Source organism: Argentina silus (assembly GCF_951799395.1).
Source record: "Argentina silus genome assembly, contig: scaffold_189, whole genome shotgun sequence".
Classification (NCBI taxonomy): Eukaryota; Metazoa; Chordata; class Actinopteri; order Argentiniformes; family Argentinidae; genus Argentina; species Argentina silus.
The window spans coordinates 1-72,089 of NW_028153013.1; the positions used below are offsets into that span (position 1 = coordinate 1).

At 42.0% G+C, this 72,089-nt stretch overlaps 2 protein-coding genes across 4 annotated transcripts; both read right to left on the reverse strand.

Moving 5' to 3' along the window:
• Nucleotides 1–24,301: 24,301 nt before the first annotated feature.
• LOC310824490 (ribonuclease P protein subunit p25-like protein) lies at nucleotides 24,302–26,967 on the reverse strand. 2 transcript variants are annotated; one of them, XM_083697748.1, is made up of 2 exons: nucleotides 26,714–26,967; nucleotides 24,302–25,765 (listed from the first exon to the last, which is right to left on the reverse strand). In XM_083697748.1, the coding sequence occupies exon 2, from the start codon at nucleotides 25,748–25,750 to the stop codon at nucleotides 25,058–25,060; it is 693 nt and encodes a 230-aa protein (XP_083553874.1). In that variant the 5' UTR covers nucleotides 25,751–25,765; nucleotides 26,714–26,967; the 3' UTR covers nucleotides 24,302–25,057. The 2 variants fall into 2 exon arrangements, with proteins under 2 accessions (XP_083553874.1, XP_083553873.1); XM_083697747.1 differs by lacking the exon at nucleotides 26,714–26,967 and adding an exon at nucleotides 26,364–26,668.
• A 14,337-nt stretch (nucleotides 26,968–41,304) lies between these two features.
• On the reverse strand, nucleotides 41,305–70,630 carry LOC310824491 (calcium-transporting ATPase type 2C member 1). 2 transcript variants are annotated; one of them, XM_083697749.1, is made up of 26 exons: nucleotides 70,531–70,630; nucleotides 68,271–68,387; nucleotides 63,663–63,752; nucleotides 62,286–62,321; nucleotides 61,900–61,961; nucleotides 61,568–61,676; nucleotides 60,725–60,880; nucleotides 60,356–60,424; nucleotides 60,099–60,174; nucleotides 59,890–59,956; nucleotides 58,689–58,813; nucleotides 57,993–58,090; nucleotides 56,618–56,713; nucleotides 56,331–56,420; nucleotides 55,633–55,737; nucleotides 53,261–53,417; nucleotides 52,782–52,952; nucleotides 52,460–52,557; nucleotides 50,394–50,444; nucleotides 49,987–50,153; nucleotides 49,622–49,690; nucleotides 49,019–49,135; nucleotides 47,755–47,902; nucleotides 45,336–45,431; nucleotides 44,760–44,901; nucleotides 41,305–44,093 (listed from the first exon to the last, which is right to left on the reverse strand). In XM_083697749.1, exons 1-26 carry the CDS (start codon nucleotides 70,597–70,599, stop codon nucleotides 43,969–43,971), a joined length of 2,706 nt encoding a protein of 901 aa, XP_083553875.1. In that variant the 5' UTR covers nucleotides 70,600–70,630; the 3' UTR covers nucleotides 41,305–43,968. The 2 variants fall into 2 exon arrangements, with proteins under 2 accessions (XP_083553875.1, XP_083553876.1); XM_083697750.1 differs by lacking the exons at nucleotides 41,305–44,093; nucleotides 44,760–44,901; nucleotides 45,336–45,431 and having other exon boundaries at nucleotides 47,797–47,929.
• Between the last annotated feature and the right edge of the window lie 1,459 nt (nucleotides 70,631–72,089).

Here is a 72,089-nt window from a genome sequence, read left to right on the forward strand (position 1 = left end):
ATGTTTTTTCCAGTCAGATTTGGCGATCCATCTGTGGTAACGTTGGCGAGTGTACTCCAAGGTAGCTTGTGCCTCTTGATGACCCCCAACACGCTGTCATACAAGTCCTCTCCCCGCGTTTTCCCCCTCAGGGATTCCATGGCCAAAAACTCCTCCGTTATCTCAAAATTGTCATTAATCCCTCTGATAAAAATTACAAGCTGAGCGGTGTCCTTTATGTCATTACTTTCGTCCAGTGCCAAGGAATATAATGTAAATGACTCCGCTTTTTTGTTTAGCTTGCTAGCTAAGTCTTCGTCAATTAGCTCAACACGGCGAGTCACTGTCCTGCGTGACAAGCTAATTTTTTCAAATTTGTTCTTGCTCTCAGGACACAAGATACCTGCTGTCTCTACCATGCACTCTTTGAGAAACTCCCCTTCTGAGAAAGGCTTGCTGGTCTTTGCTAATTTGAATGCCAGCAAATAACTTGCCTTCGTGCTTGATTCTTGGATGGCAGTTTGTCGGATAAAGGTGTTTTGCTGAGCCTGCAAACTAGCTGCCAACCTCAAAGCGGTAGCTGTCCGTTCTTGCGTTGACTGGTTGTTAGATAGATAGATAGATAGATAGAAACTTTATTTATCCCAGGGGGAAATTCAGGTTCCAAGTAGCATACAGACATAGGGGTATCACACATAACATACACATACAACATACAACATTAGCAGTATTTTATACAGGCGAGGTGCAGTTGTAAATGTCTTTGCAGTTAGGTGAGGTGCAAAAAGGTAAGGCAGACAGTGCAATTATAGCATTAAATACTAAAAACTAAATACGGGCTACATAAATATGGACTATTTTTAAAGTGCATTTAGTCCAGGCTGGTGGAGGGAAGTAGGGGCTGTGTATGAGACCTAGCATAGCTAGTAAACATTGTAGATAATGAGGTGAAACAGTGACATGATGGTGATGTGATACAGAGGGTGGAGGTTATGCAAAGAAGTCCATCTCTTTGCCCTTGATTGACCTATTGTAGAGTTGTATCGCTCTGGGGACAAATGATTTAGTCAGTCTGTCAGTTTTGCTTGTCAGTGCTCGTAGCCTCCAGCTGATCAAGCTCTTCTGCTGGATGATGGTGTGGTACAGTGGGTGACCTTCATTGTCCATGATGGTGAGCAGTTTGCTCAGAGTTCTTTTTTCCATTACTGAAGTGATGCTCTCCAGTTCAGCTCCCACAACAGAGCCAGCTTTCCTTACCAGCCTGTCCAGTCGCCCGGCATCCCTCTTCTTAGTGCTTCCTCCCCAGCACACCACTGCATAGAAGAGAACGCTGGCGACCACAGACTGGTAAAACATCCCTAGGAGTTTGTTGCAGACATTGAAGGACCGCAGCCTCCTCAGGAAGTACAGCCGGCTCTGTCCTTTCTTGTAAATCGCATCAGTGTTGGCTGACCAGTCCAGTTTATTGTCCAGGTGGACCCCCAGATACTTATATGTGCTGACCATCTCCACATTGACTCCCTCAATGGAGACTGGTAGCAGAGCGGGCTTAGACCTACGGAAATCCACCACCATCTCCTTGGTCTTTGTAGTGTTGAGTTGTAGGTGGTTGAGTTTGCACCATTGCACAAAGTCCTCCACCAGGCTCCTGTACTCCCCCTCCTGCCCATCTCTGATACACCCCACAATTGCAGTATCGTCCGAAAACGTCTGCATGTGGCATGACTCTTTGTTGTAGCAGAAGTCAGACGTGTACAGGGTGAACAGGACAGGAGCGAGCACAGTTCCCTGTGGTGCTCCGGTGTTGCATACCACAGTGTCCGAGAGGCAGTCCTTCAGTCTGACGAACTGTGGCCGCCCTGTCAGGTAGTCAGTGATCCAGGATACCAGGTGGGCGTCCACACCCATCTGCAGGAGCTTGTCTCCCAATCTGAGGGGTTGGATGGTGTTGAAAGCACTGGAAAAATCAAAGAACATGATTCTCACAGCGCTTTTTCCTTTGTCCAGGTGAGAATGCGTCCTGTGCAGTAGATATGTGATGGCATCGTCTACTCCAACCTTCTCCTGGTATGCAAACTGTAGTGGGTCCAGTGCATGGCTAACCTGGGGTCTGAGTGTATGTAGAAGCAGTCTCTCCATTGTTTTCATAATGTGTGAGGTGAGTGCGACAGGCCTGAAGTCATTGAGTTCTTTTGCGTGTGGCTTCTTTGGGACAGGGATAAGACATGATGTCTTCCACAGTGTTGGGGCCCTACCAAGACGTAGACTCAGGTCAAATAAGTACCTCAGCGGCTCTCCCAGTTCGGCAGCACAGGTCTTGAGCAGTCTGGGACACACTTTGTCTGGACCCGCTGCCTTCCTGGGGTTAAGTCGCTTTAGTCCCGATCTCACCTGATCTGCCGTGATTGTCGGGGGGAGGGGCTGGGAGGGAGGGGGGGGGTGGGTGGTGGGGTGGCTCTTTGTCCCTGGGCGCTCCAGTAGACAGTGGCTGATGGCTGGTGATTGAGGTCGGTGACGCGTTTGATGATGGGGGGTGTTGTGAGATGGGGGGCTGTGTGAGATGGGGGAGAGGTGTAGAATGGCCCTGCACGCCGACAGAGACAGCTCCTGGAGAGGGGGTGGGGTAGGCCACCGCAGCTGGGTGGTCGAACCTGTTGTAGAACTGGTTCAGTTCATTTGCCCGGTCTCGACCTCCCTCAACACAGCTACTGCTCTTCCTCATGCCCGTCATCATCTTCATCCCATCCCACACCTCTCGCACGTTGTTCTGCTGCAACGTCCTCTCTACCTTCCTTCTGTATAACTCCCTTGCCTCTTTCAGCTTGACTTTGAGTTCCCCTTGTGCGTGCTTCAGCTTTGCTAGGTCCCCCTCTTTGAACGCCCTCTTTTTCTTATTGAGGAGGGCCTTGACATCGCTGGTAATCCAAGGCAAGTTAGCGTAATTAGCATGTTTGGTGGAAAAGTGACAGCTGATGTTGTATTCCTTTAAAACCGCAACGGTTTCTTGGCAAATAAGACATACAGCCTTTGACCGAACTTCAGTAAAAAAGTATTTAGTTGCCCATTCCTTATTAAACACTCGGCACTCACTGTCGACTTTTCTTTTCTTTGGCCCACTCATTGGTCCACTCATTGGCAGATGGGTTCAGAACAGTAGCAGAGTAATAACAGAGAGTAGCCCGGGCTCCGCAAAATCAAGTCAATGTATCACTGCCCCTTAGTGCGCCACCTGGTGGAACGCCAGGCATTACAGGACAAGGTCAAATGAATGCAGTTTAGTAATTTAATTAATATTCAACCCTCAAATCTGTACCAATCTTCGGCGGGCCGGATTAAAAAGACAAACGGGCCGGATGTGGCCCGCGGGCCATAGTTTGCCCACCCCTGCTGTATAGGGTCTCATGCCGGGAGACAACGGCCACGTGCAACATTACAAACATTAACCACAGTGGGAGAAGGTGAGCGAATTGTAGTGTATTTGGTATTCATAATAATAATAACAATATTACATTCAATATTTATAACACTTTCTCATGGACTCAAAGCGTTTAACATGTCAAGAATATGGAAAAAATGCAAAATAATAATAATGGCATTGCCAACCGCTGCTGCACCGTATAGAACAAGTAATTTGTAGTTGCCTGCTGTCTGTATTTGACTGTTCTTTTTCACCTCTGTCCGTCATACAATTGCTGTAGCCTTGGACGGTTGTTGATATGTGTGACATTCTTGATCTGTACACATTTTGACACATATTTTGTGTGTAGTGTGCAAGTTTGAGCTCCACTTACTACAAGCTCAAATCGTTTCCCATTAACAAACATATCTAGCCACTGGAGAGATACAATTCAAATGATCCCACTCCTTCCCTAGAACAGTAAAGTAAAACGAAACTCACAAGTTCTGTGAGTTCATAGAGATGTATGCAAACATTGATTTTACTGTAGCCGTTAATGTTACATATTTTTAGATAACTGCACCCCCCCTTTCGACGTGCCTGATCATTTCATGCTTTTCACTTGCACTAACCACTACGTTATTCTCCCATCAACCGGAATGTGATCAAAACGTCAGTGTTGAATAAAAAATCAAAGAACAGCAAAAAAGGTGGGTAAATAATGTCTGTGGGTGCTTGTTTGAGCTCCGCTTACAACAAGCTCAAATAATTTCCGATTAATAAACAAAAGCATGACAATTTATCCAGCACACTCTCCCCCTTCAAACGATCCTTCATAATATTATTATTACATTGTGCGAATGAGAGAAGGCTGCCCTTGCTGAAAATGTGGACATTTAAACCCTGTTATGACGGTTTTAATGATAAGAACTGGATGCTATGCTATCCTGTCTCAATCCCACTAAAACCCCAAATCCTTACTCCTGTCTCACATGAAAATTCCAAACTTTCAACATTCTGTGACTCACGCTTATTCATGTCAGACTGCACTAGAACATTTCCCCCTGTTTCTCTGCGCTGTGAGAGAATGTGTGATGACGGTATGAGAGTAGATTGGAGTTGGTCCCACTGCTTGGTCCTCATTAAAATAACCTGATATTCAAACCATTTCTGCTCTTCATCTCTGCGATTCATGAATAAACTTGATTTGCCAATCTCTTGATTTGCGAAACTCTTTTCAAACACTATTCACAGCTCTTGTCACCTTGTAGTGGCTTTTGGCAACACTTCACACCGTGTGTGCTGCCGCGGCATTGAGGTTGTCGAAAGTCTGGCCCTTCCCCAACTTACATCTCCACCTGAGCAGGCCGCTCAGAACTCCAGAGGGGGTATTCAGCACTTAAATCATGGTGGGTTATTAAGCCAGCGGGGGGAAGGGAGGATGGTGATGTTGGTGTTTCTCTGGAGGACCTCCCTGACCTTCCTATTTCCGCTCCAGTCTCTGAGGTGGGGCAGGTGGTGTCGGGAATGGCGGATGGGGGGGTGCCTTCACCGGTTACAGAAGAATATGTTGTGGGGCTTCTTTTGTGACCTGGAGTACCCACTGTTGGATTTTGATACTAAGAGTATGTTCTACTAACAACACTGAAACATAATCTACTAAAACACACTATATACTACTGATGTTATGTATTACTAATATGCTAAAGTATAACCAGCAAAATATATTGTATACTACAAGTGATATGTGCTACTAGATCTGGAAACCCTGGATGTGGTGATCGACCAGAATTGTACTTTTTGATATCTTTCCTTTCTTTTTACTTGGAGATCGGGAGAATTTGGAACCCACGGACTGACAGCAATTACTTGTTATCCTTATTCTTTAGTATTTTTATTCTTTTTCTTGATATATCAATTTTATTGATATCATGTATTATCCTGCTGTCATATTTAATGCTTTAATAAAGAACAACTCTGAAAACCAAGTAGAAGTTTTAGTAGATTTATACTTAGCAGAGTACTTAGCACCTGAAATTATGTGGTACTCTCCTTGCTAAACATAAAAAGATAGATTACACTGTGTATATTATACCAAAGGATCTGAATGGTTATTCTAGCCTCTGTATTGAAATATCCCCTTTGGATGAATTCTCCTTCTCTATAAATTAAATTCCTGCAACCACACCAACTGGCACTCATATAAGAATAGAGCCGTTGTTAACCATTGGGGCTTTCATATGCTGAGTTCTGATTTGTAGATCACTTTCAGAGCATAACATTAAGCTGCAGCAGAGGAAACTGTGGGAAGTAGACGGTTAACAGCAGGGTGAGTCTATTCGACAGCAGCCTATATATATATATCTTTAGAAATCTATTAGGGTAAGACCATTTAGGCAGAGGATAGATGGAGGGCTGGACTGGGACTTCTGTATAGGGTCTAATACCGGGAGACAAGGTGCACCCTGCTGCGATGTCGGTGTGGTTATGTGCACCCCGCTGCGATGTCAATGGTTATGTACTGGATAGTATACTTACACAGCAAAACACTTTGGAGGCCTCATCAAACTGTCCAATCACTATCCGTATATCATTTTCCTGTTAAGGGGGAAGTAACATATTTAGAAACAAGCAAAAAGGCTACATTTCAATCATAACAGTATAGTATTGGAAACCAGTTCTGGTTGTTACAATGTTTACTCTTTCCTGTATCACTCAGCCTCTCTGTATTTCACACAACTCTCTACATCAAATGAAAGAGCAAGATCTCACGTTTAATTTGGTATCTCCTTTCACCTTGTGTGTCAGAGTAAAGATGTTTAATGTTAAACATGTGTTTTTTTAACGAGTGACATCTAGCCCAGACACTTGGTCAAGTCACGATGTATTTTGGGTGAACTATCCCTTTAAATCCAATATATTTTGCCATAATAACCTTGTCCCCAGGCAATTGCGCACAGTTCATATAAGCCTGGAATAACAACGACTCAAATCTGGCCTTAGTGAGAGTGAATTTACTGAGTAAATTGTTTGATTTCAGTAAATCACACAACTGCGAGGTGATTGATGTGAGGTAAAGCCAATAGCTATGCAACTGGCAGTTTCTCCTGGTCTTTCTATTGGGTAAAAGTATGTGACTCACCTTTAGCTTCCTTAAATTGATACAAGGGTCGGGCGAGAGACTTTCAGTTACAGCAATCTTGATATTAGCCTTCTTCAGTTTTTTTGTCAGATCACTCCTAATCTGTGAAGAGGGACAGAGGATAATTTAACATTTTGACATATTCTTAGGGCATACCTGCCAGAACTGCTGTTTTTCCTGGGTTTATCCCTTACTTTACCCCCTTCTTCCACGCTCCTGCCATTTTATATTGTTACAAGTTAACACTTGACTACCAGAATAACCCCATAGTCACACTACACATTTACTGAACTATAAAATGCATTGTCAGAGTTAGTCCTACCTTTGAGAAGGCCTGCCCACCCTGAGTGAGGATTCCAACTCTACTCCACTTGTAGTACTGCAGGATCTTCACTACAGCTTGATTTACTGTGTTAGCTGAGGGGACTGTGCGGAAGAAGTTGGGATACTTTTTTCTATCAGCCAAAACAGGTGTTGTGGCAGCGAAAGACAGCTGAAATATTTCAGGAGGTACATAATGTTAGTGGAGAAGAGTACAATGTCATCATTTGAAGTAAGCAATGTGAGTGGTATCTTACATACAAAACAGGGTAATAAAAAAAGAGATGAATTAACTTCAATGCTTTGTTCTATGTTCATGGTCATGATAAAATGAGAAAAAATTGCTTATCAATTGAATTTAATAGATTGTTGAGTTGAAAAATAGGCCTACATTTTATTTACTTTTGTGATACGTTTGCTGTCCAACATATGGATTGAACCATTACAATCAGGAAATCTAAGGGCGTACCTGCACAAGATTCCATTCCTGTAGTGATTCAGCAATGATGGACGTTATTGTCGGACACACACCTCCAAAGATCATTAGGTATTTTGGTCCATAGCATATGGCATCAAAGAAGGCTCTCAGTCCTTTGGCATTTTCACACTGTAAGAGGATAGAGAGTCAAAAGTGAACTACTGCACACCCTGTCATGCATTAATGCTTACATCACACACTTTCAAAATTGACTTCCAATGCTTGCACCTCTATGACTGCAACACAGTAGTTCCAATTTCCACAATATATAGCCCACAAGATATAGCCCTCCCTCTTATGTGTTATTGAAGAATAGGGAGGCTTGCAAATAAGAATTCAATTGTATTGTCCCCAGTATCCCAGTACAGTAATATGACAATAAAGCTTTGAATTGTATCAGATCTCTGCCATTCTTTTGAATTGGCAATGTTAATGATGATACATTTTAAATAAAAAGTACATTTAGGCTATTTAATAGCAACTGACCCTATTTCAATGCTGCTACATACAGTATATGTTTTTCAATTATTTTCAGCATCACTTCAACATATGGCCATGACATGAGCAATGTTATACAGTGCCCTGCGTATGTAATGAGACAATGAAGCATTTTTTCTTCTTTTATCTTTACATTCCAAAAGTTTGGATTGTAAATCAAACAATTGCTATGAGGGAAAAGTATTCTAAAAGTATAGACTCTCAGCTTTATTTGATGTACATATTGGTTTCACCACTTTTTAGACAAAGTCCCCCTATTTTAGGCCACCAAAAGTGATGGGACAGATTTATCAAATGTCCAAATTAAGCACTCATGTTTAGTATTTGGTCGACAATCTTTTATATGCATTAACTGCCTGAAGACCTATTGACCCCACCAAACACTGGGTATCTTCTCTGGTGATGCTCTGCCAGGCCTGTACTGCAGCCATCTTCAGTTGTTGTTGTTTTGTTGTTTTGAGGACTTTTTGCCTTTAGTCTTCTCTTCAGCAAATGAAATGCATGTTCAATAGGATTTAAATCTGGAGATTTACTTGCCCAAGCAAAACAAATATATACTTAAAGTACTTAAAGTATACTTAACTATTATAGTTCTAGTATACTTGAGTTTAAATATACTAAAGTATATTAATTGATTAACTTGAACCAGCTTAAAGTGTACTAAAGTTGTATTTAATATACTAAAATTGTAAATTATGTAGGTTTTAAGTATATTTGAAAATGTTAAATTGACCTCTTAATTCATATTTATATGAATATATACTTAATAATAAGATTATCTGAAATGTACTTTCCACACAATTAGAATGTAATTTTAATTATATTCAAAATGACTGTCAAATAGTATGAAGTATATTACAATTCAATTATAATATTATAATAAATAATTAATAATGTGTCATTAGCATGCTTCTGTGTATACTAAAAGTACACATAAATTACATAGAAAACACATTTTATGTTGTAGTATTTATGTTATTTTTAATATGTAACCTTTATTATTGCATGAAGTCCCATTGAGGGGGACATGTAACCATTCACTGTAACAGCAGCTCAACTGTCAAGCAAGGAGGCCCATTGGCTTCTGACTTATACATAGTGCATACCTTATCTTGGTCCTAATTATGGTCCTAATTATTTACAGTTATGGTTAGCAACTTAAAACACATAATCGAGGGATAGCAGGAATCAAAGTATACAAAACTGAAGGATAGCACTGTTAATACATAAATGAGCATTGAATCTAATAAATAACCGAACTGTAAGTTGTTAACAAAAACTTACATTTGAGATAGGAATGCTGGGTAATATGTAAATTACATAATATATATGAAATATATCAATTAACATGAAGTATATTAACATTATATTCTAAACCTACTTCATTTCATATTTGTTATTGGGATTGTTTCAGGATATTCTACAAATGTTTTTACTCAAAGCTGTTGCTGAGAGGGTTTACTCATGTCCCAAGATGACAAAGATATATGTAAAGTTGAACGTGACATTCTTCTGAAGTGAAATAAATGTATTCAATTAATTGCATTTTTGTCACCATGTGCTTTTTAGATTTTCAAATGACATTCCAACCCTGCTGAAACCAGCATAAGATGTTCTTGCCAGTGACATGCTGGTCTATGCTTTTCAGCAGGACTATCTGTTCTTTTTACTAAGCTGCCCTTGCCCAGGTCATCTGTCTGGTTAAATAAATATAATAACAAATACTTTCAAGAGGTATATTGGATAGAAAATAACACAACATTAAATTCATATGTACTTTTTGGAAATGTACTGAAATACAAATGAGTGGAAATGAAGTATATTATTCAAATATTCAATAAGTATATTTGATTAAAATGAACAGCATGTATACTTTTTGGAAGTATACCTAAATACAATTAAGTGGAAATATATTCAAGTAGATTCTCAATAAATACATGGAAGTTCAAATTTAGTATACTTTCAATAAATATAGAAAAACATGAATATATTTGAGAATCAGAATCAGAATTATTTTATTTGGCCAAGTATATTTGCACATACAGGAAATTGACTTGGTGAGGTTGGTGCATGGACATAAAAAACAATGGCAAGTATTGACAGAAAATTTACAAAATAGCAAAATATGAACAAATTTACAAATTTACAAAAAAGAACAGCAGAACAATACATCTTGTAGGCTGTGTGAGGCTAAGTGGCAATGAGGCTAGGGGCTGTGAAATGGTTATGGGGCATGTACAATATAAATTAGAATAATTTTAAATAATTATAAATTACACTGTCAGTGCATTGTGTATGTGACAGGGGGGGGGGGGGTGGAAGTCCCAGAGTCAGTGACAGGCAGGGGGCTTGTTTGTGAGCCCCACTGCCATGGGGAAGAAACTGTTCAGGTGGCGCAAGGTTTTAGTCTTGATTGACCGGAACCTTTTGCCGGATGAACGTCTATGGAAGAGGTTGTGACCAGGATGAGAAGGGTCAGCTATAATCTTTCCTGCTCTCTTACTGGTCCTGGAGTGGAACAGGTCCAGTAGAGATGGCAGGTTGCAGCCGATGACCTTCTCGGCTGACCGAATGATCCGCTGCAGTCTGCCTTTGTCCTTGGCAGTGGAGGCAGCGAACCAGGTGGTGATCGATGAGCTGAGGATGGACTCAATGATGGCTGTAGAACTCGACCATCACTTTCTGCGGCATGTTGAAAAACATCCTCTGCTGGGCCTTCTTGATGGTGGAGGTGATGTTCTCCGCCCATCTGAGGCCCTTTGAAGTTATTCCACAGTGTTAACTGGGGAGTCACACATGATGAGTGGGGCGGTTGGAGCTGGGCTTCTCCTGAAGTCTACTACCATCTCTACAGTTTTTAGGGCGTTCAGCTCCAAGTAGTTCTGGTTGCACCAGGAAGCCAGGCTGTCAACTTCCTCTCTGTAGGCAGCCTCATCACCATTGGAGATTAATCCAATGAGGGTTGTGTCATCCACGAACTTCAGGAGTTTGACAGAAGGGTGGCTAGAGGTGCAGCTGTTGGTGTAGAGGGAGAAGAGTAGAGGAAAGAGCACACAGCCTTGTGGGGCTCCGGTGCTGATGGTCTGGGGCTCCGAGACAAGCTTGCCTAGCCGCACCTGCTGCTTCCTGTCTGTCAGGAAGTCAGTGATCCACCTGCAGGTGGGCCCAGGCACGCTCAGCTGGGATAGCTTGTCCTGGAGGAGAGCTGGGGCGATGGTGTTGAATTCAGAGCTGAAGTCCACAAACAGGATCCTGGCATAGGTGCCGGGGGAGTCTAGGTGCTGGATCACTCAAAGGCCTTTCCAGACTGACGAGGAGTAGTTGGCTGCAAATTGTTGTTCTAGCTTCTTTGAGTACTGTCGTCTGGCCTCCATAATCTCCTTGCTAAACATGTACTTAGCCAGTCTAAACCTTTCCTTGTCTCCACTCCTGAAAGCCCTCTCCTTCTCCAAACAAAGCTGTTTGAGTCTTGCTGTGAACCAGGGCTTGTCATTGTTGTAACTCACCCTGGTGCATGTTGGAATACATCTGTCCTCACAGACGTTGATGCATGACGTCACAGTGTATTTATCCAGGCTGTTGGAAGCAGTCTTAAAAATGTCCCAGTCTGTGGTATCTAGGCAGTCACGCAGCTCCTCCACTGCTTCTCTGCTGCTCCAATTCTTAGATGTCCGCACAGCAGGTTTAGAAAGTTGTAGTTTCTGTCTGTATGCCGGAATCAGATGAATAAGAGCATGGTCAGATAGTCCCAGAGCCGCGCGGGGAACTGCGTGACAAGCTCTGCTGATGGTGCTGTAACAGTGATACAAAATCTTCTCCTCCCTGGTCGGGCATTTGATTAACTGTTTATATTTAGGGAGCTTGTGAGTTAAGTTACCCTTATTAAAGTCCCCAAGGACAATAACTGGGGAATACATGTTCTCTCTCCTTCTCTCCACTCCTGATATTTGGTCGACGAGTTGACGTTGAGCCACTTTCACATCAGCTTGCGGAGGGATGTAAACTCCAGCCAATATAAAAGAAGTGAATTCACGTGGAGAGTAAAACGGTCTGCAGGTGATGAAAAATGATTCCAGGTCAGGAGAACAAGTTTCACGTCGTTGCACCAGCGTTGATTTATATGGAAACAGATCCCTCCACCTTTCGTTTTGCGTAAAAAAATCAGGTTGTGATCCGCGATCAGCTGAAAGCCGGGCAGCTGTACAGCAGAGTCTGGTGTAGATTCCATCAGCCACGATTCTGTGAAGCACAAAACCGAAGAGAGAGAAAAGTCTCTATTTGTCCTGATAAGAAGATGCAATTCGTCCATTTTGTTGCACAGTGAGCGGACATTTGAATTCAGAATTCATGCTGCTGCTGCCAGACATCATCAATGAAGACAAGTGAGCCAGTTCCAGTGGAAGCCACACATGCCCAAGCCAAAATACCCCTCCATCATATTTCACAGATGAGGCATGCTGTGGATATTGGGCAGTTCCTTTGTTTCTCCTTGCCTGCCCACACAATCTTTTTTAGGTAATTTTTAGCCAACCGTAACCTGGCCATCCTGTTTTTGTGGCTAAATTGTATCTTCTGGAGAGTGTTCCTGATCTGTGGGACAGATGTTTTAGTTTTTTTCTTAATCATGGTGAGCATTCTTCGGTCATCTACTTTAGAAGTCTTCCAATATCAAACTTATTGAAACATCCATTGCTGGCAAGTTTTAACTATTCCTACAAAAACAGCAAACTATCCGATATGCAACAAGAGAGTCTGATTTAGCTATTATTAAAACAGGATCCAAGAATGTGGAAATGTATGCTCAATCCAAAATTACAACCAACTGATTGCAGCCTTGCCGCAAAATTGGAAGAAGAAAATTGGATCAGCATACCAGTTTCATTTAAGGTAAAAAAACACTAACCGCTGCGCCATATAGGATACAAGAATACTGGGAACAGACATTTTACATTAACTATCCCTTGGCATCAGGTTGATGAATCAATATATACAACAACAACTGACTCAACACTTTGCTTTTTTTCAATTTAAAATACTGTATACAATTATTGCAACCAAAAAAATGCTCAAGATATGGGGCATTGAACAATTGCCACTATGTAGATTTTGTAGTGAGGAAACCGAAGCAATAGCACATCTTTTTTGGTATTGCCTTCTTGTGTCTGACTTTTGGTCGAAAGTTCAGGAATGGCTGGCAAAAAACGATATTCAAAAAAGAACCTTAAAAAAAGCACTATTGGGTAGTCCTAGCAAAAATATTCATTTTTAGCTTAAAATCTGTGCAGGCTTCAAGAGTTGAACGTTTCAGGAGCTATGCGAGAAATCACAGCACAATTGAAAAATATGGTACAAGGAAACCAAGAGGGGGTGGTATTTTGAGAGAGGGATGGACTGGGAGCAGCAGAGAGGTGGAATTAAAAAATAAATCTAAAGTAATTAAAATCGAACCTATTAGATAAAATATATTTGTATGATATTGTAACAAGTCCGTGACACAGAGGCCGAGTCGAGGTACTGTTTTCTGGGAGTATCCCGTTTATTTTCATAAAATGTTCGTAATAATTCCACTGTTCGTAATAATTCCACTGTTCGTAATAATTTCAATGTTCGTAACACCACGCCACTCGGCGACTTTCCAGTCGCCCTCCTTCTCTCTCGAACGCCGAGGCACACACATCTTAAACCATCTAGTCAACGAGGCTTCATTTGCAACAGGTGTGCAACGGAGCCTCGCCGACGTCACCCTGGCCACGGTCCTGTAGCTCCCTCTACAGGCCGAACGCTGCATGTCCCCCCACAGATATATATAACATATCACATACTAAACCAAAACATGAACTTGAACTGGTCATTTGGGTGGTTTTGTGTTGTATTGGCTGCCAGTTTGTAGTTCTTTTGGGTACACTGGGGTTGTGTTGGGTACTTTTGGGTACTATTGGCTACCTGTTTGTGGTTGTTTCGGGTACTTTTGGGTACCTATTTGGGGTTGTTTGGGGTACGTTTGGATACCTGTATGTGGTTGTTTGTAGTTCTGGGTATCTGTAGTAGTTTGAGATTGTTTGGGGTTATTTGGGGTACTTTTAGGTCCCTGTTTGTGGTTGTTTGGGGTAATTAGTAGGACCCCTTCATACTGGTTTCATTGTGGTTGCTTTCCTGAAAAATAAAAAAATAAATAAAAATGAAAAATATAAACTATTCCTTCAGATTTATGAGACTGAGACTGTTTGATGTTTCTTAAGGAAGCTCTGTTATAAATCCAAATTTCCTTAGTAGTGCCTCCAGGTAATCTGTTATTCATTTGAATAATAGTCAGAACAATTAATGAATAGTGAGAGTAATTGAAATATTAATATTCTGGATTATTAACATATTCACAAGACTACTCTGGTGTCAGAAGTGGAATGGCAGCTGCGAGGCCATTAGAGAGGCTTGTCCATTTTGAAGCGTGGGGACACTATGATCACTGCTACACATGCTTTGTACAGGAGAGATCTGGCTTTGATCCCCACGAGTCCTACACTTTACTCCCCTGTTCACTACAATGTGTTCTGTTTAGTTATCAAAATACCATCACATTTCAAGACCTCCATCATCATACCTGTGCCAAAGAAATCCGCTCCATCCTGCTTCAATGACTATCGCCCGGTAGCACTGACCCCCATCATCATGAAGTGCTTTGAACGGCTAGTCATGTCTCACATTAAGTCCATCCTCCCCCCCACCCTGGACCCCTTTCAGTTTGCATACCGAGCAAAACGTTCCACAGAGGACGCAATCTGCTCTGCTCTCCACCCAGCCCTCACCCACCTGGAAAAAGCAGACTCATATGTGAGAATGCTTTTCATAGACTTTAGCTCAGCATTTAACACCATAATCCCGCAACAACTGATCTGCAAACTGGACCAGCTGGGGCTCAACACCTCCCTCTGCAACTGGCTGCTGGACTTCCTCAGCGAGAGACCACAGGCAGTACGAGTCGGCAACAACACCTCGAGCAGCATCACACTCAGCACAGGGGCCCCCCAAGGCTGTGTGCTCAGTCCCCTGCTCTTCACCCTGCTGACTCACGACTGCACATCAACCCACAGCACCAATCACATGGTGAAGTTTGCGGACGACACAACTCTGGTGGGTCTCATCTCCAAGAACGACGAGACCCACTATAGAAAGGAGGTCAACCTTCTGACCACGTGGTGCAGAGACAACAACCTCCTGCTGAATGTCAGCAAAACGAAGGAGATTGTGGTCGACTTCCGGAGAGGGCACACCGAACACCCACCACTGACCATCGATGGTGCTGCTGTGGAGAGAGTGAGCAGCACCAAATTCCTGGGGGTGCACATCAGTGAGGACCTCTCCTGGACCACCAACACCGCATCACTGGCGAAGACAGCCCAGCGGCGCCTCTACTTCCTCCGCAAGCTGAAGCGAGCGAAAGCTCCCACACCGATCCTGACAACATTCTACCGAGGCACCATTGAAAGCATCCTGTCCAGCTGCATCACTGTGTGGGGCGGTAGCTGCACCGAACACAGTAGGAAAGCACTGCAACGCATTGTGAACACAGCTGCTAAGATCATTGGTGCCCCACTCCCTTCCCTGCAAGAGACTTACTCCACCCGCCTCACCCGAAAAGCTACCTCGATTGTGAGCGACGCAAGCCACCCCGCACACAGTCTGTTCAGCCTCCTGCCTTCTGGAAGAAGGTATAGGAGCCTCCGTGCCCACACCACCAGACTCACGAAAAGCTTCATACCCCAAGCTGTCAGGAAGCTAAATTCTCTCCCCTCACTTCCCCCAGCCACATCCTCCTAGCTGTCAGGAAGCTGAAACCACCACCCCCCCCCTCCCAACCCTTCAGCCCCCCCCCCCCCCCAAAACACACGGACTCTGGACAATCCACTATTCTATTGCTACAATGCACTATTGCACTATTATTTTTTTATACATAATACACAGTATTTGGCTGCTATTTTACTGACTTTACTGTCTTTACTGACTGCTCTTTTTGCACTGTTTAAATTATTTTTATTGAATGTTTTACTTTTAGTATGTGTTATCTGTTGTGCCTGGGCACTTTATCTGTCTCACCGTGGGAGAGTGAGAAACGTCCTCTCGATTCCTTTGTATGTCTTGACATGTGAAGAATTGACAATAAAGCCACTTTGACTTTGACTTTGATACCCATCGTTAGTTAATCAGAATTTATCTTCCTGGGTTTGTACACAACACACAATGCAGTAGGACACAGTTCAAAACTATACGTTACATCACATACCAGTTAGAAATGTATAATAAAACTCCTAACCAACCCTCTGTCACCACCTTGAGGCCTCAGCGATCATTGCTGGAGCGTCCAGCTCCCAGTCGGCAGCGCACTTGTGCCCTATTACCAATCAGCACACCTGCGAACCATCCCCAATCAGCACCCTATAAGAACCCTGCCCGGTCATCACTCTAGTGCCAGAACGTACTGTGACTAATGGTAACTAACTCGTGACCTGCAGACGCTTCAGCCCTCCAGAGAAAACCCAGTGAATTCCTTGTGTCTTGTTTTCTCCTTGTGACCTACCCTGTTCTCCTGTGCCCCTCCAGAACCCTCGTCTTCCTCGGAACCCCCTTGTCAACCCATTCCACAGACCTTGCCCCTACATGAACTTCAGCCCTCTACCCCTCTCAGCTACTGGACCTCCCGCTAACGACCCCTGGACCGAACCCCGACTACCCCTTCGGATTATCCCACGGCTCTCTTCCCTCCCCCGAACACTGGACCTCCTGCTATTGACCCTCGGACCAGACCTCGACGACCCCCTTGGAATATCTCTCTCTCCCCTACCCCTCTCCCTATTCTTTATTATTAAATACACCTTCGGGCTAAACCCTACCCTCTCTGTGTGCCGTCATTTGGTTCTTCAGACGTCCTGTGTAACACTTCAACTCCTATGCATGAGCAGCATAGTGATTTCTGCATGCAGGGTCACCAACAAAATTTAAGCAATGGGAAAAATGCATTTAAACTTACAAATAACACTAGATTTCTTTCCACAGGAGGGACATGACATAGTGAAGCGTGTGGACACTACGATCACTGCTAAGTGAGTTGGCTATGCTGTATTAGCACAAAGGATAGTGCACACGCCATGTACGAGAAAGATCTGGCTTTGATCCCCACGAGTCCTGCGCTTTACTCCTGGCTCTCCTGACCTGGCTCTTAACACCTCCCTGTGTAACCGGATCCTGGACTTCCTGATTGGCAGACCCCAGTTGGTGGGGGTAGGCAGTATCACCTCCTCCACTCTGACTCTCAACACAGGGGCCCCCCAGGACTGCATGCCCCAGCCATACAGGACATCTACTCTGGGAGGTGCAAGAGGAAGGCCGGGAAGATCTTCAGGGACCGCAGCCACCCCAGCCACGCCCTATTCTCTCAGTTACCGTCTGGCAAATGGTACCGGAGTATCCAGACCTGGACCAACAGGTTCCGGCACAGCTTCTACTCGCAGGCCATAAGACCACAAGAACATACAAATAACACTAGATTTCTATGACCTGTACTTTTTCAAAACATTTGTTAAAAAGAATCAACAAAAACATAAACAATACAGTCATAATTATTTTTTGCTTTGGTGATTATGTGGTACAGGGCTTGTTCTCAAGAAGTATATTACTTCTTTTTTGTATTTTTTATTACTCAAATAGATTAATTAAAAAGACTTGGTCACCCCCCCCCCCAAAAAAGAAAACATGTATACAGAATTAAAACAATGTACACAAACACAGCAGCTTGCTGGGGATGAACAGCCGTCAATAAAAACAACAGAAAAAGTTACCTCTGAATCTATTAAGTGAAATTGTATCTCATAGTTTCTCAAGGGAGGCGGTTGAGTTCTCAGGTCATGTAGAGCCAGCTGGACAGCTGGCAACACTGATTCTGTGAGATTTCCCTTTCCTGGGTTGTTTGTAAGTGGCATGATCCATAAGACTGGTAGTGGGTGGCGGACTTGGGACAGAGATGGCAAAATGAGCAGCCATGGTAGAACCAGAACCTTTCTCATGTTTGCCCATCCACCCATTATTTGTTTTTGTCCCTCGTCACTCTCTCGATCGCTCCTGTTTCTCTCTGCTAATTTTTCTTCAAGCTTGCCGACTCTTCCTGCAAGGAAATCTGGTCCGCTTTAAGTTGACTTGTTAATCCTCATCTGTTCCAGCCAGCCTACTTCATGCACAGAAGGGTGCTGCCTCAAGGGAGTCCATTGAGGGGGATGAAGGGATTAAGAACTGACTACAGCTGATTACCTTCATCTGTTACTGTAATCCCAGACAGCATGCTTTGCTATGCTTTGGTTTTGTTCTAAAGACATTACTTGAAGAGTAAAGTGAAATACTTTAGACTTTACATTTCCAAAAATCCTGCAGTTTTCCATATTGAAAAGCACTAGGGATTGGGGCTACAGTAAGTATTGGTACAAGATGTAGAGAGAAAGCAACATAATAGAATATTATAGCAATGTATGCCATTTAGGTGACTCTTTTATCTAAAGAGTAAGTGGCCACATGGACACCGAGACTCAACAACAAATATATTGCATTATTTCAAAATGCAAATAAGTGAGAAAAAAGCCTTTTATCGGACCAGGAGGTAATACGTCCGGATGATAAAGTCCTACAACCTTCATAGTGCTTTGCGCCTCCCAGCCAGCAATGGAGGTGTGTCTAAATGTCATGTTAGTTAACACAAGTGATATATGTATGCGCTACTGTGGTGCTGATGGATGTAAACAAACCAGGCAGTAGCTAATCTGGGAACGGTAAGCTCACTCCTCCCTAAAGCTCCTTGTAGTTTTCAAAACCATGTGATAACCACTAAATACTCATGGTCGCTGGGGGTAAAATCCTCAACCTAGCTTTTGACCGACATAACAGCTTCCAAATGTGTTTTCACATGTCCACGTGTTCGTACGGTGATCTGGACAACGACTTTGAGGTAGATTTCTGTGAAGTATCCCTTTAAGTCTGAGGCACCTTCGGCCTCTTGCAACGTCACTCGCATGTGAGCAGCTAAATTGCGGTACCTTCCCCATGTTAGAAGGTGGTAACAGTGCATGTGCCATTTATTTTCCCTCTGTTTCTTTTGTGCATTAAATAGATGCTTATTCTGTGCTGAAACACACACCTATAGCTGCACCACTTCCTACATTCCTATTCAAGCCAGTGAAATGTCTCATGCAAGATGCAAGTTTCTCACATTACCTAACTCCTATACTTTTCTGATTAGGCTACGTCGAGAATAATGATGTCGTGGGTTAGATGGGATTGACAATAAATTAGTTAATGATGAAATAACATGAAATATCGTGGCCATGTTGAACCTAATCGCTTGGTATATTTTGAACACCTAGGCAGATTAGGAGCTTCTCATAAATAATACAAAAAAAGGATTTGCTCAAAATCTGAATGAATTACACTATGGGTATCTTTGTCTTACAGTCAATGATCCTAATAGGGCATAAATGATTAAACGTCAGAACAAAATAAATATTATCAATAATTATGATGTAGGCAATTTATCGCTTATATGTAAGAAAAGGGACTTCTATAGCGGGTATTGTTTTATCAGCTGAATTGTTTTCTGGCTGAGGTGTGTTCCCATGTGCTTCTTGTATTGGTAACCTAGTGCTCATGCTTGATCGGCAGAGCCTACACGTTCCCATGTGCCTCTTCTCTTGGTAACGCAGTGCGCATCATCGATCGGCAGAGGCCTGCACAGGGCCTTTGGCTCACATGTTCTTCTCGTGTTTTTCTAGACAAAAGCAAATACTGAGCATGTTCAGTGGGTAGACAGACCAAAAACACAACAAGGAAGTACGAATTTCGTTGGCGAATTAGCAACACAAGCTACTATATTGAAATTAATCGGGTGTACTTCAACGTGTCCATTCCTATTTAGTCATTGGTCATTTAGTCTTTGGCGCAGTTGCATCAAAACATAGTACCAGGAGTAAATCAAAAATCATAGTTGAACATGGATGCTATCCGCTAGCCAAACAAGTTGAAGTTGACGGGGAATGTCACCGTGAACTGGAAAGCCAAGAAAGAACAAGACCTATGAGAGTTATGTTTTCCATAACATAATGCAAGCGGGGAAGTCCAACAGCCAGTCATGGAGCTTTGGACATCTGAGGGATGATACAGGACAATTGGGGTACATGACAAAAAGGTGAGGGTAATGGACTTCAGTTTAGCATTTGCCAGGCATAAGAGAATGCTAAAATACAGATTAAGACTTCTGATGCTGTGGAAGATGATGCTATTAAGCTAAACAAAAGGCGCAGCTAAACAAGAGGCTGCTATAGGTGCTTTTGACTGTGAGCAATATGGCTTCAATCACGCACAATGAAAATGCCCTGCATATGGGAAACAATGTAGAAAATGTGGGGGCATGAACCACTATGCCAAGGGCTGCACTCTCCGTATCCTTGTGGGAGCAGTCACAGAGGAAAGCTACGAGCAATGAATGGATTGCATATCTATAACATAAACGGCACAACAGTCCCCCTAAAACTGGATACTGGGGCGCAGGTGAATATCCTACCATGGAAGAAATTTCTACAGCATTAGAAAAAAATAAAAATCACAGAGGAAAATCAACCTATAGTGATGAGCCTATTCCCACAAAGGGTATGTGTAGAGTATCACTTGTTTGCAAGGGAAAGGGTTCAAACAAGATTTGTGATTGTAGAAGAAGATAGGCAGCCTAGGTTTACGTACATGCAAGAAACTTGGACTGATTAAGAATGCATGTTATTGACAGAAAGCTAGCGCAGCCAGCCATGGAGCTGACAGAAGAGGCCCAGCAGATTTGCTTCACATCAGAGTTTAAGGATGTATTCAAAGGGATAGGCAAGCTGCCAGGAGTGTATAAGATACAGCTAAAGGAAAATGCAGAACCAGTAATTCACCCATCAAGGAAAGTGTTTTTTGCTCTAAAGGATAGACTGAAAACAGTGCTGCAGAAACTCATTGAGCTAGGAATGGTGAAAAGAATAAAGGAGCCTAAGGAATGGATTAACTCACTTGTGATAGCTGAAAAGAAAAATGGGGACTTGAGATGGTGTAATGAGCCAAAAGACTTGAACAAGTGGATTAAAAGGGAGCATTGCAGACAAATGAAGAGACTGCAAAACTGTACTTTCAACACTCCACTTGGGAGGCTCTGCTTCCTTTGGGATTTGCTCAGCACCTGAAGAATATCACAGAATTGTACAACAGCTGTTTGAGGGCATTGAGGGTGTGGGTGTGTTTTAGATGGTGTCATCATATGGGGTAACAGTCTGTCAGAACACAATTCCAGAAGACAGGTACTGGGACAGACACAGAAGGCAGGGCTCAAGCGAAATAGATTGAAATGTGAGTTTGGAGTGACAGAGCTGACTTACCTAGGAGACAAGCTATGAGCATCAGGGGTTCAGCACGAATTAGAGAAAGTGAGGGCAGTTGAAGAAATGCCAGAACCTACAGACAAGACAGAGTTACAGCGTGCATTAGGCCTAGTCAATTGCATCAGTAGGTTTATCCCTAACCCGTCACCAAACACCAGGGTACTCAGAAGCTTTCTGGAAAGGGAAACAGAATGGCAGTGGTCACATGAGAAGGAACAGCGGACAGAGCTTAAAAGCAGTCTGATAAAGGAGCCAGTGCTCAAGTTTTTACAAGTAAGCCAGTGAAAGTGTCCACAGACAAATCCAAAGATGGACTGAGCGGTGTTGCTCCAGCATCCATGTGGATGCAGTGAGAGCACGGCTGCCAGAGACAGAGAAGAAATTGACATAAATCGCAAGATAGACAGAGAAGGAGGATGTCCTATGTGATGTAATGGAAAAGTTACATAAGCCAAGACAAGTGAGGTTGAAGAAACCATATCAGCACTTTCAGGATGAGCTGACAGTGTCACGCCCTCCATCTAGCCTGCAGTACCCCTCCTCTCCTGCTCTCGCTCTCTCCCTGATTTTCAGAAGTGGAGTCAGGTGTGCGGGAGTCAGGTGACCAGCTGTTTGTCATCTTCCCATCATTAGTCCTGCCATAAAGACCCGGTCCAGACGCTGCCAGATCGTAGCTTCAGTTATCTGCTAAGTTGTGCTTCCAGCCTTACTAAATACTGTCCCATCAGTATATTGATACATTTATTAATACCTGTTTCCCTGTTCCAGCAGTACCCCAGCCTGCCTGGCCCTGTCTGCCTGCCATGTCCACATGCCTGCCTGCCCTGCCTGTCCAGCCACCTCTTCTCTGCTTGCCATTCCACCCTGCTGTTCTCCCCTACTTGCTCATCCTCCCTCTAATCTATATTTGGGCTCAACCATCATCTGCCTTTGTTCTCTGTTCTGCATTTGGGTTCACTAGCCTGACCATTACAGACTCAATGGCATCCTACTGAAAGGGACTAAAGTTACCATACCCACCTCAATGAGAATGGAAATAGAAATGCTGGCACATGAAGGCCATTTAGGCATAGAGAAATGTAAGAGGCGCATCAGAGATGTCTTGTATTGGCCATTTACTGTATGAACAGAGACATTGGACATGTACTACAGAAATGTGAAACGTGCCAGTGCCACAGATACCAGCAGCAAAAGGAACCACTGTTGCTGCACAGCAAACCAGACAGGCCCTGGAGTACCATCACTCAAACTACCCTGAGTTTGCATTATTGTCAGACATAACAACAAAGCAGGTTATCAAACACACTAAATCTATCCTTGATAGATTGAGCAGCACCATTGGAGTGTGGGCTATCACCAGCAGAGCTCCTGATGAAGCGCAGGCAGCGTGCGCAGGCAGCGTGCGCAGGCAGCGCGCCAGACTCCCATCAGAGCACCTGCTGGAGAAGACACTCTCACAGACAGAGAAGTAACTATGACAGGACGGTCAGAGCTCTGCACTCTCTGGCAGAAAATGATAGTGTCAGAGACTTAGACTGGCCATGTGCTTAAGACGGAATAGACGGCATCTCTATACCACAGGCCAGTTTAGGTGCTATGGTAACAAATGACAGGGTCAAGGACACAACAGCAGGAACTATTAACACTGACGGAACACACAAAGGTACCCCAGATGAAGGGGCCAAACAGGCGGTGAGTGACACGCCACACGTGACAGAAAGTTGTTAAAAATTGGCTGTGCCTCTATGACCGCAACACAGCAGTTTCAATATCCACAATATAGCACACCCTCTTATGTGTTATTGCGAAGAGAAGGGCTTGCGGGTAAGAGTTTAATTGCACTGTCAAACTCTCCTGTATCTTAGTACATAGAGTAATACTACAATACAGACAGCATGTATTCTGTTATTCATCAGCAAGGCCATTTCTTCTAATTGGTAAGCAATAATGATGATACATTTGAAATAAAATATATATTTAGGCTATTTAATAGCAACAGACGCTATAAAGGCAGGGTAAATGACCAAGACCAAAAAATGATATGCACTACCACAGATAAGGGTTGCAAGTGCTATTTCAATGCTGCTACAAATGTTTTTCAATTCTTTCCGGTGTCACTTCAATAAATGGCCATGACAAAAGCAATATTACATTACCTGTTTAATCAACCATCATCCATAATATACTGATAGCAAAAGATGCAACTTCACTCTCCATGAGCAGGGAACATGGAGATTTTGCGTGTCAAATATCAGATGAGAATGCACGTATTTATGATATTTTGAGATACATCCATCAAATGTGAGTTTTTCCGCCCAGTTGGCACAATGGTTCGTACTGGGTATAAGTGGCCGTTAATGGGATGGGGCAGTGAAGCTTGTTCACATGCGCACATTTTTAAGATGGGTCTTATTCATAATTAAAAACTTGCGTATGTGTTGAGCATCTCAATATTTTAAGGCGTGCGCCTTTTTTGAAAACAAGGCGCATGCACATATTTAGTGTGAAATTTCCAGAACGGTTATAAATGAGGCCCCTGGTCTCTGATAAAACAGTAAATAAGCAGATTTTTACATTGGATAAAAATGTCATGTATCAGCAACTTACCAAACATATAAACTTACAAAATATTTCTATTACAGTCATGTACAGTGCCCTGTGCGCTCACTCTCTCTTCACATTCAACTCTCTCAAGCCAGCAGCAAATTTCCTAAACGCTTCATAGTACTAAAACCAAAAATGTATGTCCTTTGTATACAATGTCCAATGAAGCTTTCAGGAAACTCACCCAAGTAAAGTTTTGTTTACTACCTGCCAAGGCAGACCCCATGGGAGTCTACGAATCGTGAGTCGTTAGACACAGACGACTCACGTCATCTGACTCTCGCAAGCGACAGAAAGAGTGAAAAAGCTTTCTTCTGTCTGTCCAGAACCATCCATCACGTCACAGCTATTCAGTATGAATGTAAATGCTTGCACACGAACATGTCACACTGATCAAAACGTAAGCCTGAAATGCATTTGCCAAAACTACTGGCCTCTATTATAATAACGCCAGTCAATAATTGCATCTGACAACCCCAAGCTTCCCTCCCCTCCCGCATTTGCAAGCAGTCATTGCAAATGAGACACGCATAGGTTTTGAAAGCAGGCCCATAACACTGATAAGAAAACAACATCTGCTGTAATTCCAGCTGTCAAAATATGAACCAAAAACACATTGGCTAGTAATGTTGGGCTATTGTAAATAAAGGAAGGTATACATGACTTTCATTTTCTCAGTAATTTTCTTTATTTTTAACAAAACATTGAAGATTCACTAGAACTGATGACTCTTAGCTGAGTCAGGGACAGCCCTACCACCTGCCCTTATATCTGAAAGGGATTTAATAGGTGTGAGCAATTTGAGTAGAAATGCCACCTTACTAGATAATACCTCTCAAATCTACACAAGTGTTCGGGTCAATTACATTTCAATTCAGAAATTGATTTTGAATATATAATTCAAGAATGGTAAAGCTTATGACGTAAAAAGTCTCTTTCAGTTTATTGAGGAATCATTGAAAATAAATGCCCTATTTGCAAACATTTTAATTGTAATTTCAATTCACTTACTGAATTGAAACTCAACTGACCCCAAACCTGCCACATATAAACAAAGGGCCTGTTTTGGGATTGGGTATTTGGATAGAAAATGAGAGCACATTCATCAGCAGACAGGGACTGTTCTGTGCTCTTATGAGAGATGTGTTGGTCAATATGTGGCCCTTTCACACCCAGTGTCATTCCTGCCATGCTCCACCTCAATTCTGGCCTTTGCTTGGCTCTCTGGGTCGTCCAGTCCATCTTGCGGAGCCTCCCTTTCCTCTACCTCCTCCTCCACCACCTCCCTCCCCCCCTCTTTTCCTTCTATGCCCATGCCTATGTCCTCCAGCTCCCCCTGCATCCTCTTTGGCAGCCTGTACCCACAGTGCATCAGCATTTCCAGGTGCCTGGTACCCAGGCAGGCTAGCATCCAGGGGGTCCTTAGAGAGCAGAACCCAGATGGCGGGTACGTTCCTGCTGACGGTGAGGCTGTCCAGCCCTGCCTGGGGCTCCAGGGGCTCCCAAACCTCCAGGGCCGTGCTGTAAGTCAGCCTGGTGTTCTGGTGCAGGCCCTTCATACGGCGCTTTAGAATCTCCACACATGTAATCACCTTAGAGACGCTTTTCCCCATCCCAGTGAATACAATCTGCCGACTTAGTGTCTTTTCCAGCCCTTGAGAGCAGCCTACTTGTTGTGATTCAATGGCACTACGCCCTTCATGGCCCCTAGGCTGGCCCCCATCACCCTCTGCCAGCCTGGGCTTCCCCTCCATGTGGCTAAGAGCGTAGCGCATGAGGTTGCGGATCTTGCTGCCATCTTTGACTCGCACCTCAGGCGTGTCACTGGGGAGGCCAGAGAACGGGCAGGGGCATGGCTGCTCCACCGTCCGCACTTTACTGTAGTTCTCCATGGCAACTGCACCTCACTTGAAGACAGACACACACACTTTAATAAATATATCATTAGTAAAATACAAGCCTACGGCCACTGATTCATTTATATGAAGCAATAAACTTAAACTTTTAAACAGTAAGGGATAGGCGGGGCCTAAAGGTTGAACTCTCAAAAGTCTAATTTCCTTGCATCATCCACCCTCACTTTCTGATTCACCATTTTTAAAAATGTATTGGAGGAAAATGTGTGAGTTGGAAATAAAAGACTTTTAGGATGATGCCCTTGATAGACCACAATGATCGTTGATCATCAGCAGGTGTATGGAAAAAGAAATGATGCCTCATGCTTTACTAAATTACACTTACAGAGCATTTAGTTAAAGAGGAAGCAGGGAATGTATTTATGGCAACCTAAGAGAGGTACAATTGGACACGGTACACCCTTACAGGAATGACTGTAACACGAAAGCTGCGTGTCCAACTCCGACCTTAGTTCAAAGAGTATAGCTACTGAACTAGTTTTAATTCCCTGGGCAATCTGGGGCAATCATTCTGGCTTGGACGCAGTATAGGAAGTCTCATAATCAACCGTAGTGAAACAAACAGAAACAATCAATAATTAAATCTTACCAAGGACAGTAGAAATGTTACGCTTCTACACTGACTACGATTAGATGTAGCGTTGCAGCAGAAGTAAAGACCAAGGGGTTTTGGTAAGGGTCTTCGTGCACATATTGAGATCTTATCGCATTCTAGACTCGTGTGAAGTCAGCAATACCTTCCGGGTCACGTTCGAGCAAATTTCAAGAATCCTTCAAAATAAGAGCACAGACCTGTACACGATGTTAACGAATAATGAAGGCTAAAATGATGGGAAAATAATGATAATCACCGTCATATGTTATTGTAATTATCAACAAACCTTTTTTTGAATAGTTTGTTTATTTTCTAAGCTTAGTTGTGTAAAGCGATATACTCACCTACATGGGCAATTGACATATAGTATTTGTATTTAAACAAGATTATGTTCACTTAATGTTATCTATACCCTGGTAAAGTAATCTGTGTTCTCTGAACGACAAAAAGCGGCAGGTTCCGTCAATAAGACTTCCGGTTTCGTTTTTGCTAAATGTTTCTTTCCAGAGATGGTGTGGGCGGTTTAATTTTTTAAGCAAGCGGTCACCACGCCAAACACGAGTTCTCACATCACCGGATCAGTTGCGTTTATTCACTTACTACAGTGGTTCTCTCCCGGGGGGGGCGCGAGTAGGCTACAGGATGGGAGGGGGAAAAAAATAAAAAATAAAATCACGGACTAACTGGCTATTAGTAGACCTACAAAGGACATGCAACAGATTCCCCCCCCATGTCGAAATGCAAGTGGTTGGACTATTATAACACACAAACAAATCAACCACACAGTTTCATTTCAAATCTACCAATACAGGGGATAGTATTTTGAGCCTGTGACGCAACGTCACGTAAGTGCTACTATATAAGCGTCCGCACACGCGTCGTAGCTCCATTCACTCTAGTCTAGTCTCTTGCCAAGTTTGCTTGTGCCAACTCTCGCTAGTCTATCTGTTATCAATCTCGATATCGATTTACTTAGGCCTATACTTCAAAACCAAAACAGTCTTTTTAAAGACTAACCCCACAAACAGTCTTTTTAAAGATTATCCCCATCTCAGCCCTAGCCAGTAATTTTGTTAACTGCTAGGCGTGCACTTAGCTAACTAGCTAGCAACTTTTTCACCGTGTTGCAACACAACTGTACGACCCACGCGACGAAGACACACACACACTCACCCACTCACAAAGGACTACAATTGTTAAGTCTTAAAATAAAATCTGCATTGCCTGCAAAATCGTTATTGTGTACTGTTGTATTAAAGATCGTGCCTAAGTCCCGACTGATTAGCCCCCGATACTAGTTTCTCAACATAGCCACACATGCACACATCGTTACATCATAGCCTAAACTTTATTGAAAACACAACTAATCCACATCCAAATTATTTCAAAACCAAACAAAAATGGAGAGATTTCTAGTGAGGACCAACAAGGCAACCGACGCACCACCAGCTGCAAAAAAGCTTCGAAGGTACGATGAATCAAATACCGCAAATACCGCAATCGTGCACAAATCAAGGATGATTTGAGGCTATGTTTATCAGACATTGCGCCAAGAATTGAGGATCTTTGCAAGGCAAAGCAGGCTCAGGTCTCACATTAACATCGCCAACCTGCAAGCTTCTGTAAAAAATGCAGATGATATGCCTACTATTAGGCCTAGTAATAATAACAATAATAAAGCATAAATTCATATCAGAGGTCTGGTGCCAATTCCCAATTATAGCAGTAGCCTAGTAATGATAATAGGCCTACTGATGATAATGATAATAATAATAATAACAACAACAATAAAGCATGTAACCTCATATAATTATATAGCAATAGCCTAGTAATGATAATAGGCCTACCACTACTCATAATAATAATAATAATAATGCCTGCAAGCTCACATTAGAAGTCTGGTGCTACTGCCAATTACAACAATAGCCTAGTAATGATAATAGGCCTACCTACTGCTACTGATGATGATAATAATAATAATAATAATAATAATAGTGTGGGCCTAACAATAATAGCCTAGCCTAGGGCTATCTATCTATCTATCTATCTATGCAAGGTGGTGTAGTGGGGGTGGCGCCGGGAAGGGGGGGGGGTGGCGCCGGGAGGAGGGGGGGCCCCAACTGCAATGAACCAGCTTTGGGGGGGCCCAGCTTGCAAAAGGTTGAGAACCCCTGACTTACTATATCAGTCAAAGTTGAAAGTCACAACATGATATGGACATACACAACTGTATGAAGTATTTGTGTGCCAATTGCTTATTGTGAGACTATTTGGAAGTGTGTTTTTGAATTTAATCATCAGTTAACATTACTTCTTTACAGTTCAGGTCTGTACTTGTTCCATACAGGATTCCCATATATGACTGTATTATGGTGTAATTCATAAATATGTGTTGAAATAATGCATGTTGAATTAAAGTGTCTTGTGTTATGAATGAAAAAAAAGAAGAAAATCGACCCAAACTTTCAGTGGTCCATGTGTTATTGCTGCAAGCCAAGATGTGTCAGTAGCCCTGTGTGCCCTAGTTTGAATAAGTTCTCAACCCTCTTTGCAGATTGTATTATAAAACATACATATCTACTTCATGCCCAGCTGGCTCCAGTCCAACATGTTTACATTTACATTACATTTATGGCATTTAGCAGACGCCTTTATCCAAAGCGACTTACAACAAAGATATGTGTTTGAGTAAGTGAATCATCTATCCAACAGTCATCATAAGACAGAAGTAAGAAGTAGTCAATGCTCACACCAGGGGTCATTGGCAGTCATAATGCCAGAAGCCTTTTTTTTAAAATTATTATTAACAGGAGAGAACTTGTAGAGGGGGAAAGTGGGGGTGAAGAGGTCTCAAGGGTTGGGGTAAGGGTTAGTACAGGGGGGATAGTGGGGGTGAAGAGGTCTTTAGGAGGGACTGTCAAGATGTAGCCTGAAGAGATGGGTCTTCAATCTACGGCGGAAGATCGGAAGTGACTCTGCAGTCCCGACAGTGGTGGGAAGGTCATTCCACCAGTGGGGCGCCAGGACAGTGAAAAGCCGTGACTGAGTGGCGTGGCCACTGCATCCACGTAGAGGTGGCGGTGCCAGGCGGGCAGCCGAGTTGGAAGAGCGGAGTGATCTGGCAGGGGTTTGGGGGCTAACCATTGCTTGCAAGTAGGGAGGGGCTGTTCCCTTTGCCGCCCGGTAGCAGGCATCAGGGTCTTGAATCTGATGCGAGCTGCTACCGGGAGCCAGTAGAGGGTGCGGAAGAGGGGCGCGACATGGGAGAATTTGGGGAGATTGAACACCAGATGAGCGGCAGCGTTCTGGATGAGCTGCAGAGGCCTGATGGCGGGGGCGGGGAGTCCGGCCAAGAGTGCGTTGCAGTAGTCAAGACGAGCGTTTACAAGTGTTTGGCCCAAAAGTTGTGCTGCTTCTCTGGTGAGAAATGGACGTATCCATCTGATGTTGTCCAGGAAGAATCTATAGGAGCGTGCTGTCGCTGTGATATTCACAATATTCTGATTATGATATTCTCAATTTTGTCCCTCATTGAGAGTAGCCCTGAACAGCCATAATATCATACTTATCTCTTATTGTATCACTAACCTTACATCTCTCATCTCTTTTTGGTGATGACCAGGCTGTACAAGGGCACTCTGGTTTACCAGCTTGTGGTCAAACTGAGAGGGGGGATTACCCCCAGACTCTCTCCTGATCAGAAGCCCTTCATCTGGGAAGCTGTACAGGTCCATGTTGGATGTGGTGCTGAACTCCCAGAACTGGGCCTTCATCTCCAGGACATTGAGGAGAAGAGAGGCCACAGAAGTGATCAGGCAACAGAGTGCGGTCGCATCACCCCGGCATCGGCCAGTGGACGACTTGACGATGGATCTGCACATGCTGGCACTGGAGCAAGATGAGGATGATGATGGTGCAGGGAGGAAGATGAAGCCAGAGGAGGATCAAGGCTGGGGATTGGTCTCAGTACGCACCCGCTCGGAATCCACAGCTTTCCTGTAAACAGGAGCACAGTGGCTGGGATTAAGGGACTGTCCCATACACACATCAAAACAATCAGAATGGCAATAGAAATGCAGGGAAGATTATTTATTCTAAAAACAATGTTAGTAAACTTTTAAGCATCTCCAAATGTTGTATACATTTTAACAATGTCAGTGAATATGAATAATAATAGATTTTCTCTTCCAATCTTTGTCTTGTTGCTGTTGTGAATTGTCTGTGTTTTGAATGGTCCTCAACATCAGCAAAAACTTCTAGATGTAAGATGGAAATGAATGTTTTCAGCGATTATGACATGTTATTGCTGTTTTGTATGCTGTTAAAAGATTTATAAAATGTCTAAATTTCATTTTCAGTTTTATTCTAATACCGTCTCAACATACTGTCTTCAGCTGTGTAATACACACACAAATCATACATTTAAAAAAAAATATATATATTTTGTCAGTCATGATACAAAAGCATTTGAAAAGAAAAAGTAATTTTTCTATAGTAATGAGTTTGCGAACTCAACAGCCACTAGTGTAAGTACAGTCATTCCATTTCCTTAACCATAACACAAAAGAGTATTTCACAAAAAATGATTAATTGGCTACTATGTTGAATCATAAAACACATTTCTATCTCTTCCTTCATAAAGAAAGCTAAACATGAAATGTGCATGATATAACCACCGCAATTCAATACAATACAAAAAAACAACCTATAAGTTCTCTTTACAAAATGGAAAATTAGGAGATACCTGATCTGAATATCAATAAAAATAAACCAGTTAGCGTATTGCTTTGTGAAATACAACTCCGGTACAGTATGTCTGACAGAACCCACAGAAACTGCATCAGACTAGTGCAGCAGGACAGGGTGAGGTCCGAACCTGCTGAATACAGTGGACATTGAGGGCTCACCTTCATATTTGTGTTTTGAGGACCTGCAATGCATGGTTGGTCCTCATCCAACTTCACTGGCTCCCGGTACATTACCGCATCCAGTACAAAAACCTTCTTCTCACCTACAAATCCCTCCACAATCTAGCCCCCACTTACCTCCGTGACCTCCTCCATGAATACACTCCCTCCCGCTCCCTTCGCTCAACCTCTGCTGGACTGCTAACCATCCCCACGTCACGCTTCAGCACCATGGGTGCCCGAGCCTTCAGCTGCTCAGCACCCAAGCTCTGGAATTCTCTCCCCCCACACATAAGACAGTCAGACTCCATCACAACATTCAAGTCCCAACTCAAAACCCACCTGTTCAAACTGGCATACTATCTATAAATTGGACACTCTGCACTTCACTTGTTTTTATCTTGATGTGTTGTTTGTTTTGTTTTTAATGATTGATGTCATGCTTTTGCTTTTACTTCTTTTCTGTAAGGTGACCTTGGGTGACCTGAAAGGCGCCTCCAAATAAAATGCATTATTATTATTATTATTATGGTTGGTGAAAGAAGAGGTTGGGAGGGGGTGAGTGGGCCAAAAAAGAGACAAAGTAATACTACAAACCAAATAACAAGTGTGTAAATTACCCATTTAAGATGCACCCATCAATCAATGTCACTGCTGATGTCAACCCAATATGGTGACATAGAGGGAACCTTACTCACTGCCAAACTGCAGGAACACAAAATACCAACCAGAGGCATCAATGCAGTTTAATGCTTTGGACTCTGGAAATACACATGGAAATACACATTGATTAATCTGGGATTTGTTCTGCTGTATTGTAGTCATTTAAATTCAGCATAATGAGCTGAGTATAATTGTGTTATACAGTAAGACTGATTGTAAACAATGTCTTTGTTAACAAAAGCACTACAACTATCAATTCACAATCGTGGACTGTACATTCTAGCATTCAGAGCTCTGTCTATGAATGGTGAAAATAGTCACTTGAATATGTAACAACATACAGTGCCCTCCATAAGTATTGGAAAAGGGAAGCATTTTCTCTTGTTTTAGCTCTGTACTCTAACAGTTTAGATTTATTTCTTTTTTCAGATTGGTTTCACCAGTTACAAATGACAACCCTTTTTATACATAGTCCCCCTATTTCAGGGCACCAAAAGTATTGTGAAATTGGCTTGGGAGGTGTTTCTGGTTAGTCATGTGTGTTCTGTCGCATCCTTTGTGCAGGCATAAGAGAGTTGTCAATGTCTTGTACTGATTCTAGGCTTTGCATTTGCCTTTAGAGTCTACTATTGATGTCTGTCAACATGGGGACCAAAGAGATGTCAATGAAAGTCAAGTAAGCCATTATGAAGCTGAAATATCAGAAACATAGCCACAACCTTAGACTTGCCAAAATCAACAGTTTGTAACATATTTAAAAAGAAAGAAAGCACTGATGAGCGCAGCAATCGCAAACAGGCTGGTTGGCCATGAGAGACTTCGACAGTGGATACTGAAGAATGCTCACGATAATTAAAATATTATCATGTATCATGTTGCTACAGGAAAGTTTGGAGAAAAAAAGATCTGCCCAAGATTTACAGTGTACCACCTCATCTGTGAAACATGGTGGAGGGGGTGTTAATGTTAGGGCATGTATAGCTGTCACAAGAACTGGCAAACAGCAGCAGAATGTGTTCTGAAGTGTACAGAAACATCTTGTCTGCTCGACGCCAAGCCAATCATCAGATTTAAATCCAATTGAACATGCATTTGATTTCTTGATGATGAGATTTTAGGCAAAGAGACCTCAAAACAAACAACTGAATATGGCTGCAGTACAGGCCTGGCAGTTTAACCACACCAGAGAAGATACCAAGCATCTGGTGGGGTCAGTGGGTCACAAACTTCAGACAGTTATTGTATACAAAGGAATGTCAACCAAATACTAAAACATGAGTACTTTATTTGGACATTATATGATTTTTTCCAATTGAGAGACTGTTGTTTACATCCAAATATTGACATGCTACATCTGGGGAAAGGACAAACACTCCCTGTTAGTGATAAAGGTTCAGGGACTTGGTTCACACATAGGTTTATGGTTTTGCTGCACATTACATATAAAAGACAGTGATCAATCAAACAATCATAATAACTTGACAAATATGCATTGAAGTGTTTGTATTGGTGATATATATGCCATAGCTGGTGCTTTTATCCAAAGCAACTTACATTGCAGTGAGTGCATAAATTTTTCAGTATATATGGTCCCAGCGGGATATATTGTTACGTTTGTCTGTGAGCATGTGATCCTTCTGGAATCAAAGTATTTATTAGTTTAAAAATATCTATATTTTAAGTTTGTATATACTGAGTATACATTAACTTGGTACTGATTCTGATGATTGATGGTCATTATTATTCTTACAGACAGGTAATTTCCTGGGTCTTTAGTTGCTAGTCTGACACAAAGGACAAAAGAGTTGTCGGACAAATAGAAGGCAATGTTTATTAATCATAATTTTTAGTAACTTTTAAATTACTCCATACACAACTTCTGTACAATACAATGAAAAAAAGCTGAATTACAAGTGACTATTTACAGCAGACACTGTAGGGTTTCAAAGGGTGCAGATTTAATCACTATGCTTCATTTACATTTACATTATTGTGGGGGGACATGCAGCGTTCGGCCTGTAGAGGGTGCTACAGGACCGTGGCCAAGGTGCGGAAGCGAGGCTTTGTCGCACACCTGTTGCGAATGAAGCCTCGTTAACGAATGGTTTAAGATGTGTGTGCCTCTGCTTTCAGTAGAGGGGCTGGACGACAGCGACGAAGAGGGAGAAGAGAAGGCTGAAAAGCTAAAAGTCTGAAAAGTCGACGAGGACCGGAGAAAAGAAGCAAAATTCTAAATAAACGGGATATATTCCCTTATCACCACCACCGAGTCCGCCTCTGTGTCTAGGACCTTGCTACAATTATATTAGCCAATTTACATTTGGAGGACAAAACACAACAACAAAAAATAAAATACAATAAAATGAGGACTTAAGATGCATCAATATGTGGACACATCTACTAGCTTAATTGTCCCATCAACAGCAAACAAAAAACAAAGAAACATGCCACAGAATGAAAACCAATCAAATTGATTAATTGAGAAAGAGAACACCTCTCCAAAGCATTTCTTAGTGATATAAACTAAAGAAATAACAAGCTAATAGTCTGGGTATAAGACCAGTGATGCACAGTTGATGGTGAGGTTTAGTAGCTGTCTGATGTCATCACTAACAGGGTTGGACACTGAGCACCTGAACGGCCCCTGGTTGTAGTGTCGTAGAATTTAAGTTATAATACTTTGGAATAAAATACCATTAACCAGAGCTGTTGATTCATTCAAAAAGATCTACATTTCGTCATCAAGGTGTGCGCCACCCACTGGCTGGCGCCCGTTTGTCTGATCAGGCCTTTTGTTCTGACTGTTTATGACTTTGTTTATTACTTAATTACCCTAACTTTTAATTACTCTATCCTTTGTTTTCTTCACCTATAGCAAACCCCTCAATCTGACCTCACCCCTCTCTACTGCATTCTCCAAATATTCTAGGACCATCTGTTTTCTTGTGACCTCTTCCCCTAGGTGTGGGATTACAAACCCTTATATTGTCTTTAAATTTACCATAGTAGCAGGTCACACTGCTGATGGTGAGAGTTCTGCCTCCATCACTAAGCTGAATTCCCTCATTGGCTGTGACCTAAGAGCTGCCATTCAGCCAGAGGTAGAAGAGGGAGGAGCCAGAGGACTGACAGAACTGTTGAACTCTACTAAGTCAGTGACACTGGGAGTTATCACCACATTGGAGACTGGCTCTGGGGGTTAAAAACACAAAAGCAACTTTACTTAGCAAACAATTTAATCTAATATACATTCATACAGGAAAGCTCAACAGTAGCAAATAAAACATGAAATGTCCTGTCCATTTCTCTCACCTACAATAATCTTGACCATGTTAATCTTCATTAGTATTTATGTTACAAAGATCTGGATGACTGACACCACAGAAATCCTGTGTATGTTGACTTAACTTAGTATAGTATAGAGTTTAGTATCACTGAGAGAGTGACTTTTGATGGGCTAAAATGCATAAGAGTGTGGGGGACATGCAGCGTTCAGCCTGTAGAGGGAGCTACAGGACCGTGGCCAGGGTGACGTCGGCGAGGCTCCGTTGCACACCTGTTGCAAATGAAGCCTCGTTGACTAGATGGTTTAAGATGTGTGTGCCTCTGCGTCCGAGGAAGAAGGAGGGCGACTGGAAAGTCGCCGAGTGTTTTGGTTTTACGAACTTGATAAATACGAAAGTATTACGAACATTTTATAAAATAAACAGGATTTCCCAGACCACACAACCTCGACTCCGCCTCTGTGTCACGGAACGTGTTACAAAGAGATATTCCATTGTTCCATTCCATATTTAATATTTGAATTGTTCTAATTAAGTCAGCTAACAGTGGGTGAGTATTATGGCACACTTGGCTGTACACTTGTATAGCTGTGCCACACAGCCTTTCTCATTAATATGAAATCCAAGGCACTCTAAGTGGACTTACAAATTGTTTGAGCATGATCTGCCACAATAATGAGAACTTACTTTAAACCCCCAGTGTCCATACTGCTGTTGGTCCCCACAAGCTAGTGTTATCACAACTCTGTCATCACTGTCACTCAGGGTCAGATCCCTCAGCTCCAGAGATCCAGTGGAATATATATAGATAGATAGATAGATAGAGAGATAGATAGATAGAAATATAGATATAGATAGATAGATAGATTACTATATCAGTACCATTATCTGTCCACAATATTGTTATTGTGGTCAGTGGATATCAATAAATGGTGCATTACAATTCAAATGAGGGTATACAGTGCCTATAGAAAGTCATCATACCCTGTGAAATATTTACCTTTTGTCACATTACACCCAGGAAATTAAAATAAATCAAATCTAACTTTTTTGAGCTGTATGTACACATTATAACCCTCATCATCAAAGTGAAAATAAACATTTTTTAAATTCTGGACAATTATTAAACATTAATGAGTGAAATACCTGGTTTGGTTAAGTGATCAGCCCCTTAGAGTATACCATTATAAACTTGCTCAGGTGCAACCAATCAACTTCCAGATCAAACACCAGGCTAATTGCCCCCCACCTGAAATCAATTGTAGTGGTTTTGATTACTTCAGAATAAAACCAGCTGTTTCTTGAGGATACCACGACTAGAAGTGCATGGTTCTTCAACAAATTCACCATGGTTGGAAAAGTACATTCAAAAGGCCTCCGGGATAAAGTTGTAGGAAGGCACAAGTTAGGTGAAGGCTACAAAAAGATTTCGAAGGCTTTAGCTATCCCTCTGAGTACCGTTCAGAGCATCATTAAGAAGTGGAAGGCGTATGGCACCACCAACACCTTGCCTAGATCAGGCCGTCCGTCCAAACCGAGCCAGGAGGACATTGATCAGAGAAGCTACCAATAGGCCAAAGGCAACTTTGAAGGACTTACAAGTCTTTATGGCTGGGACTGGTCTGTCTGTACATGTGACAACAATCAAAACTAAGATTTAACTTTTTGAACTGAACTCCAAGCGCTATGTTTGGCGAAAACCAAACACAGCACACCACCCAAAACACACCATACCTACTGTGAAGCATGGTGGTGGCAACATTATGTTGTGGGGATGTTTCTCTTCAGCGGGGACTGGGCAATTGGTCAGGATTGAAGGGAAAATGGATGCTGCCAAGTACACCCAAACTATTGAGGACAACCTGCGTCCCTCTGCTAGACAGCTGAAGATGGGCAGGTCATTTACCTTCCAACACGACAACGATCCTAAACATACCGCCAAAAGAACAATGCAGTGGCTTAAGGATAGAAAGGTGAATGTCCTTGAGTGGCCATGTCAGAGCGCTGACCTAAATCCGATAGAAAATCTGTGGATGAACTTGAAGAGAGCAGTCCATCGCTGCTCACCACGGAATTTGACTGAACTCGAACAATTCTGCAAGGAAGAATGGGCAAATATTCTCCAATCTAGGTGTGCAAAGCTAGTAGAGACATATCCAAACAGATTGATGGCTGTAATTGCAGCAGAAGGTGGCTCTACAAAGTATTAAATCAGGGGACAGATGACTTTTCCAACCCTGTTGTTCTTGTTTTTCATTTTTTATACATTTTCAGAACTGTCGCCTTTTTTTCATTAGTTTGATGTTGTATGGCTAAATTTGTAAATTTTTGTAAATTTGTAAAGCTGGAAAAAGTTTTTTTTTTTTTAATGAGTTTTAATTTCAGGCTGTACGACAAATATAGTAACTATTTCAAAGGGGTATGATGACTTTCTATAGGCACTGTAACTCAAAGAACAACGGTGCTGATTTACAACAAACAGATACCGCCATCTTGTTAATTATTTACAGTATCAGCTGATCTGCTCCATTTAGCTGTTAGTGTGTGGCATTCAGAACTGTGAGCTCCAACTTCATTAGTGTCATTTAGAGTCTGATAATAGTATTCTCACTGATAAAGCTTTGCCTATGCAGTCGTCTCACCACGGCCAGGTGTTTTCTTGATGAGGTTAGGCTAAGCAGTGATGTGTAGAACATTATAAATCATATAAAGAAATCCTTTCTTCATTTCAAATCCTTTCTTCATTTCACCAGTCACTACTGCTTCGCTCAGTATAACCATACTGATTAACCTTTTAATTGTTTTGGTCTTTCTATACCTCCCCTTTCTCATCTATCCATCCATTTAATCTATTCATTCATTCATTCATTCATTCATTCATCCATCCATCCATCCATCCATCTAATAAACCAAACCATCTTTAACTTTATCCGCAACCATAATTATCTCACTTTCTTTTAACTACCCAGCAAATATACACTCACCGGCCACTTTATTAGGTACACCTTGCTAGTACCAGGTTGGACCCCCTTTTGCCTTCAGAAGTGCCTTAATTCTTTGTGGCATAGATTCAACAAGGTGCTGGAAACATTCCTCAGAGAATTTGGTCCATATTGACATGATAGCATCACGCAGTTGCTGCAGATTTGTTTGAGACCAGTTTGAGATGATGTGAGCTTTGTGACATGGCGCATTATCCTGCTGGAAGTAGCCATCAGAAGATGGGTACACTGTGCTCATAAAGGGATGGACATGGTCAGCAACAATAGTCAGGTAGGCTGTGGCGTTTAAACGATGCTCAATTAGTATGTAAGGGGCCCAAAGTGTGCCAAGAAAATATCCCCCACACCATTACACCACCACCACCAGCCTGAACCGATGATACAAGGCAGGATGGATCCATGCTTTCATGTTGTTTATGCCAAATTCTGACCCTACCATCTGAATGTCACAGCAGAAATCGAGACTCATCAGAACAAGCAATGTTTTTCCAATCTTCTATTGTCCAATTTTGGTGAGCCCATGCAAATTATAGCCTCACTTTCCTGTTTTTAGCTGACAGGAGTGGTCTTCTGCTGCTGTAGCCCATCTGCTTCAAGGTTTGACGTGTTGGCATTCAGAGATGGTCTTCTGCATACCTTGGTTGTAACGAGTGGTTATTTGAGTTACTGTTGCCTTTCTATCATCTCGAACCAGTCTGGCCATTCTCCTCTGACCTCTGGCATCAACAAGGCATTTTCGCCCAGAGAACTGCCGCTTACTGGACCATTCTCTGTAAACCCTAGAGATGGTTGTGCGTGAAAATCCCAGTAGATCAGCAGTTTCTGAAATACTCGGACCAGCCCGTCTGGCACCAACAACCACGTTCAAAGTCACTTAAATCATCTTTCTCCCCCATTCTGATGCTCGGTTTGAACTTCAGCAGGTCGTCTTGACCATGTCTACATGCCTAAATGCATCGAGTTGCTGCCATGTGATTGGCTGATTAGATATTTGCGTTAACGCGCAGTTGAACAGGTGTACCTAATAAAGTGGCCAGTGAGTGTATATATCTATCTATTATCCAAACCATCGTTAAATGTGTTTCGACTACCAAAATAAGACTTTGCAAGCCAACAAAGTTTTTTTTTTTTATCTGGAACTTATTTTCTAGTTGATGACATGTGGAACAATGGAGCATCAATATCCATGCTACAGTAGCACGTACCAGACTCCGCACTATGGGTGACAAGGCTTTCTCATCTGCTGCTCCTCGCCTGTGAAATGCTCTCCCCCACAATGTCAGAGCCGCTGACAATATTGGCTTTTTAGCAAGACCTTGCTAAAAACTCACCTGTTCAGGCAGGCTTTCATTGTATAGGGTCCTATGTTATGTATGTTCTGTGACTGTCCTCCTATATTTGTATATATTTTTTATTTTCTATTTTTCATATTATTTACATGTTAAGCGCTTTGAGCCCACGAGAAAGCGCTGAACAAATGTAATGTATTATTATTATTATTATTATTACCTACATTTCCAAGTTAATGTCATACATAAACAGTTCAAGTTGATAAGCCTACCACAAAGCAACACACTTAATATTTAATTGATTAAAAACATAAAAGACATGCAAGAGTCCTGATACATTGCATTCGTCATGTCATGAGTTAAAATCATTAAACAGAGAGGGCGCAGAAAGAATTGGTGACTGTAGCGAAAGTGATTTGGAAACACGCTGTGATCACCTCCCGCTTTTGGATGCGCTCAAGTTAATCTTTGGGCCATTTATACGACGAATAAACATTTTACACGATAAGCGTACTGTTGCAACTTTGAAGGTTTATGTGACAAATAATACTAAATGGTTTTACGTACGATGTGTGTTCATTTGTACCAAGATGTTTGGTGCATGCAGACAGTCATAGAAAATCTGATTGACAGAGAGAAAGTTTATTGCGCAGAATAAGAAGCTCGGCCTACAGTATATGGTGCTGAATCCGACTATTGTGTGTCTGATAAGCAGTCAACAAGCATTGAAAGAGCTGTGTAAAAGAACCAATTAAAAAAGCAACAAAATAAGTGTTTGTGGCAAACTTGGAAAATAACACAGAAAACCATCCCCCCATGGTCGTGAAGATATATCACATATAATATGGCTTCGCTATATTGTGGAAATATACATAAGACTGCTATGTAGTATGGCTTTGATTCATTAAAAAACGTTGAATTTGAACTGTGTTATGGAATGTAGTGTCTTTGAGTACCGCTAAACAAAATAAATGCATAATTATTATTATGTTTATTTGTTTATTTAGAACATTAAAATGAGGTGCACGCTACCATGGATGATATCTCCCACGTCATCTATTATGACCTTGCGTTCCAGTATATTTGGATATGCGCCAACAAACTTAAAATCTGAATTATTACTTTGTACAATTTACAATTGTAGCTTTCATCGACAAACTTCAAGCTCTATTAACGTCTAGCACATACAAAGGAATATCTATAATGGAAAACGTGAGTAATATATTTGAGTATTAACAAATAGCCAACAGTTATTGTTGGACAATTAGCCTAGAAACATTTTAATAGCAAAATTGACAGGTAATAGTATGTAGACTCTATGCCACTTTGCTTGTAAACTTAGAACAATCTTTCCCAAATGTGTCAGGTAAAAAGAAAGCATGGTCTTCAGGGCAACAGTGGCCCAATGGTCAAGTCCCTCCAAAGGGAATAGCTCAGCCACAACTTTGATTAGGTGATAAAACCCAGACTCCAGTCGGTTAGTGTTAGACTCCAGTGGGAGTCCATCCAGGTTGTAAAACCCAGCAACCCACTGTCATCAGGATTTTGAAATTGTAACAACGCTATTATGTTAAAAACAGACATTTAGGAAAAGTCAGGAAAGGGGGGGGGGGGGGTCAAGGGTTTCACAACGAGTTATTTTATTCTTATTTTTATAGTGTCACATCGTATCCGTGGATCTCCTGTTGGTAAAACTAAACAAACCATATTACTGGAATATAATAGAAACACTTTCTGTTTCTCTCTTCAGTGATGCTTTCAAAGTAAAGTCAATCATCAGCAGACACTGATAAAAGATTTATAAAAAATTTAATGTACACGTTTATTCTCATACCGTCACAACATACTGGCGTCAGCTGTGTAATACACACAAATCATAAATAAAAAATAATAAAAATAAACATCGAATTTGCCAGTCAGTCTCCTTATTGTTTTTCAACTAGTAGCATAAGACCAAAGCATCATGGACTTTGAGCATAGCTGATTTTACCTTTCATACAGACTGAAGCAGAGAGAGACAGCTTCACAAAGATAATCGGGAAAAGAAAAAGTATTGAAAGAGTTTGCGAAATCAACGTAGCCACTAGTAGTCATTCTGTTTCCTTAACCATAGCACAAAGGAGTATTTCACGAAGCAAAAATCAACTGGCTCCTTTGTTAAACTTAAAGCACATTTACAGTGCCCTGTGTAAGTAATGAGACAGTGAAGCATTTTTTCTTCTTTTGGCTTTAAGCTCATATTAATTGTTTGATTTAAAATCCAGTTAAAAAACTTTTGGAGTATAGAGCCAAAAACAGAAAAAATGCTTCAATGTCATTACACTGTATATCGCCTGGTTCGTAAAGAAAGCTACACTTTAAATACACATGGAATAACTATTGTAATTCAATACAGTACAAAAACGATATGCTCTCTTAACAAAACAGAACATTAGAAAGACCTGATCTGAATATCAATCAAAATAAGCCAGTTAATTTATTGCTTTGTGAAATACAACTGTGGTATGTCTGACTGTACCGAAACAAGGCCTCAGAGGCTCCTGAAAGGAGAGCAAAGAGAAAATGTGCTTAAGATGGCCATTTTAGGCCCAGAAACACAAGAGATACAGTAGGCAAGATGTACTGTATACTGTAGGACCAGTGCATTATGTGTGGGCCATTGGGACAGATACATATTCACACTTTCATTTGACTATGGACTGCACAGGTTAACATACTGTAGCTGGGTGCCCTTTGTTTCAGACAACAGTTCATTCCCAACAAGGAGAACTAGACATGTTGGCTAGACATTGGGAGTTTAAGGAAGTAGGGGGACAGTGGGTTATTGTTTGGTGTGTGGTGAGGTTAAGGAGGGGCCATAACAATATCATTTCAGATGAGGAAACAGGCTCAATGACAGCAAACCTTGGGCATATGTAAAAGATGGCACAAACAGACGTGTTTAGAAATGGGATCATACCGGTCAGTTCTAAAATGCCATAAATACTTGCTGTGCTGTGATCCACCATGTCTGTACAGCTATACTATTTTGAAGACAGAAACGTGTTTGAGAACTGAATCCAAATAAGAAATGACTTATGCAAGAACTGTTCTAGTTAAGAGACTGCATTTAATGATATCTCCATCAGCGGAAAAAGGAATGGATGTGACTTTGCCAGGACGCCCACTGTGCTCCTACACACAACTCCTACTATGGTCATAGTCATGCCAAACAGTCTGGCCTCACAGTAATCACAATGATTACATGCAGACAGATTTTACACAAAGTCGCTGATTGGTTGTTGAGAATAACATGAACTGTTTCCATGACAACAATCTAAGACTCATCGGTTCGTAATGAGACCCTGCAAATGTTTTAAGATGCCTAAGAGACTTGTATAGGATAATGTGCAAACATCCAAATGAACAACTAGCAGCACCTGGCTGGCTGTCTTTTCCAGTAGACAAATTGGCTGGTAATATGTACTTTGTATTTGTATGAAGAAACTGAAAAACTGGTAACTTGTTTCCAATTTTATTTGCATAACCCTATGCGATTAGAGGGTAGCAGTGGGAATGATCGAATCAGGATCAAGTCCTCCTTACGGTCATTACTGATAGGATATTAGCAAATTGAAGGCAGACTGTTTGGCAAGACAGCCCAAACAGTCTGTGGCGACCAGGCAAGGTGTGACTGTGGTGTGATTGTGCCACATGGAAACACGAGTGGAATCACACGGAACATAAAACCAAGTCCACTTGTGCTCAAACCAAAATGTTTTCCTTCCCTATCTTTTGAAGAAAAAATATATTTGTATATAACCACAAAAAGCACAATATGTAGTGGTCAACTCCTCCAAAAGTCTATACCAAATACCAAACAAAACATGACAAAAAAAAGGATTGCACACATTATCAAGCAATAATTTTCAAAGTTGCACACTTTTCCTTGATAGGGAAGATTGCTAGAGTGAGGACAGCTGGAATGCATGTTGCTGTCATATCCCTAGATCCACAAAGCTATGGTCAGCCACCACGGCAGAAACACAAAAGAACTAGAAGATAACTCCTTTACCCTCATGAATCCCAACAGTTGGTCTATTCCGGATTGTGACTGTAGTACTTAGACACCAGTAGCCAATCTACAAGCAATTACAGTTCCAGACATAATAAGTTGTTCTATAAACAGTGTCTCATAAATAAAGCTTGAGGTCTTGGAGGATGGTACAGTCTCAAAGCAGCACGCCAAAGCTTCTCATGGTGAGGGGTAGGGGTCAGTGCAGGGGGGCACCGTCACCCACATCCAGTGATCCACGAGAGAACAGCAACCAGCAGCTGCCACAGTTTCCTCTCCAGTCCGTCTTCAGACCTACAACCCACCCACCCATCTCCCCCCTCTCGACAACCACAAGTCCCTGCTCACCCTCCCCAACCCAATCTACTCCCATCGTCTATCACACATAACGCAATGTGCGTCATACATCATGGAAGGAGTCATGGGCCTCTGCAGTTCTCTCAGCCCCCCTCCACCTCTCAACCTTCTTTATGGCCTCGGAGACCACACAGACGGAGGATGTGAGACCCACCAGGAAGAGCAGATCTGCAGGGCAGAGGTTACACTGTTAGGCCCGAATCACATGATTTTATTTTATTACTAATAATAAATATTAAAGGGGCAATCGGGATACAAACAAAAACAAAGGGGTCTCCCCTACACTTTTTTTGGTAAACAGCTGGAGAAATGTAACCAGTCTCAAATTCAAAGAGAGTTATGGATGGTTTTAAAGCTTTACAGTGTTTGTTTAGAATTACACTGTTTACAAACAATAGAGTAAAACAAGCTTATATTTTTGGTTTTGATGGTGTAACACAGTTGGACTAAACTCATTAGAGTTATATTCTTTAATAGCTATCAATGGCTGTATATCATGAATTTAAAAGTACAAAAATGGATGTACCAATCCCATATTGCCCCTTTAATGTTGTTTATTATTCGATTCAATTAAAAGTTTATTTGTCATTACATAGGAAACAGGGTATTCAATGCTTGGGTCAAGAGCTCTTCAACAATATGACAATCAGTCAACAAAAAACTGTGTAAATGCAATCAAAAAAATAAATAAAAATAATAATAATAATAAATAAATAAATAAATAACAATAACATAAGGTAGCAAGGGTATAGCAGCAGGAGTGAGTTATATAAGTTGCCATAAAATGGGACGTGGTTGAGTGCGACATGGTGACAGGGTTGTGGTGTTTCTTACCCAACACACTGAGACTCTCTGTCTGAAAGACCCTTTGCAGCGGGGGGAAGTAGATGACCAGCAGCTGGCCCATGAAGGAGCCCAGCACGGCGTAACAGAACATCGGGTTACTGCACAGGCCCATCTCATGCACCATCCGAGTCTAACAGAGAGAGATAAACAACATAAGGTTACGGTTGTGTGTGTGCGTGTGTGTGTCTGTGTGTGTAATTAGCTCATTCATCCCCTCTCCTCTCCCCTAGGTCGTTGCTGCAAATGAGAATATGCTCTCAGTTCACCTGGTAAAATAAGGGTAAGATAACTCTGACTAGACCTGTAAAACTTCCCAGCCCTAGTTATAGGCACTGTTAACTCGAGATCGGCATAAACCATTCTAGGCGTGGTTGGAAACATTGAACAATAGGAGGTAAGGAGCCTCATGACTGATATTCATACAGAGGAGTGATTGGCCCCAATATAAAAAACCAATGCAGGCTTTGTAGCCATGCCAAGCTATCTTGTGCACTGCGAGACCTGTGTTGTCTTAGAAGCATAGAGAAGTTCTTCCACTCTTGTGCAGGTGCAGACGGTACCCACCTGTGAACGCGAACTTAGAGCGTTGAACATGTCAAAGAACACAAAGCAGGTGAAGGTCATGGTGGTATCTCTAGGAGTGATCAAGTTGTCCCGAAGCTAAGGGGAAGGAACACAAAACATATGAACAAGAAATCCCAAAATCAACCTGCAGTTATTCTTCTTTTTTAATGCTCCCTCCATAATATCTTCAAAATATTGAGTCTGTGCTGTAAACGAGTTGTGTCGAGCAGCTGAGAGGAAATGGAGGAAAACTGACCATCCTGACGACCTAGCATCTTATCACTCTCTCCCCCTGAAGTTCTCCTCCTCTGTGACTGCTGCCAAAGCTTCATTCTACCATTCTAAAATTCAACCGTCTGCCTCTGACCCAAGGAAACGGTTTGCCACATTGTCCTCAACCCACCTTCCCCTCCCCTCCCTCTTCCCTCTCTGCAGATGACCTTCACCTACTTTGTAAAGAAGGTTGATGACATTAGCAGCTCTTTCACACAACCTTGTGCTATCACTACTACTACTACTAGTAAATATGGCTGTAGTTTATCATCTCGTTCCCCTCTCACCCCTGATGATGTCCTAAAACCACCTGTCGGGCAACCACCTGCACTCTCATTCCCATCCCGTCACCCATTCTCCAATCCATCTCGAACAACATCCTTAATTTCCTTACCACCCTCATCAATTCCTTCCTGACCACTGGCTCTGCCTTTAAGACAGCCAGAGTCAAAGCTCTTCTCAAGAAGCCATCACTTGACCCAGTTTTGTTGTCCAAAACTACAGACTGTTATACCTTCTTTCATTCTTATCTAAAACTCTTGAACATGCTGTTTGTAAATGACTCTTGCATTATCTCTTTCAGAACAATCTCCTTGACCCACATTAATCTGGCTTCAAGGCTGATCACTCTACTGAGACTGCAATTCTCCTGTGCGGCTAACATCACTGCGATGGCCCACTCCTGTAGATTCTTCCTCTACAACATTCGAAGGATACGCCCATTCCTCACGAGAGAAGCAGCGCAACCCCTGATCCAGACACTTCTGGCCGGGCTCCCTGCCTCCGCCATCAGATCTCTGCAGCTCATCCAGAACGCTGCAGCCCATCTCCCCAAATTCTCCCATGTCACCTCCCTCCTCCACACCCTTAACTGGCTCCCAGTAGCAGCTTGCATCAGATTCAAGACCCTGGTGCTTGCCTACAGAGCGCTAAAGGCAACAGCTACTCCCTATCTCTTCAACCTCTGCTGGCTGCTTGGCACCGCCATCTCTACGAGGACATAGTGGTCGCTCTGCTCAGTCTGGAATGAGCTTCTTACCACTGTCAGGACGGCGGAGTCACTATCTATCTTTTGGGTACACTATCTGACTCTTTTGGGTACACCTGGGTTTTTCCTCCTCAGACCTCTCCACCCCCTAACAACCTACATTACCACTACATTAGTAAATATTCTTCCTTTCTCAAGCACTGTGACTGCTGATGGCTCTTGTTCTTATCGAAGGTTTTACTGATGATGACTGTTGTATAGTTGATTTACTTTAATGTACTTATTTGTAAGTTGCTTTGGATAAAAGCATCTGCTAAATGACGTAAATGTAAATGTGTCTGCCCTGTTGACATTAAACAGGCAAAAACACATATGGTTGCGATAACATTTTATTTGGATTACGCCCCTTGAGATTAAATGTGTGTTATAATGATCTTTCTCGTAATTAATTCCTTTTCAATCAAATCTAATCAAGTTATACACAAAAACATGGGCACCATGTTCCCCTTCTGGTTTTCCCTTGTGCATCCTTTGATCTCACTCACAACACTCTCTCAACTCAGAGAATACTTATTAATAACAGGGCATAGACTAACAATCAAACATCAAAGACAGATATATATTCAAAGAAGGCAACAATGCCCCAGAGATATCATTATTTGTAATTGATAAAAAAAATGAATTGCTTAATTAATTTGAATGAGAGCAGGAGCAGTCTACTGTTGGATCACAAGAAAAGTCATGATAGTATGCCTTTTAAGCCATTAGTAATACATTCATTAATGCTTTGCTTCATGAGCAATATCCATACTACTGTATCTACTCTTCAGTTCAATTTGTTTTCAAGTAGCTTCACTTGCTCACTATCGAGGACCCAGAGAGGTTGATAGATGTGTGATAGACAACTACAACTATACTTTGATAGACAACTATGGTAAATTATTGGTAAATTGGTAGTGCATTATGTCATTTTGTCCAAGCATTTAGAACAACACCACTGAACCCAACAGAAGTTGAGATATTTTCTAAATAAATTATGCAATTCAATAATTTAAGTTATTGTTTAGCTATTACTGTCTCACCATATACAATCTCAGTAAATGGATATACACAGATAATAAGTGGACTGTAAAATAAAGCATCTGTAGCTCTCAGTACCTCTCTCCAGAAGACAAACAGCGTGCCGCACACAATGATGAGGGCCGACAGTAGCACCTTGACCAGCAGGCTGCGGGTGATAATGCTGTCCCGCACGTTCCGTGGAGGCTTCCTGATCACGTCCCTGTCCACCGGCTCCACTCCCAAACTATGGAACCAGGCAACCATTCAACAGCTACAGTGACGTGAAAAAGTATTCACCCCCCATGCACAATTTTCAGATTCTGTTGTTTTGACTCTGAAATTGTATCACTTGAATTAATTCTTTCAAACACAATCATGGGTTTGAAATGTTTCTGTTTATTAGTTTAGTCCTATGCTCAATGTTGCCTACATTCTTTTACACACTGAGCAAAATAAATATCTACTTCCGCCTTGTGCAGAATAGACATATTTACCATAACCTACAGTTGATAGTAATAAACACATTTATGAACCATAACCTACAGTGGATAATGACTGATACATTATAATCTGTTATATCAATTGATTTGAGCGGTTTTACATTATATATGTACATCAAAGAAGTAATGAGATATTCTTGTTACATTTTATCTAACATGTATTTAATTGTAGGATACGTATATGGCTTTCTGGTGTTGAACTATTCATGTTCAGTGTTTGATCCAGATTTGAGGGGGGTCAATATGGGCAAACAACATGTGAAAAGTATTCATTCAAGCAAATTAGATCACAAACGTACTGTGGCAATGCAAAATATCAGCTAAGCAACCATTTATCTACAGCTACTTGCTAAACTGCACATAATCATGGGCCTAATGTTGTTAAGAACCCATTGGTAGTAGGATATAGACATATCAGAAAGCATATCCAAGAACAATGCAGTGTTTGCATATTTGAAATATCAGTATTCAGTTGACTTGTTACCAGCACTCATAATGAGACACACTTTGTGTAGGATTTCCTGCCAACAGGTTTTCTCCGTTGAGTCAGCGCACGTTTGAGAGAGTGCATTAGAGGAGCAAGAACTATAACACAAATAGAGCAATGTTGCCCCGCACGCACGCAGCTTAGAGGGAACATCGCCTATGATAGGTCACCTTTCCATCGGAAAATGTACCATTGTAGAATCAAAATAATTAAATAATTGAAAAATCAAGATAGAAAACCTTGACGGCTTTAAATATTAAACCCTACTAGATTTTTCAGGGGATTTCGAACATGAATATAATAATGAATTTAAGAATAATGAAAGAAAACAGAGCAAAACTACAGTAACCACAATGCACTGTGGGCCTAATACCTTTGAGCTGGAGGACCGTCCATGATGATGTTAATCCACAGGATCTGCATGGCGTTCAGAGGGTTGGGGAAGTTCATCAGTGTTGCCAGGGAGATTAGCGTGAGCGCTGCAATGCTCCTAGGAAACATAAACAGGAGGAGGAGGAGTTGACTCAGCCCTGCTTTGTACTATGGCTGAACGACAAGAGTTGCCCAAAGTACACATTTAACTTCTTTTGCACTAGTGTCTAAGTTAGTATTCCAGTGTATAAGTGATAGCAATTAATTACACACTGTTGTCAGACAGCTCCCTCTTGATTAAACATTCACTGCATCCCAGGAACTACCTGGATAAATGAATGACTAAGGCCATTCCCAAATGAGTATTTGAACATACAACAAATAATATAAATAGAATAAAACTTCCATCTGTAAATCATCTTAAATTGTGTCCTCTGCTTTACTCCCTCTGTGGGTATCAAAGTCCTTGTATGCAATGTAACTACAGTTATGCTGCAGGACAACTGTATAGTTGTGTCACTGATTTTTCAGCTATAAGTGAAAGTTGAGGTGTTGCAAAACCTTGCAAAAAAAAGTGGGTATAGAACAGTAGTGCTTAACTTACGTGCTCAGCTGAAAGCGGACAAAGTTTTTAATGTTGTTGTAAATGCCTTTCCCTTCCTCGATTGCAGACCTAGTAAGGAACGAAAGTATGGAAATACAAGTTAATATTAAGCCAGTATCCTAGCGAGGGCACATTTATGGAGAACATACTGTACAGTAACAGTATGACCTATCTGTCTGAACATCTAACAAACATTTGTCATAAAGAAACAGTTAATCAATAAGCATATGCATAAAAAAATGCAACTGATATTGACAGAGATTTTAATTTCCGGAGCGATCCAATTGATATGGATAGATGCCAAGCCTGCCCCTACTGCCTCTGACTGCCTCATCCATTCACACACTCTTTGGAGTGTTACACACATGATGGTCTGAAAGTCATCGTCCACCAGGATCATGTCTGCCGCCTCCTTGCAGACATCAGTTCCCGTCTGGCCCATGGCCACACCAATGTCGGCTGCCTTCAGCGCCACTGCATCGTTCACGCCATCCCCTGTCATGGCCACCACCGCACCAATGTTCTGTAGGGACTGGGGAGAGAGAAAGTGAACAGAAACAACCCTCAGTACTAAGATCTGAAAGATTTAGATATAAGCAAGATGGCTGACATTCCACCTAGCCAAACAGAGGTGGAGCGACTACCATATACTCCTCTCAGTCCTACAGTTCCCTACACAAGTGTCTAGGGATTTGGTGCGCACAAACTCACACATACACACGCACGCACGCACACCTCATGCCATCTGGCCGACAATCATCTCAGCACTCACCTTCACTATTTTCAGCTTGTTTCTGGGGCTGGCCCGGTAAAACACAGCTACCTGTGGAGGTGACAAAGCACATGACGCTTGTTATTTCTTCTCCAGCTAACAAGCAACATTTCACAGCAGGCCACCTTCACTGCGCTGCATTGTTCCTGCCATGACACCTCCCTGAGCACCTGCACAACTTCCAACTGATGTTTTTAACGCATTAACACCACCGCAAGGACGGCAAGGATAGCACACATGGGTCATACAGAGCAAACCAGAGAAATATATCCTTCCGCACAGTTAATAAGAATTTCTATGGGACAAAGGGATAAGTGGATCTATCTTAGGGTTGGGTGATACTTATTTTAAATATTAGTGTCGAAAATTTGAGTACCAGACCAAGAAATTGCTTGGGCGAGTCGAAATCGTCAGTTAAAAAGTCAACTAATTGTCACAAATGTATGACAGGCTATTCATTATTTAACAAGACTTTTTGGCCATCAGAAAATGCACTGGTTTGATTATGGTCTGCTTTACCGGCATCGTGGTAGCGGCTGTGTGGAACAAGACAGTCTGCATGTCTTTGTTTGGGTCCTCCTTTATATGCTAGGAATGCTGCCATACTACCAAAGCTGAATGTAAGGGCAGAAGGCACATGGGACGACTGGCACACTAGGGCATGTATGTAGGTGTCTTTTGATAGGGCATTTACAGTGCCTTTGGAAAGTATTCAGACCCCTTCACTTTTATGGGTATGTTTGTCACCGGCAGGGACTGGGGAGTTTGTCAGGATCAAGAGAAGATTATGAGTTGATAGTGACATCTTAATCCACACAGTGTGTAATTGATTCCAATGCAAATCAGAGACCCTATAAAAACAAAAGTTATTAATTCCAAAATTACATGAACTATTATCCTCGCATTAGGATTTGTTGATGACATTTTTGCGTTTTAGCTCATTTAAAGAGTGTCATAGCAAAGGGTCTGAACACTTATGTACATGAGGTATTTCTGTATTTCAATTTTAATAAATACTGAAATTTCTAAAAACATGTTTTCGCTTTGTCATTCTGGGGTATTGTGTGTGGATTGATAACAAATTCTTTTAATTTAATCCATTTTAAATTGAGTCTATAACACAACAAAATGTGGAAAAAGTGAAGGGGTCTGAATACTTTCCGAAGGCACTGTATGTAGGTGTCTTTTGATAGGGCATGCAAGTTCAAAAGGAGAGGTGGACAAGTGCACAGGCCTCACCAAGTCAATATTTGCTGGGCTGCAGAGAGGCTGTGAAATATGCTTGAGGGCCCCCGCACAAGAAAATACACTGACAGTGTTATTGGGGGGCAATATCATAAAGAGTTTGTTGCGTGATTTATCTTTAAAAAAATATGTATTACATTTTTCATGATAAATGAATATTCCTGTGGTTAACATAGATAGGAAAATATTTATTTATTTATTTGCCCTGCAATGATTCGACCAAACTAAATTTAGCCGACCAAGGGTCTACTGACCAACCAATTGACTAGGCGACTATTCGGGAGCAGTATATATGATAATATTGTTAATTGTTGAAGACATGCCAGCATGAGCAAAAATAACTGAACTGTGTATGGCTGGTGTATGTAGTATGGTGAAACAAAAGATGGTTTTACGGCTAAACGTGCTTTGCATCTCAAAAACAGCGGGACACAGCACTTGTAGTTATGCACATATCTAGAGTTTAAAGCGCTATACAATAGCACTACATATGCTACAGTACAAATATTACAATATTCTAGAATATTGAACATGGACCAAACCCTACTCTAGCTCACTGTTCTTTACATTTTACATTTACAGTATTTAGCAGACGCCTTTATCCAAAGCGACTTACAACAAATACATGTATTTAATTAAGTGAATCATCTATCCATCAGTCATCATAAGAAGAAGTAATTTATGCTAAATTTCCATTGAAGACGCATTTTGTCTGGGATTATGCTTAATCTGTGTTCCGTGTTAACACTTAATTTGTGTTCTTCTCATCTAAATCCTTATAAATCAGTAGAAAGACAGAGATTGTGTGTGCAGGCTCGTACCCTGGACACTGTCTGAGACAGCTGGTGAAGGTCCATCTGGTCAACCTCCTCTCCAGACAGAGACTGGGAACCTTTGGTGTACAGACCCAGACGACTGGCTGAGGATAGACCCGCACACACACATTGCATTTCATCATTAATTTTGCCTAAACGTTTCTGTGCAATAAATAACACACACACTTGTAGAACCAAGGCATGGGAAAAGAGAGACATAAGGGGAATAGGATGGGGGGAGAGAGACATACAGGAGAGAGATAAAGACAGGGGAGAGAGACACACAGGAGAGACACAGACGGAGGAGAGAGAGTGTGAGAGTCCTCACCGATAGACACTGCAGTCTCCTGGGAGTCTCCTGTGATCATCTTAATGGCCACGCCCGAGCTGATGAGCATGCCCACTGCCTCTTTGACCCCTGACCTGGGCGGGTCAATGATGCCCATCAGGCCCAGGAACACCAGGTTGCCCAACTCCGAGCCTGACGCAAATGCCAGAACTGCACAACAACAGGGACAATCATCTTTATTTTATTCAAACTACAAGAACTTAGCATATGAGGTATTTAAAGCAACGGCTTTGGTAGGTCAAAGGGAGAGTTCATCTAATTCCCTGACACATCCGGCCAAATGGAAGATCTGGTGGACCATTGCATAAAACTTGGCTGTAGTTTACAATACAAAGACCGGGGGAATGTGCTATCTGTGAGGCTTTCACATTATGGTGGACTGAAATATACTTGAAAATGATTTTTGAGTAAAATACTGTCAAGTGCAAAGTAGCGACCTTCACCACGATCCCCATTACCTCGGAGGCCCGCAGTGCCCATGTAGCTCTTCTGCTGCTGGTAGAGCTCCCTCTGCTGGCTGCTGAGAGGCAGTGTGACACCTCTGCTGTTGTAGGAGCTGCAGAAGCGGATAACCTGCTCGTAGGCCCCCTTCATGTAATACACGCCAGGCTTGTCCTGAGGTCAACACAACACAGGGAACCACATGGAGAGAAAACACCACAAATCAATTGTAATGAACATAAAATGGAGACGTCATCATGTCTTGGGTGTCTTTAGCCATGATTGAAACCTTGAAGGCAGCAGCTTGCTGAACGTTGTGTAAATAATCAGCATTAAGTTTCAACTGGCAGCCTGCACCTCACCAGATTATGGTGAGCATTTTCTTGTTTTTTTTAAACATCTCTAGTGTCTCTAGCCATGAAACATGACTCATCGATTTGTCGTGCCCTTTCCCGAAATCTTTGCATGTTCTGCAAAAGGTGCACACATCCATTTTGAAACACTTAAAATGTACCTGTGACATCCCTGTAGTCAATATGGGCTTTCATTTGGTCTTAATATCCATACTTTGGTATAAAATGTGGATCATATACAACCCCTGGTCTGTTGCTCTGTCGACGTTTTCGGGCACATTGACACCATTTTCCGAATCTCTAGTGGGAGGGGCTGATACTTCTCTACTGCAAGGTACTTAAGTCCCTACTCAGCTAAAACCCTTGAATGTGTTGTCTCTAACCAACTGTCTCACTATCTCCTTTAGAACAACCTCCTTGACCCTCACCAATCCAGCTTTAAGGCTGGGCACTCTATTAAGACTGCTCTCCTTGCTGTCACGGAAGCCCTCCACTCTGCTCGAGCTTCCTCCCTCTCCTCTGTTCTTATTCTTCTGGACCTGTCTGCTGCATTCAACACAGTAAACCACCAAATCTGTCTCTCCACCCTCTCAGAACTGGGCATCTCTGGCTCTGCACGCTCCTGGTTTGCATCCTACATGGCCGATTGCTCTTACCAGGTGACGTGTTCTCCCTTTATACCAAATCTCTCCTCACATGGTTTCTCCTACCACTGCTACGCAGATGACACTCAACTCTTTCTCTCTTCCCCCACCTCTGACTCACAGGTGGTGACCCGCGTCTTTGCGTGTCTTGCAGACATTTCTGATTGGCCCACCACCTCAAGCTCAACCTTTACAAGACTGAGCTGCTCTTCCTCCCTGGGAAAGCCTGCCCTCTCAAGACTTCTCCATCACGGTAGAGAACTCCACCTCCTCCCAGACAGCCAAGAATCTTGGGGTGATCCTTGACAACTACTTATCCTGTGCGGCGAACATGACAGTGACAGCACGCTCCTGTAGATTCTTCCTTTACAACATCAGAAGGATACGTCCATTCCTCACGAGAGAAGCAGCACAATTCTTGGTCCAGGCACTAGTGATCTTCCGCCTTGATTACTGCAATGCACTCTTGGCCGGGCTCCCCGCCTTCGCCATCAGACATCCAGAATGCTGCTGCCCGTCTGGGGTTCAATCTCCCCAAATTCTCCCATGTCACCCCCCTCCTTCGCACCCTTTATTGGCTGCCATTAGCAGCTCGCATCAGATTCAAGACCCTGATGCTTGTCTACTGGGTGGCAAAGGGAACAGCCTCTCTCTACTTGCAAGCAATGATCAGCCCCCAAACTCCTGCCTGATCACTCCGTTCTTCCACCTCGGCTGGCTGCCTGGCACCGCCGCTTCTACGAGGATACAGTGGTCGCACTATCTGGTCACGGCTTTTCTCTGTCCTGGCGTCCCAGTGGTGGAACGAGCTACCCACTGCTGTCAGGACTGCAGAGTCACTTCCTATCTTCTGCTGTAGACTGAAATCCCATCTCTTCAGGCTATATCTTGACTGTCCCTACTAAAGACCTCTTCATCCCCACTACCCCCCTGTACAGTTTCTCAACTGTAAATAATAATGAAAAAATAAAATAATAATAAAAAATAAAAGTAACCCTTCCTTCTTCTAGCATTGTGACTACCAATGGCCCCTGGTCCTAGCATAGATTTGTTTTTCTTATGATGACTGATGTATAGATGATTCATTTACTTTAGACGAATACTTTGTGTCCCTTTGGATAAAGGCGTCTGCTAAATGTCTAAAATGTAAATGTGAAAAAATGGTGACATTGAGGACCTCTACTGTGTTAGGGTGTCATTGAGGACCTCTACTGTGTTTGGGTGTCATTGAGGACGCAGCATGAAGAGAGAAAGAGGAGGACTGAGGAGTTGAATACTGTGGGCTGGGGAGGTAAATGAGGAGGACTGAGGAGGTGAATGCGAAGAATGAGGGATGAGGAGGTGAATGCGGAGGAATGAGGAGGGATGAGGAGGTGAATGCTGTGGGCTGACCTGCTGAGTGCGGTGGACTGCACGGACGGCCATCCACTTCTGCTCTGAGCTGAAAGGGTGCTCCTCACGTCGTACATACTCCTGCTGCAAGCCCTCCACACCCATCTAGACACACATACAGAACATTTGGATAAACATTGAGAAGATGCAAAGTCGAGACACAAAATCAAATTTTTGATCCACAGACAAGTTAGGGATGCCAAGAACTCACACACGCATACAGATGATATTTTGGAAGTACAAAGAACACATACACACAGAGCGGTCCACATGCCCACGCACACACAAATGCACATATTATACATACACTATATATAGGGTGGTCAATTTGTTTAGTGTTCGGCTGGTTACTAGCTAACCAAACGGTATCCAACTTCTATCCATGTAGTTGTGTGTGTTTGTGAATGTGTTTCTGCCTGGCTTTGAGAGTGACAGTGAGTGTGTGCGTGTGTTTCTCTCCCTTCCTACGGACTTGTTTGTTTTCTTGTCACATTCTCACGGCCCAATTTACCACTCTGAGAACAGGGCTGCTGGGAGTGTGTATCCTCGCTGGTCACCACATAACCCCAAAGCGACCGTAACGCTTACTAGGAAACAATTTTTATCTCTGTCCTTACACCTACGTACGCATACAGGCATTGCATTGCATTGTGTGTGTGTGTGTGTGTGTGTGTGCGTGTATGTATGTTTGTGTTTACCTTCATGGCCAGGGCAATGAGAGCTCCCTCGGTGGGGCGTCCCATTAGCGTGTTGTTCCTGATGACAGCATCATTGCATATGCAACCAGCCTATCAGAACGCAGACAGACAGAGGATATGACATCAGACAGAGGTGAAACCAGAACAGAGCCAACCTTTCCTCATACCGTCACAGGATGCATTTCAATAGTGCAAATAGGCTTCCTGTCTGTCATCTTTAAGCGTTGAGGAGAGGAAGACATTTTAGACCACTGGGATGATCCCGCGGACAGTTCCTGTCCTCTCACCTCCACGATCTTGCTGACGGAGGTGTTAGAGAAGCCGTGGACCACCTCCCCATCCAGAAAGACCTCTCCTGCTCCGTTGTAACCCACACCCGTCACCTGGAGAACCACAAAATGGAGGACAACGCTTATAGGTGAACAATGTCGTTTTAAGGTCTGTGGCCACACACATTAAAAAATGCGCCGTTTTCTAATTCTAATATTTGCCGGTGAGTCTGGTGCTTGACCTCAACATTCGATTTCAGAATGTTCTTTATCATGCAATCTCATTCCAGTATTTCAGCATTTTAAAGCTGAAATCTACATACTGGACCTTGAACAATGGAAGCTACCACACCACAAATACACAAAAACACCACAAAAACACTCACTGGACAACAGGAAAACATCTTACTTGACTTCTTTTCTGATTCATCATCTTGCATTTCTACACCTTTTTTTTTTTAAATTGTCTTTATGATGCAGCCTTGCCCGGTTGACACCTCCATAACAAAGTCAGTAATTGTTTTATTGAAATACTTGATATGCATCTGAGAGTACAGATGAGAATAGACTAGTTCAATAAGTGCATGCGTGTGAGGCAAGCTTAACCAAGCCCACTAAGGAAAGACAGCTCTGATACTACTTTTACCGAGGTCTGGACATCTCCTATAGCCTATATAGCATTTGAGGGAATCCTATCATGCTTATTAACAGAAGAATTAGATTATAGTTTCCAAAACAGTTCAATTCATTCAATAGTCACTGTGTAATCGTATGTCATAGTGTGATCTTAAAGGGACACTTCACCAATGTTTTACCTAAACCCTCAAAATTGCTGTCCAGATCTTGCATGAAAATTCCTAACTTTATTCTGTAATCCATAGAATCATATCAAAGCTTATTTATATTTATTTATTTAGGTTGCATTATCAAAGTTGCATTTTCCCATGATTCTCTGCACTGTCGGATATTACGCATGAGAGAATGAGTGATGACTACAACAAACAGTACGAGAGTATATAAGGATATCTGAAAAACACAAGGTGGTCCCTGTTAAGATAACTAGACATTTAAACAATTTCCACTCTTCATGTCCCTGTAATTCATGACCTGATCTGTTAATCAATTCTTGGAGCCAAATATAGGAGCTATTCTGTCATTCGTGCAAGGAGTTAATGTATCTAGCAAGCTGATTAAGCAAGGCTCTGCAATCATAAACTATTCTCTCGTTTATTTTCGTGATTATTTTGTTACATGGAACACAAATGTTAGCACTGTCAGTCATTTCTACTACAGAAGGACTACTAACAAAGACCACTAATAACTTTCTAACCGTGGTTACAATAGCTCAAATGTTTCTTTAATGAGGTGAAGAAGAGGCCTGTGTCGTCCATACCTCAGCATGGAGGCCGTCTGACGTGAACAGGTGGGTGACAGTCATTTCGTTCTTGGTCAGAGTCCCCGTTTTGTCTGAGCAGATGACGTTGCAGCAGCCTTGTGGGTAGAATAGAGGGGTAATGAGACATACAGACACAAACAAAAACAACGTTTGGTCCCTAGCTAGGTCTTCATGACGTCAACTTGAAACAGTAAACCTGTTTTAAGCAGCGATTCTGCATGCAGGGTCACCAACACCATTTAAACAATGGGGAAAATGCCGTTTAACATGCAAACAGCACGAGATTTCTATGACCTACCTGGTGTGCTCAATGTTGTGCTCAATGAATGAATTCCCTGAGCATTACATTTTCAGAACATGATCATTTGTTTCCAAAATCTCCACCAAAAAATTACAACAAAGACAAACTATACAGTAATAAGTCCTAATTACATTGGTTATGAAGAGGTATAACACATGTTCTACTCTCATAAAGGTATTTAGTGACATCATAATTAAGAATTTATTACTTAAAAAATGTTTAAAAAAAATCACTGACAACTTTAAGTAAAACACATGTGGGAAAATACCAGTATAATACCAGTGTATTATACTCTGGATAATGCACATACATCCACACCCACACACATCTAACGCAGAGCTGAGCAGCACAGAATTGAATCATACTGAATGGAACATCCACCAGATTCTTACCCAGTGTTTCAACAATGGGCAGCTTCTTGATGATGGCTCGTTTCTTCACCATCCTCATGACGCCCAGGGCCAGGGTGACAGTCACCACGATGGGCAGGCCCTCTGGGATGGCAGCCACTGCCAAGCTGGAGTGGGTAGGTAGGTTGAGATTGGGTGGGAGTAAGAGAGAAAGGAACACCAACTCCATAATTATCAAAATAAAAGATAATTTATACTGCTCGTGCAAATGAATGAAAAAGAGCAATAAAATCTCTCTGCACACACCATGCAACACTGATTTGCAAACCAAACTAATCATCAAATATGTGGACTTTGTAATATGCAGTCTGGCATGGAGTTTTTCTTGAAAGCACAATCTGAGATTTGTTTTGCTGTTTCTATTGTCATGTTAATCCATGATATACATCCATCCATTGATTCTTGAAGACTGACATATAAATTCCTATTAAGCTTAGCTCAACCCTTGTACCTACCATAACACATAATACAATACAATGTATAGCAAGTGGAAGGTTTGGTTAGGTTTGACAATCATTAAGAAGAGCCCATCCCTCCTCTTATGTCTCAGCCAGACATTACCATCCTCCTCTGGCTAGCAATGCAAACTCAGTTCATGAGTTCCATCTGTATTGTCCGTAATCACAGTCATCTGACCCCCCTTTAGATCCAACAAATCTTGTTATCCTATTTAGCTGCATTCGTGTTCATACCCCCACCTATCACAGGCTCCTTTTGAGGCACATTTCCCGAAGACCACTGCTAACAATGTGAAAAGCTTCCTGAAGACCACTGCTAATAAGGTGGAAAGCTTCCTGAAGACCACTGCTAACAATGTGAAAAGCTTCCTGAAGACCACTGCTAACAAGGTGGAAAGGTGTGTTGGTTGTCGTTGCAGCTACCAACTGTCTCAAACACTCTTGCTCCATGTCGTGGCTTTAAGTGTAATTATAAAATCAGACACTTTTTTGTTATCAGACAACAGTAAGTTTACTGCCCTGGTGAGTTTGACATGGTCTATTGCTCTTCTGTGTATTCTGTGTATAAGAGAAGATCTGCCACAACAGTACAACAGTACAATCTTCCACAGTACAACAAAAATAGCCCATAGCTAAGGACAGGCTAGAAAGTATTGTTTTAGGCTACATAGGTACCGATATGTGTACATCATTTACCCATCCATAATGTACAAATTTCGACTTACCTGACACCGATGGTGAACATGTCTAGTATGCGTTTCCCTTGGAGCCAGCCAACCAGCATGATAACCCCTGAAACCCATGGCAACACGCCTTAGCTGCATCGATGTGCTTAGAGCAGAAGTCAAGCAAACAGTATTGTCTATTCAAAATAACTATTGAAGAAGCTAAAAAGTTAACAAGAAAATGTAATAGCCCAAGAGTTAAAAACTACCGATGATTCCAAAGGAGTAGAGTGAGAGCTGTTTTCCGAGTAGGTCCATGCTTTTTTGCAAAGGTGTTTTTGGGGCCTATTCAGAAGAATGTAAAAAACAACAACAACAAAAAAATAACATTTAAAAGATTTCAGAAAAACAAAAACAAACCAAAAACAAAATAACTGTGAGACAAATATTACCAAACATGAGTAAATAGACATTCCTTTGTCAGTTCACATGAGTTCTATTCTACCAATTGTATAAATACGAATACCTCTTCTGCTTGCATCATCTTAAACACCTCGCCAAATTCAGAATTTTCTCCTGTTCCTATGACAATGCCCTGTGAAACACAAAATAACATAATATAAATGACAAACATATTGGTGCTGTTCTATCTGACTGTACTATTAACACAGTTGGTATTTACAAGGAAATCATATTGTATCAAATAGTTTCTATTTATTATATGTGGTGCTTAGTTCAATGAATCTTTAATAAGTGAAGTGACCTATAATTTAGCATTACAATATATACAAATATTTGCTCTCCCTCCTTTGCATTTCCCTTTTGAGGGATGATTCATTGACATGATTTGAGATTATTGTCACCCAGCCTTCTTTTAGAGAGAACTTTTCTTTACCTTGGCCTTGCCACACCGCACCAGGGTGCCCATAAAGGCCACATTGCTGCGTGAAGTGATGTCACCGTTGTTGGCGGCCGACTGATGTGACGTGGACTTTGAGCAGGGCGTGGTCTCTCCCGTTAGACTGGACTCGTCCACGGATAGGTCAGTGGCCTGGGGCACAGAAGAAGGGGTTGGGGGGTGAGGTCAAGGGTCACTGTGGCAGGTCAATTTAAGTAAGGACTTGCGCTGTGAGCTGGTTCTATTTTTCAAGGAGAACTAGAGACACTCTAGTGTATAAGCAATGAGGCTGTATTCAATATGAAGACCATTCAGAGAAATTATTTGATCGAAAAAATACCAGTGTGTAATTGTGTGTGAGTGAGACCAAAAGCAAGGTTTAATTGTGTGGCCTGGCATACAGTTGGTTATTTGGTAAAAGATGACAAACTTGAAACAGGAACATCATGTTGACGACCCATCAAAAGTTAGTTGCAGCCTGTATAAGCTGCAGTTTGCGTGTCGGGACAAAACCTGGTGCTGACCAATCTCCCGCCACCACAGCTTGATCCATTAAAGTTGTCAGCGGACGACAAAATCAAGTAGCCTTTTCTGTTTCATCTGTCTGACATTCACATTTGAATGCTGATACGATATATATTTTGTGATATTTGATGTCAGCGTTGCACAGATACATTTGCTTTAGGCCTAATCATGGTGTTAGATTGAATATTGTTAATGAAGTCCCTAGGGGAGACACAACTTTCATTTTTAAAGATAAAAAAATAATACATTCGATAAAGATTATGACTTGGAGTCGACTTAGCCCTAGTGTGTGTGTGTGTGTGTGTAACAGTGTACCTCAAAGAGGCGTAGGTCAGCTGGCACTCTCTCCCCAACAGACAGGCAGACTGTGTCTCCAGGGACCAGCTCTCGAGCCAACAGGTGCTCCAAGTGTCCTTCCCTCACACTAGAGAGAGAGAGAGAGAATGAATACAGATTTCCAGCTGACTTGAAACATTTCCACATTGTCCAGGGGTAACAGCTTGGATTAGGAGCCTTCCTTGTGTGTGTGCGCGAGCGTACATGTGTGTGTGTGGGGGAGGGGTCTGTGGGTTGTATTTGAAGTGCAAATCTAGGCCTATGGATCATGTTTGAAGTGGAAATATCTCTCTCTCTCTCTCCCCCCTCACCAGTGGCATTCTGGAGGCACAAGTTTCCCAAGCTCCTCAAGGGACTTCTCAGAGCGGTATTCCTTCAAAAGAGAGACAGTTACCACAGTTACCAACACACTCACCTGAAATACACACTAATGCACATTAAAACAGACCAACAAAAAGCTATATATTACTATTGCATACTATCTCTAATGCATACAGTATTACAAACAAAACACACGCAAGCATGCATAACACATTGATGCTGAAGTAACTCTAGTACTGTGTCTTCATTTCTCAAGCCTTCAAAAACGCTGGAAAGCCCATACATTTCCATTGTTCACTCTCCATCACTTTTATTCCATTGGCAAACAGCCAGCGTGACTCACTGTCAAAAAAATGGAGGAAAATACAGGACTCACCTGGACAAAGGCAACTGTAACAACAATTATAATGGCCTGTTTAGGAGAAAATGAGAAAAAGCGTGAGGGGGGAGAGAGTGAGGGAGAGAGTGAGAGAGAGAGAGAAAGAGAGAGAGAGTGAGTCAGACAGAGAGAAAGACAATGGCTTAGTGGCAGTGATCAACTTTTATTGCATACTTTGTGCACATGGCTGACCTATTGACATGGAGGCCTTGCTTCAACAGTCAGGAGTTTCTCATGATACTAATCAAGTGCATCAGAATTAGAGTCTGACAGATATGTAGGAGCACCGATATTATCAAACAATATTGGCCTTTTATAGAAATATATATAGCACATATTCATACTATAATACACCGATACGGCACCCTAACCCATTCTGAAATGATAGAAAATCTATTTAAATTTGTTTTTAACACACACCTCCATAAGTATTGGAAAGAGGAAACATTTTGTCTTATGTTATCTCCACTCTAGAGATGAAACGATTACTATGGTTTAAGTAGAGATCATGAGCTTTAATTCAATGTTTTCTTTTTTCAGATTTTACAACCGAACAGAAATTACAACCCTTTTTATACATAGTCCCCCTATTTCAGGGCACAAAAAGTAATATAATGTCCAAATTAAGTGTTTAGTATTTGCTCAACAATCCTTTTCATTCAATAACTGCCTGAAGTCTGCAACCCATTGACCCCACCAGATGCTGGGTATATTCTCCAGTGATCCTCTGCCAAGCCTGTACAGCAGCCATCTTCAGTTGTTGTTTGTTTTGAGGACGTTTTGCCTTCAGTCTCCTCTTCAGAAAATGAAATACATGTTCAATAGGATTTAGATCTGGAGATTGACTTGGCCAGCCAACAACTTAACTGGCAGCATGTTTTGGGCCATTGTTCTGCTGTATGATGAAGTGCCGTTCAAACTGTTAATTTTGGTAGGTTTAAGGTTTTGTTATGTTTCTTTAGATTTTTTGGCTATGTTTCTTTAGATTTTTTTCCAGATATTTCATAATGGCTTCCATGACTTTCATTGATGTCTCTTTGGTCCTCATGTTGACAGAATCCAAAGGCAAATGCAAAGCCTAGAATCAATACTAGACATTGAGAGCTCTTATGACTACATAAATGATGTGACGGAACACACCTGACGAACCAGAGACACCCGTCAAGCCAATTGTCTCACTACTTTTGGGTACCCTAAAATAGGGGGACTAAAAGGTTTCTGAATGGTGAAACCAATATGTACACAAATACTATCATATAAAAGCTGGGAATCTCTACTTTAACCTCATAGTAATTGTTTGATTTAAAATCCAAACTTTGTCCCATTACTTACAGTATGCAGGGCACTGTATGTTCATGGGCTGGCTTTACTTACCACTGTAATGCTGATGGCGTCATCAAACTGGTGCATTAGCACACTTATGACAGCGGAGGCCAGTAGTAACATGATGAGAGGGTCTTTAAACTGGGGGGAGAAAGAGACAAATCATCATCATTATCATCATTGTCAACATTCAGCTGTGACAATGCAAAAAATAATACCAACGTCCCAACATCTGACGGGTCAATCTGAAAAGGTCTCACTGTCACCTACACATCGACACTTTCAATAACATGGGAAACCTCAACTACAGTAGCTACACAGTAATGTCGCAAATTACGCACGAAATCTAAATCACTCTGTGACATCTCTGCATGTTAATCCTAGCAAGCAGACAATGAGAGAGAAACAGCTGGAATGACTCTCTCTGGCAGAGTAACTGTGTGCGTGGCTCTGCTCAGCAAGAGCTGACAGTCCTAGGTTACCATTTTCGGGACTAACCGCTTATTAGCCAATTGACAGTGCTGTGATGACATCACTTCCTTTGACAGGGTAATTGCGAGGGGATGTGAGAGGACAAAGCACCAAGTGTAAAAGTAATTGCCAGGCTTCGATAACATGGATATTTAATAATCAGAAGGTTGGAGTGACATTTGAGTACTAGGTCTGTGGCTTCCAGTGGGCTAGTTTCCTGAATCATGTTGGTAGGAGTGGATGGTCCATTACAGCCCACCAGGGCTAACTGTCTTATGAGCGAGGGATATACAGTATGATGGTGACATGACCCATAAGCTAGTGGTTCTCAAACACTTTGACGCATGATCAAATCCAAAGAATTGTTTCACTGAGAGACAAGCAGTAAAAAATATATGTATCAGATTAGACCTGGGAGGGTTAATGTTGACTTAGAAACATCAAACACAAGCTGGGCATTACACAAGATGGCACATTATACGAGAGAAAATATTGCGACTGTCAGTAATGTATTTATATTCTACAGAGGGATGCTGAAATTGAGTTAAATCTGCAGCATCAACGAAGTACAGCAACGCAGTGAGAAAACAGAAGCTGTTTTCTTGCTTTTGATGCTAAAAATACCAATGACAAAATAACTAACACCAGACAGACAGACAGACAGACAGACAGACACACACAAACACACGCAAAGACACAGACACAGACCCACAGTGACACAGACACACAAACACACAGACAGCTACCGGCCTTGTCTGAGCACAGCTCTATTTGATGTAGCAGGCTCACTGGAGCATAGAACTGGAATCGTGGAATAGTGCTCCTGAGGGGAGGACTGACAGAGGGTCACATGTTCAGCACCGAGGACCTGGCACCAACCTGAAGGCTTCTTGTGGGTGCTACTGGACTCCTGTTGCTACATGTATTCTTACCAAACTCGTTCTCACAGAAGAACTCACATACAGTGGGGGAAATAATTATTTGATCCCCTGCTGATTTTGTTAGTTTGCCCGATTACAAAGAAATGAGCGGTCTATAATTTTTATGGTACTTTTATTTGAACAAATAGAGACAGAATATCAACAAAGAAGTCCAGAAAAAACACATTATATAAAGTTATAAATTAATTTGCATTTGATCGAAGGAAATAAGTATTTGATCCCCTACAAACCAGCAAGAATTCTGGCTCATACAGACCGGTTATATGCCCATGAGGCACACAGATTACTCCTGTCACTTTAAGAAAGTACTCGTAATCTCTGCTTGTTATGGGTATAAAAGACACCTGTCAATAGAATCAATCTCTTCCATTCCAACCTCTCCACCACCATGGGCAAGACCAAAGAACATTCAAAGGACATCGGGGTAAGAGTTGTAGACCTGCACAAGGCTGGAATGGGCTACAAGACCATCAGCAAGAAGCTTGGTGAGAAGGAGACAACTGTTGGTGCAATTATTAGAAAATGGAAGAAATACAAATAAGAATCAATCGCCCTCGGCCTGGAGATCCATGCAAGATCTCGCCTCATGGGGTAAGGATGATCATGAGAAGGGTGAGGGATCAGCCCAGAACTACACGGGAGGAGCTTGGTAATGATCTCAAGGCAGCTGGGACCACAGTCACCAAGAACACCATTGGTAACACACTACACCGTAACGGATTGAAATCCTGCAGTGCCTGCAAGGTCCCCCTGCTCAAGAAGGCACATGTACAGGCCCATCTGAAGCTTGCCAATGAACACTTAAATGATTCAGAGAAGGCTTAGGAGAAGGTGATGTGGTCAGATGAGACCAAAATTGAACTCTTTGGCATAAATTCGACTCTTCGTGCTTGGAGGGAGAGAAATGCTGAATGCTACAATCCCAAGAACACCATCCCCACCGTCAAACACGGAGGTGGAAACATTATGCTTTGGGGTTGTTTCTCTGCTAAGGGTACAGGACGACTTCACTGCATTGAAGGGCCAATGGACGGGGCCATGTACCGTAAGATCTTGAACGAGAACCTCCTTCCCTCAGCCAGAGCACTGAGGATGGGTCATGGATGGGTCTTCCAGCATGACAATGACCCAAAACATACGGCCAAGGCAACAAAGGAGTGGCTCAAGAATAAGCACACTAAGGTCATGGAGTGGCCTAGCTAGTCTCCAGACCTTACTCCTATAGAAAATTTGTGGAGGCAGCTGAAGCTTCGAGTTGCCAAGCAAAAGCCTTGAAACCTTCAGGATTTGGAGAGGATCTGTAAAGAGGAGGGAACCAAAATCCCTCCTGAGATGTGTGCAAACCTGGTGACCAACTACAAGAAACGTCTGACTTCTGTGCTTGCCAACAAGGGTTTCTCCACCAAGTACTAAGTCATGTTTTGCTTGGGGATCAAATACTTATTTCCTTCGATCAAATGCAAATTAATTTATAACTTTATATAATATGTTTTTCTGGACTTTTTTTGTTGATATTCTGTCTCTATTTGTTAAAATAAAAGTACCATAAAAATTATAGACCGCTCATTTCTTTGTAATCAGGCAAACTAACAAAATAAGCAGGGGATCAAATAATTATTTCCCCCACTGTATGTTACCAAACTCGTTCTTAGGGTTGGGTAACATGACGTTCCTCCGGTTTCCACCGAATTGGGTGTATCTGCTTTGATTAGATTTTTGTCTATGGTTGTCATGATACCAGAAATGTGAACTGCTGCTTAATGTAGAATAGTTTGCTCTGGATGCGGAAGGCAGACTACATTTAACGTAAGGTATTGGAGGGCAAGGGGCATTGTCACGAAAATTGTAGCTTACAATAGGTGATCACTTTAGTGAACAGCTCAGGGAAGTCTAGCCCAGACTCAACGCTGAGTGGTGCTTCATTTACGACACTGGCCTAAAAAGGTGCTCAAAAAAGTTATTTAAAAAAAAGAAGAAAAAAAAAATCATACCATAATCATCACACAATCCACATCGACAGAAAAGGACACAAAGTTCCTAAAGTTTAACAGTTTATGGCTTTTTCTATTTGGCTGTTTATAGACCGTTGCTGGACGCAGGGGTGAGTCGCTAAAGCCACACTCGTAAACGAAGCACAAGTCAGCGTCAAAAGGCTGAACTACTGTGACGAGCACTTTTTGCCCAGTAGACACACATAACTTTGTCACTATTTAATCTGGGTAGATGTTGTATCATATAACTGTGTATAATATAACTTTCTCAAATGGTAATTGGTTGCCAACTAGGGATTTCTGGGTGACCTGGGCAACATATGACGTTATTCAGCAGTGAACGTTGAGCCCTGGTTCAGGTATTGTAAGTCATATTCTTCAAAACTTGTTAAAAACATCACTGAAATACTGCATGACTAATGTCAGCCTACATTTCAACCAGCAAATGCTGATGACATAGCCTAATTACAGCTAATTTTAATATGTTACCATGGCAACAGCAGACTGCATCTCACATTCACCATGTGATGAGTAATCGGCAGGTCCTTTTGCGGGGTGTCAGGGGGGGCAGGGGTGAAACAAAGAGAGAAGGGCAACAGAGAGAGGGGATAGGAGACAAAGCATCCCTCGTTCTCTCTCTCTCGCTCTCTCTGTGTGAATGAGAGAAAACAGGCTGTTCAGGTGACAGTGCTATATTTATCTGCTCACCAAGTTGCTTCTGGCCACAGAGGACTGAGGGCAGCAGGGCCCAGATCCCTCCCCCTCTTCCTCTCTGCTATCACAGAGGACACTGGGAGCTTTTGTCCTTGTTCAAGAAACCATGATGATGGGGTGGGGCGTGGGCAGGTGAGCTGTGATATTTCACATGGCCAAAACACTACTGTGAAGTTCTTCTATCTGACACTGCTATGGAAGCTGTAGTTCTATGCAGCCAAGCTGCATTCAGGCGCTTCTCCGAAATGTGTTAACTCGTTAGTTGACGACTGGGAAACTCGTTACAACTTGCAACTCTGCAGGTTCTGCATGTGTAATTGCAGGCTTTTAAATTAAGTCATTAAAAATGTAGTATACTAGCAAAGTATACTAGCAAAAAAAGGGAAAAAATAAATAGCCTGTAGTGTTTGGCCTGTGGTCAACTGAAAGTTGTAGTAATTCTACCTAACGTTGCTATAGCTATCTACAGTAATGTGGCAGTTGTACTCGACCTGAACACTGGCATGGAGGTTCTACTTCTCTCGGCTCCACCTGACCCTCACCTGGGAGATATACTTCTTCCAGAGTGGTTCCTCCTCGCTGATATCAAACTCATTCCAGCCATGGTAGGCACGGCGGCGGGTCACCTCGTTGTGAGTCAGGCCGTATTGCAGGTCAGCCTAGAAGAGGAAACATGGTCTTTAAAAGAATGTATGACTGTAACCAGGAGGAAGCTTCAGTCTCCGTGGGCATATACGACCACCATTCCAAAACGTTTTTTTTTTATAACATATCAAACTCCACTGTGAAACACCTACATATCAACAATATGCTGATAAAGTGATTGCAACATAACCATGGCAATGGAAATAAAGCAAAGCTTGTATTGGAATTTCCATGGAAACTAGAAATTTAGCTGTTTTAGCTAGTTTGATGAGCATATTTTTTTCATTTGATATTTTCAAGACATGTGGTCCAGTAACAGTCCAGTCGCTAATATAGCTGAACATTTATTTTTCCCACTGTCCAATTGTAGGATGATTGGGAAAGCAAAATAAAGTAACAATATTCTGTTTTATTATAGTGAGAGCAATTTTGGCATATCAGTGTTAGAGCGCTATACGCTTGTTTGTATGTTTTCAAAGCAGCGAGTGACATTCCACTTTACCAGTGTATTGGAGATTGTCATGTGTGTATGAAGACACCATCGTCTTTTTAAAACCAGAGAAGGAATTTTTCAACGTGGACCTTGCGCTCTGTTGCAGTCCAGTGACATCGGTCTCAGTTGACGATGTTAAGCATCTTTAAAGTCACAATCTGTAATTCGTGAAACTGCTTTGGGATATTTCAATTCATGATATACAGTGCCCTGTGTAAGTAATGGGAAGCATTTTTTCTTCTTTTGGCTCTACACTCCAAAAGTGAATTTTAAATTACTAATAGATTAAAGTAGATATTCTCAGCTTTTATTGGATGGTCTTTGTGTACATATTGGTTTCACCATTCAGATATTACAACACACTATATGCATCGTCAACCCTAACCCGAAAACAACTGTCCCACAGATCAGGAACCCTCTCCAGGAGGTATGCATGAATGTGTCAGAGACTACCACCTGCAGAAGACTTTATCAGCAGAACTACAGAGGCTACAGCGCAAGGTGCAAACCACTAGATGGCCACAAAAACAGGATTGCTGGGTTACAGTTTGCTAAAAAGTACCTAAAAGAGCCTGCAGAGTTCTGAAAAAAGGTCTTATGGACAGATGAGACAAAGATTAACATGTACCAGAGTGATGGCATGAGTAAAGTGTGGAGAAAAAAAGGAACTGCTCAATATCCACAGCATACCACCGCATCTGTGAAATATGGAGGAGGGGGTGTTATGGCTTAGGCATTGTGGGGGGACATGCAGCGTTCGGCCTGTAGAGGGAGCTACAGGACCGTGGCCAGGGTTACGGAAGCGAGGCTTGGTTGCGCACCTGTTGTGAATGAAGCCTTGTTAACGAAATGTGTGTACCTCTGCTTTTGTGGGGAAGCTGGAAAGCTGCGACTGGAAAGTCGACGAGGGATTCTTGAGTAATAAACGGGCTTTGCCCTTACCACAACTACTGAGTCCGCCTGTATCGAAGGATCCTGTTACAGGCATATAGGCATATATTTTATGCATAAAAAGTGTTGTAATTTATGAATAGTGAAACCAATATGTACACAAATAAAAGCTATTTGTTCTACTTTAACCTGATAGTAATTGTTTGAAAAAATCCAAACTTTTGGAGTGTAGTGGCAAAAGAAAAAGAAAAAAATGCTTCACTGTGCCATTACTTACACAGGGCACTTTATACCCATTGGCTCTTGAAGAGTATTACTTATTGATGCCTGCCTCATGAGCTTAATACAACTATTTTACCCCATCATAACCCAGTACTTGCATGTCAGTCCTTGCATCCAGAGTTCTGTCTATGAATTTAATAGTAGTGACATTTCTCCAACCCCATCCATCAGTTTTATGTGGCGGGCTTGCCATTTTTTTGTTGCAAGATATGGACTAAAAAGTAACCTGGGAGGATTGACAGATGTGAGATAAGTGGATAATCATCAAAATTAGATTTTGAAGTGAACCCATCCTTTAACATCAATAAAATTGAGCTTGAACGTGCAAGATAGGCATTATGTGACAAGCTCAAAGTGGCACTGGGAGTAATACATTTGGTTATCTACTGTATCTCTCATATCCTAGCTCTATCATGAAGCTTGGAAAAAACCTCTTAGAGCAATGAAATAAATCAGATGAAGTCCTTCTCCACCATGTCACACTGCCATACCTGCAGGACACACGCTACTTCATTCACTGGTAGTTCGCTGGCTTTTTTTGAGGCTAGTACCGGAACCATGGTCTCATCTTCACAATGGGGATGTCTCTCGGAAAGCTGGAAGACAAAACAGAGATATACAATGACAATGTGCAACCTAAATACATAATCCATATCTGGGGTTTTATCAAGTGTTATGCAATGAAAAATATAATCCCTTAGGTAGTCCAGACAGCATGAGGTTCCAATGTTCACTGAGATTAGTTGGAATGAACGTGATTCTACTGTAGCCTTCATGAGTTAAGAATATAGCGGTACTTAGCTCCACTATGCTAACGTTGGTGAGCTTCCATTAGGCCTAGACCAGACGTCACACTGACTGCAGTGTCATCTACACTCAGCTCAACCAAAAATTCCTCACTGAGGTCAGAAAAATCTGGATTTATCAGCGGCTCACAACACTCCATGATTCATGACAACCAAACACTTTAGTGCATTTCAAATTGAAAATAAAAAAAATAAATAATAGTATAGTGATTCGTAAACACATTTAAGTTACAGTTGACTTAATGTAACAAACAACAATGTGAATGTGCAGTGTATGTTGCTGAAGCGCCAGCCGGCAGCCTAGTTAGCCTATTTTATTGACTAGAGACAACCAAATCAAATCTTGTAAAAAGAAATGCGGGGACATGGATTCAACGCATTAAAACTTTTTGCCAATAGAGATACAAAACTTGGAAAACTTTAATATAACTCTGAAAGTTAGGGCTAGGCAGTATATCGAGTTTTAACAATATATAATTTTTATTATATTATATTAGTATTTTGCTTGTCTGCTTATCTGCATAGTTTCCCCCCTCTGTAATACATCATAGGCCTACATCATAGGCCAGGTACTGGAGCCATGGTCATGCACCACCTGATAATTCATGTTTCAGAGGAATGCAGCGCATAGCTTGACTGCTGTTCACTGGAGAAAATCGGAGAACAGAGAAGAATAGCGGATCTGTGCACAGACAAATCTTGCAGATCTTCTCTGCACAAAAACATATTTCAAAACTGTGTGATGTCTTGTCACAGCTTTTGCATGTAGTCTGCTGTCAGGATTTAGTTTGGTCTCTGTTAGTTATGAAGGCCTAGGCATAACTGACACATACATTTAACTGTATTTACATTTATAAAAAGTGGGAGTTTCTAAAGAAACATTATGTGCTTGTAGCTTTCAGCTATCCATGTTGTAAAGCCAAAACTCTAAACAAGGTAGGCTAGCCTCTGATTGAAATAAATTGTATATTCTATATAATTGTCCCCTACGATGAAATCGGGGAGAGGACTATGGATCGGTCTCTGTTCGTATGTATACACACATATACACACTTCTGTCCATTCATATGTCACATGCTTTATCTATGACACCACTCAGACAATTTAGACAAAACTTGGGTGAATTATGGGTCTTGCCATACCGATGCAGCATTTTCCAAATTGTACTGATTGGCCCAATTTTTAAGAAACTGAATGATGAGTCTTGCCATAAAGAGTGTTTAGGAGTTTCAAGGTGATGTTGA

What these genes read in the sequence shown, in the direction of transcription:
- LOC310824490 (XM_083697748.1), bottom strand. Translation starts at nt 25,750, where the DNA reads ATGGAGAACTACAGTAAAGTGCGGACGGTGGAGCAGCCATGCCCCTGC.
- LOC310824491 (XM_083697749.1), bottom strand. Translation starts at nt 70,599, where the DNA reads ATGGTTCCGGTACTAGCCTCAAAAAAAGCCAGCGAACTACCAGTGAAT. An exon ending in ATGTTCACCATCGGTGTCAG is followed by an intron (nt 58,814 to 59,889) that starts GTAAGTCGAAAT and finishes TACCCACTCCAG; the next exon opens with CTTGGCAGTGGCTGCCATCC. An exon ending in GGGCACTGCGGGCCTCCGAG is followed by an intron (nt 52,953 to 53,260) that starts GTAATGGGGATC and finishes GTTGTTGTGCAG; the next exon opens with TTCTGGCATTTGCGTCAGGC.